Here is a 72,089-nt window from a genome sequence, read left to right on the forward strand (position 1 = left end):
AGATGCCTCCCAGCTTCTTGTTTTTCAGTATTTGTTTGGCTATCCTGGGTCTTTTGTGGTTCCAGATGAATTTTGTGAATGCTTGTTCTAATTCTTTAAAGAATTGTGTCTGGATTTGGATAGGGATTGCATTAAATCTATATAGGAGTTTGGGTAGGATAGTCATTTTGATTATGTTAATTCTACCTATCCATGAGCATGGGATGTTCTTCCATTTCTTTAGATCATCTTCAATTTCTTTCTGGAGTGTTTTGAAGATTCCCTGGTATAGGTCTTTCACTTCTCTTGTAAGGTTGATTCCTAGATACTTGATATTTTTTGATACTATCTTAAATGGAATTGTATTTCTAATCTCTCTCTCCTCAACTTCATTGTTTGTATATAGAAACGCTACTGTCTTTTGTGTATTGACTTTGTAACCAGCCACTTTGCTGTATTGGTTAATTGTTTCTAGGAGTTTTACTGTGGACTCTTTAGGGTTTTCGATGTATATCATCATATCGTCGGCAAAGAGAGATAGCTTGTGTTCCTCTTTCCCAATTTGAATTCCTTTGATTTCCTTCTCTTGTCGGATTGCTATTGCTAGGACTTCTAAGGTTATATTGAATAAGAGTGGAGAGAGTGGACAGCCTTGCCTAGTTCCTGATCTTAGTGGGAATGCTTCTAGTTTCTCACCATTGAGTATAATGTTGGCTGTAGGCTTTTCATAGATAGCTGTAACTATCTTGAGGAAGGTTCCTTCTAACCCTATTTTGCTGAGTGTCTTTAACATGAAAGGATGTTGGATTTTGTCAAATGCCTTCTCTGCATCGATTGATATGATCATGTGGTTTTTGTCTTTCATGTTGTTGATGTGGTGTATAATGTTGATTGATTTGCGTATGTTGAACCAACCTTGCATTCCTGGGATGAATCCCACTTGATCGTGATGTATGATCTTTTTGATGAAGTGCTGGATTCGGTTTGCTAATATTTTATTGAGTATCTTTGCATCTATGTTCATTAGTGAGATTGGTCTGTAGTTTTCTTTTTTGGTAGTGTCTTTGCCTTCTTTGGGAATGAGTGTGATATTAGCCTCATAAAAGGAGTTGGGGAGGATTCCTGTTTTTTCTATGGTTTGGAAGAGCCTATGGAAAAGTGGTAGTAAGTCTTCTTGAAATGTTTGATAGAATTCACCTGTAAATCCATCTGGGCCTGGGCTTTTGTTCTTAGGGAGTTTTTTAATTACATCTTCAATTTCCTCTGAGGTGATTGGTCTGTTTAGGATTTCTAGATCTTCCTTTTCCAGTCTTGGAAGAGGGTGTTTTTCCAAGAATCTATCGATTTCTACTGGATTCTCTAGCCTAGTTGAGTATAGTTGTTCATAATATGATCTCATGATATGTTGTATTTCTTGGGGTTCTGTTGTAATCTCTCCCGTTTCATTTGTGATCCTACTGATTTGGGTGTTTTCTCTCTTTTTTTTGGTGAGTTTTGCCAGTGGTTTGTCTATCTTGTTTATTTTTTCGAAAAACCAACTCCTGGTCTCATTGATTTTTTGTATTGTTTTCTTGGTTTCTATGTTGTTTATTTCTGCTCTGGTTTTTATTATTTCTTGCCTTCTGCATGTGGTTGGACTTCTCTGTTGCTGATGTTCCAATTCTTTGAGGTGATCTTTTAAACTGTTGGTTTTGTTATTTTCCTGATTCTTGACATAGGCCTGTATTGCTATGAGTTTCCCCCTAATTACTGCTTTTGCTGTGTCCCATAAATTTTGACATGTTGTCTCTTCATTGTCATTTGTCTCAAGGAATATTTTTATTTCTTCCTTGAGTTGTTCTTTGATCCAGCTGTTGTTGAGCAGCATGTTGTTTAATCTCCAGGTATTAGTTTTTCTCCATTGCTTCTTCTTGATATCAATTTTGAGCTCTGTGGCATAGTGATCTGAGAGGGTACTTCTAATGATCCTTACCTTTGTGGTCTTATATAGGTTGGCTTTGTATCCTAATATATGGTCTATTCTGGAGAAGGTTCCATGTGGGCTTGAGAAGAATGTGTATTCTGCTTTCTGGGGGTGGAGGGCTCTATATAAGTCTATTAGCCCTAAATCTTCTAATTTTTCATTCAGAGCTCTTATTTCTTTGCTATTTTTCTGTTTGGTGGATCTGTCCAGTGGTGATAGTGGAGTATTGAGGTCCCCTGCTATTATCACATTTCCCTTCATGTGTTTCTCCAGGTTTGCCAGTAGTTGCCTCACATATTTTGCTGGCTCTACATTAGGTGCATAGATATTGACCAGGGTTAGTGTTTCTTGATCTAATGTTCCCCTGATCAGTAAGTAGTGACCCTCTTTGTCTCTGATCACTTTCTTGAGGTTGAATGCAATTTGGTCTGATATAAGAATTGCTGTCCCTGCTCTTTTTTGTTTTCCATTGGCCTGAATAATTACTTTCCATCCTTTTATTCTAAGCCTGTGCTTATCCTGCATCTGTAGGTGTGTTTCTTGCACACAGCAGAAGTCCGGTTTATTTTTCCTAATCCAGTTCTCTACTATGTGTCTTTTAATTGGAGAGTTTAGTCCGTTAACATTTAGGGAGATTATTGAGAGAGAGGATTGTTGTGTAGTTGTGTTGTGTAGGGTGGTTTTTGTTACAATCGGGGGTTTGGATTGTGTAATTCGTCTTTGAGTAAGTCGTTTAGGATCGGTTTTGTTTGCACAAATAATTCAAATTCGTTCTTGTTTGAGAATGTTTTTAGTCTATCCTCCCATATGAATGTAAGTTTTGCTGGGTATTGGACCCTAGGTTGGAAATTTCTTTCATTCAGTCGTTTAAATATGTCATTCCATTGTCTTCTTGCTTGAATTATTTCAAATGGGAGATCTGGTTTGATTCTTATGTCCCTACCTTGGTACTTGAGGTTTCTTTTCTTCTTTATTGCTTTAAGGAGTTCTTTCTCTTTGTTTTTTGCCAATTGGATTACCATGTGTCTTGGTGTTTGTTTATTGGGGTCTATCTTATTGGGAACTCTTTTTATTTCCTGTATTGGCATTGCAGTATCCTTCCAGAGGGTGGGGAAGTTCTCCGCTATTATCTCTCTGACTACTTGTTCTTCCCCTTTCCCTACTTCCTCCCCTTCTGGTATACCCACAATTGTTAGGTTGTTTCTTTTGTCCTTGTTCATTAGATACTGGACCTTTCCTTCCAGTGCTTTGCCTTTTATTTCTTTGTTGGTTTCTTGATCATTTTTTGTTTGCAGTTTTCCTTCGAGTTCTTCAATGTGTTTCTCCAATTCTGTGTTTCTGCTTGTAAGGCTTGTTACTTTGTCTGTTAATTCCTTCACTTCTTTTTGTATGGAATCTCTCATGTTCTTTAACATTTCTTCTTTAATTTGGCTGATTTGTTCATCCATAGATTTCTTATACTCGATAGCTAGGGTTTCTCTCATTCCTTTTATTAATTCTTGCATTTCCTTCCTCATGGCTGCTTTTAGGTCTTCATCGCGTGTATCTGTGCGTTTTGGTGGACTTGGAAGCTTGCAAGAGTTTGTCACCATATCTCCAGATATTAGTGATTTCCTTGATTTACGCATACTTCTTTGTATTTAATGGTGTGTTTTAGAGTGCTGTGCTTCTAATTTTCACCTGTTTTGATCCCCTGTGGTGTGGGAGTTGGTTCCCTCCCTGAGGGTGGTTCTAGAGGGACTTTTGGGTGAACTCGCTGAGGTTTTGATCCTCCTGTACTCTTTATGTGGCCTGGTTAGTTGTTTTCCCCTTTTGTTGGCAGCTAGTACTGGCCCTTTCCTGACCACAGTGGTGGGGGGCACTGTTTCTCCTCTCCTTTTTCTCCTCTCCTCTACTACTTGGAAGTCAGTCTTCCTCTTAATTTCTGTCAGCAGGTGTAGTTCCGCTTCTGGCCACACTGGTTGCGGGCGCTGTTGAGCCTGACTCTCTGTTCCCTCCCTTATCTGGGGGTCAATGAAGCTCTGCTCCTCCGAGTTACCGCGGAAGAAATTCCCCCAGTCAAGCCCTCCCGGTAGCTGCTCTCAGCCCTAGGGGGGGTCTCCGGTCCACTCTGGGGCTCGGGGCTAGGTTGCTCTAGGTTACCTAAAGGTCCAGGGGGCAGGCCCAAGCTCACCTAGTCTATTCGTCCCACCTGTCCCAGCTGGGCAGGTGACTCCGGCCCACTAGGTACTAGGGAATGTCCTCCCCAGTCTACGCTCGGGTCAGGTGGGATGAACTCTGGGGCCTGGAAGTTGAGGCAACGGGTGGTGTGGTCTCTGTGCCAACCAGCTGGCCTCTGCAGTCTATGGGGGGGGGTCGCGTGCAGGGTGGCTGGCGGCTGCGGGTCGTCCACCTGTGAGCGCCCTAAAAGAGTGCACTCACCCTGGACGCCTGGGGTCCCTACTCCCCGGTTGGCGCGGCTGGCCTCTGCAGTCTATGGGGGGGGGGGTCGCACGCAGGTGGCTGGCGGCTGCGGGTCGTCCACGTGTGAGCGCCCTAAAAGAGTGCACTCACCATGGATGCCGGGGGTCCCTACTCCCCGTTGGCGCGGCTGGCCTCTGCAGTCTATGGGGGGGGGTCGCGCGCAGGGTGGCTGGCGGCTGCGGGTCGTCCACGTGTGAGCGCCCTAAAAGAGTGCACTCACCATGGACGCCGGGGGTCCCTTTTTTTTTTTTTTTTTTTTTTGAGAATCTGTCCACCACCTTTCCCTTCCCCAACCTTGCCTTGTCTCCTGTGTGAGTGTCCAAGGATTTGGCTTTTGTCACACCAAACTTATCTTTTAAAATAGATATTCTTTGGGTGATAGTATTCTAGTGATAAGAGTATAAGAGTGATAGTATACTAGGTGGAGTGTTTGTCTTCTACATATATGGTCTGGGTTTCATCCCTGGCACTGCTCATGATCCTCTGAGCCACACAGTAGTGATCTTTGAACTCAGTCCAGAGTAAGTCCTAGGCAAAGTTAGATTCAGTCCCAAAACTAAATTATTTTAAATGGTTCTTTCTACCAACTGTAGTTTTAAATTATTAACCTCTAGCCAGGATAATGGGAAAAATATAATATGTAATTGTGAGCATAATGGCCTTTTCTTTAAATGAGATAACAAAGATGTGCATAAAGATAGACAAAGCATATTCTTCAAAACTGATTTGAGAGGCCAGAGAAATAGCACAGAGGGTAGGATGTTTGCCTTGCATGGAACACCCCTGGGTTTAACCTTCTCTATCCCATATAATCACCTGAATCTACCAGAAGTAATTTAGGGCCACCAGGTTGACCCAATTCCCCCAATAATGAAATAAAAGATAAAATGTCAAGGGGCTAGAGCGTGGCTCAAGCGCTGAGGCATCTGCCTTGCCTGTACTAGTCTAGAACAGACCAAACTTCGATCCCCCAGTGTTCCATATGGTCTCCCAAGTCAGGAGCAATTTCTGAGTGCATAGCAGGAGTAACCCCTGAGTGTCAATGAGTGTGCCCCCCCCAAAAAAAGAAAAAAAAAGATAAATGTCAAAATAATCAAGACATATAAAAAATTGCTATGTAAAATTTACCTCATTGGAAAATAATAAGAACATGTCTTAAAATCTCTTAAAATTTCAGCTTCCACACAAAACAATATTTTCCTTATTGGTATTTACCCTAGCCTCAAAACACTACTTTGAAAAGATATTTGAGATTCTATGACCATTGCAGCACTGTTCAACATAACCTAAATCTGGAAATAACCTCATAGTCAAGAATATATGAGTGAATAAAGAAGCTAATATATATATATATATATATATATATACTACTCAATATATATATATATATATATACTACTCAATTGTAAGGGTAAAATATAATGCAATATATAAGTATGTGGATAAAACTAGAATAAAGTCTGTCAGAAGGATAGTGACAGAAAACAGAAAATTTTCTTTTTCATTCGTGGGGTATAAAGAAAAAGTAGTAATAGAATAACAAAATGCCAAAAGCAGCTGGACCTGAGAACTTCTGAACTTGCCCAGGGTAGCGGTTGGGTAAGACAACACATTGAAACTTGAAAGTGGTAGAGAGTATGGTTTTAGAATTTTATTTGTTGTATAGATAAAACCCTGACATTAACACTACTATAAATCATAGTGTTTCAAGTACATTTTAAAGATAACTGAGAATCTCTACTTCTAAAATGCTTTGTTTAGTGCATTGTGATAGATATGCAAGGAAGAAATAGTATAGTATTACAGAAATGCTTTCAAATAATATTGAAGGAAGAACCTCATCTTATGAGGTCATAAATGTTGTGACCAAAAATGTTAATGGAGAAATATATATCATCATAGATCAGTATCACTAATATGCATAGACATAGAAGTCCTTAAGAAAATATCATGGCAATAATTCCAACAAAACATAAAAATTCAATATGTCATGATCAAGCAGGCTTATTTCCAGAGTTCAGGGTTAATTTAACATCTGAAAATCAGGAAATTGAATAGCATATTGAAAGCATAAAACGATGAACCACACTATCATTGGAATAGATTTATTCCAATAAACTTATTGGAATACATTTATAAAACACTTAAGTTAAGAAAAATTATTTAAATAGAAAAAGAAACAATTGGATCATATGGGAGTTCCATTTCCAGTCTTTTGAGGAATCTCCATATCGCTTTCCATAAAGGTTGGATGGACTAGACGGCATTCCCACCAGCAGTGGATAAGAGTTCCTTTCTCTCCACATCCCCGCCAGCACTGCTTGTTCTCATTCTTTGTGATGTGCACCAGTCTCTGTGGTGTGAGTTGGTACCTCATTGTAGTTTTGATTTGTATATCCCTGATGATTTGGTATGTGGAGCATTTTTTCATGTGTCTTTTGGCCATTTGTATTTCTTCTTTGACAAAGTGTCTGTTCATTTCTTCTCCCCATTTTTTGATGTGATTAGATGTATTTTTCTTGTAAAGTTCTGTCAGTGCCCTGTATATTTTGGATATTAGCCTCTTATCTGATGGGTGTTGGGTGAATAGTTTCTCCCATTCTGTGAGTGGCTCTTGTATCCTGGGCACTATTTCCTTTGAGGTGCAGAAGCTTCTCAGCTTAATATAGTCCCATCTGTTTATCTCTGCTTCCACTTGTTTGGAGAGTGCTATTTCCTCCTTGAAGATGCCTTTTGTCTCAATGTCATATAGTGTTTTACCTATGTGTTGTTCTATATACCATATGGTTTTAGTCATGACATCAAGTTCTTTAATGCATTTAGATTTGATCTTTGTGCATGGTGTTAGATGGGGGTCTGAGTTCACTTTTTTGCAAGTGACTAACCAGTTGTGCCAAAACCATTTGTTGAAGAAGCTTTCTTTGCTCCATTTTGGATTCCTTGCCTATTTATCAAATATTAGTTTATTGTATGTCTGGGGAACATTTTCTGAGTACACAGTCTATTCCATTGATCTGAGGATCTGCCTTTGTTCCAAAACCATGCTGTTTTGATAACTATTGCTTTGTAATACAGTTTAAAATTGGAAAAAATAATGCCTACCATATTCCTTTTCTCAAGGATTGCTTTAGCTGTTCTCGAATGTTTATTGTTCCAAACGAATTTCAAACGTGTTTGATTCACTTCTTTGAAAAATGTCATGGGTATCTTTAGAGGGATTTCATTAAATCTGTACAATGCTTTGGGGAGTATTCCATTTTAATTATATTAATCCTGCCAACACAAAAATGCAATACAGAAATTCCTTCCTCACAGCTATATTCATTGCAGCACTATTTACAATAGCCAGACTCTGGAAACAACCAAGGTTGTTCAACAGATGAATGGCTAAAGAAACTGTGGTATATATACACAATGGAATATTACGCAGCCATCAGGAGAGATGAAGTCATGAAATTTTTCTATACATGGATGTACATAGAATATATTATGTTGAGTGAAGTAAGTCAGAGGGAGAGAGATAGACACAAAATAGTAACTCATCTATGGGTTTTAAGAAAAATTAAAAGCATTACTGTTCAAGAGACAATAGAGTTAATGGTTGGAAAGGATGAAAGGACAGGCTCACAATTTGAAGCTCATCACAAAGAGTGGTGAACACTGTTAGGGAAATAACTACACTAACAACTAGCATGGCAATGTTAAAGAATGAGAGAGGTAGAATGCCTGACACAAATACAGACAGTGTGGGGGAGGGGGATTCTTGTTGTGGAAATGTTTCATTGGTGAAGGGGGGTATTCTGTTTATGACTGAAACCCTAGTACAAACATGCTTGTAATCATGGTGCTTAAATAAAGATATATAATAATAAAAGAAAGAAAAAGAAAAAATTGGGATCTGAGCAATAGCTCAGCATAGGATATATGCCTTGCATGTAGCTGACCCAGGAAGTACCTGAGTTCTTTCCCTGGCATCCCATATGGTTTCCCAAAGCCAGGAGATTTTTCTGAGTACATAGCTAGGAGTAACCCCTTAGTATTACCAGATGTGGCCCCAAAACCGAAAAAAAAAAAACCCAAAGAAACAATATTGTCAATTTAATAATGAAAGAAATCACTATATCTGAATTTTAAAGTCAACAAAAATACAGTAATAATTAAACATAAAATTCAAAAACAAAACAAAACAAAAAACATAAAATTCAATTTACCTTAGACAGAACAGGTTAAAAATTTATACACATAATGTTTATATTAAGTCGAGTTAACTAAGATACTAATACATTTATTGTATTGAAAAAATTGCCAATGAAATAAAAATATTTATTAATAGTCTACATTTTATTACTGATATGTCCATGTATGCAAGGTAAAACAGAAATTTCTTTACACGACCACTTCATAAGGCTATGCTATACATATTATTTTTTGTATTAGCTATGAAAAAATTTTAAATGTAATTAAAATAATGCTTTAATATTTCTTTTTTTATATCAACATAATTTTTATTTTGATCATAGTGGCTTACATATTGTTGACAATAATATTTTAGGTACATATTTACATAAAATCGGGGGGGATTCCCATCACCGGTTTGTCCTCCCTACTCCTCTGTTTTTGTCCTACCTCCCATAGCCTCTTCCCTCACCCCCAGGGCTGCCAGAATATGTGGTCCCCTCTATACCTATCCTATTACTTCGTTTGGTCCTGTTTGGTCCTGATGCCTCCCTTATTTCCCCCTCTAATTGGGAGGCAGGAGTAGGTAGTTCAAGTTATGTGGTTGTTTTTGAAGAGGAGAAAAGTAATAAACTGGGGTAAAAGTCTAATACGCCGAAAATAAGCGGAATTCTTCTAGAGGCTCTCGTCATCGGTTTGAGAGACGAAGGAGAAAAAGAAGGTGAAACACTCCACCACTACGAAAAGAAGTGTCAAATATGTATTGAGGATTCCAACAATAATGCTAAGCACCACAAAAAAAAAAACACAAATATTTCTAATTAAATTTCAAGAAGCATGATAGTTGTTATAAGTTAATGGGTGCATATCATATATGAGAAATATTTGAGAGTTTATAATGTTTATAAGTTGTAAATTTTCTGGTCATTTTTTAAAAAACTAGCTGAGACAAAAAATTGTTGAATTAAAGAGAAAAAAGTTTATAATCCGCAGCAATCTCAATAACCAGCAAATGTGTGTTGACATGTTTTTAAAAATCAACTTCTTTAGGGCATATAGACAGCTAGATTAGTGCCAATAGTACTATAGTCTTCAACTGCAGACTAATTGCATGTTTAGGGATTTTCAATATTATGAATAGGAAATCTACCTAAAGTTTATCTACAAAATAACATTATTAAATTTGACATTAAACAATTTGCACACAGAGTAAGACCATGTTTTAATTTCAGAACTTTTAATTGTACAACCCATTCTTGAATAGTATGATTAAAAAACTGTCAATACCTCTACTGACAAGACATTCAGGAATGTGAAAATTATCTGTTAATGTTCCGGGACCACCTGGGTTGCATCCAGTTTGTGTGTAAACCATTCCCGTAATCCAATACACTACGTATTTGCCAATGTTCACTGAAACATTAACTGAAATAATCATGATATTGAAAGAACAAATGCTATTTGATATAAAAAACTAAATATTTGGCTGTGTACATTTACATAAGTAGGCATAAATAATCCCATATTTGCACCGATATGTATATATACATTAAATTAAAATGTACTCAGAAATAAAAACATATTAAAATTTGCAAGAGTCCTGGGAGATAAGATTTAAGGCACGTGTCTTGCCCATATTTGAACCTTAATATTACATAGTTCCATAAGCATTACTGGGCACTTGGGGACCTAATATACATGTGATTTCCAGAAAGTTCAACATCCACAGAACATGAGCAGCACAACACCTTCAGGTTTTTATATTAAATTGTGAGGAGTAGACCCCTTTCTCTTTCCCAAATACCACTTGGTAGGAGCCCTCCAAAAATGTCCATGCATAGACGCCATGCATAGACTCTGAAGGCAAAAAAAAAAAAAGAAAGTAAAAAAGGAAGAAAGGAAGGAAGGAAGGAAGGAAGGAAGGAAGGAAGGAAGGAAGGAAGGAAGGAAAGAAAGAAAGAAAGAAAGAAAGAAAGAAAGAAAGAAAGAAAGAAAGAAAGAAAGAAAGAAAGAAAGAAAGAAAGAAAGAAAGAAAGAAAGGAAAGAAAGGAAGGAAGGAAGGAAGGAAGGAGGAAGGAAGGAAAGAAAGAAAGAAAGAAAGAATGAATTCAGAGAGAGAGAGAGACATACAATTGAAGATTTCACCTATTGAAAACAGCTAAATAAAAATTCTGAACATAGAAATCGAATAGGTGGTTATCTGAGGGAGGAAGTTTTGTGGGAGGGTGCAGATTAAATTGAAGAAGATCAATGATTACAAACTACTAGTTACGGAATAACTATGTTAGGGGGACAATGAACAGCATGGAAACTAATCAACATTGTAGGCACAAATGTTAAAAGTTGTAAGAGAAGTTAGCAAAAGAACATTTTGATGATCATTTCACAATATATCTGCATGCTGAGTCATTGTGCTATACAGCTGAAACAGAAATATTCTACTTCCATTATAAAGCAATTAAAATCATTTTTACATAATTATCAAAATTAAAATTCTGAAATCAAAGTGTCAGCAGGATAGGTTCATTTTGACAGCTGTGAGGAAAAGACTTTTGTATCTGCTTCTTAGTTTCAAATTTACGAAATCCTTGATATTCCTTGCAGATTCATCTTTCTATTCTCTGCCTCTGCCTTTAATGTCAATCTCCCTGTCTCTTTATTTGATTTTTTTTTTAATATAGAAGCAAGTCCTATGGTTTTTTACAAGCCCTGATGACTTTATCTTAGTTTCATTACACTGTTTCTAGATAAGATTACAATTTAGATTCTGATGGTTTTAGTAAATCTTTTCTAGGAAAGACTAAACTCAAAAACATTTTTATAGTGTTCTAAATAATATAATTCCAAATATATTTTCTGAATATCTGGTATATTATTATCATCACTCTGAAAAAGGACATAAAATAAATATTTAGTGCTTACTTTTGGTGTAAACTAACCCCTCATATAAAATGACACAAATATATATATATATATTGTAAACTGTAAAATGATTTTGTAATAAAAATAGATATTAATATTTTTATGTCTTTACTGATATGTCTGATGTTTGGAATTGAATGTATACATGTATTTGATAAATAATGAATGACAGGGGAAGCAAAATAAAACAGGTTAAAATGTTAAGGGGTAGATGCATGGAAAAATATTAAGATATCACTTATAATAATTTAACCAAAATTAATATAATTTTGTGGTAAGAATAGAAAGCATAAGTTTTCAGAAATATTGCTTATATAAATATTTGAAGAACATACCAAAAGCATCACTTTAGAAAAAATTGTGAAAAAGTAGAAATTTATAATCTATAAAATGTATATGAAGGAATATAAATATAGGAAACATAACTGACCCATGTTTAATTCTCTGAACACCACCATGATTTATCCCTGAGCATGATCAGGAGTAATTACTAAGCATTGACAGTTATGCCAAAATCTACTGCCTGTCAAAAAAATTTATTTAGAAGGTAGATACGAAACGATATTCCAGCACATCATGTATCAAGGGCTTATATTTTATTTTATTTTTTCAATTACTTTATGAAATAGCTATTTGCTCAACCCTATATTCATAATTTTTAAAGTGTGTTTTATAAACTAAAGTATAATATTAAAATATGTAGGTAAAAAGTTATTTCAGGGGCCGGTGAGATAGCATAGCGGTGTTTGCCTTGCAAGCAGTCGACCCAGGACCTAAGGAGGTCGGTTCAAATCCCAACGTCCCATTTGGTTCCCCTATCCCTGCCAGGAGCTATTTCTGAGCAATAGCCAGGAGTAACCCCTGAGAGCCGCCAGGTGTGTCCCAAAAACCAAAAAAAAAAAATCTATTTTATATGTGAATAACATTCTAAACAAAATCTTAAATATACTTTTTTATACACAAAAACAGAGCCAATATTTTAATCTGTCTTCTAATCTTACTAATTAACTCATTTTTATCTATTTCCTACTCAACCTCTATTAGTGTTAATTTTCAGTTCTTTTAGACTAAATCAGCAGTTTTTACCTTACTAAAGCAAGTTATTTACAAAGTTATTCTAGCTGAGTTTTAGATATAAAATGTCCCAGCGCTGATTCTGATACCCGTGTCAATTTCAGTCCATCAGTGTGACCAAGTTCAGTGTCCAACCCTTCTCCAACGTCACATCCTTACAGGCACAGTTTAAGGATCTTGTTAAAGTTTGTTAAAGTTTGGGTCTCATCAATGTTGTTAACTCTATGACTCTATGGTTAATATGTGTAGCTGTAGTATTTCTTTTTTTTTCTATTTTTCTTTTTTTGTTTTTGGGTCACACCGGCAATGCTCAGGGTTGTGAAATCTATGTTCAGAATTAGCTCCTGGAAGGTTCGGGGGACCATATGGGATGCCGGGATTTAAACCACCAACCTTCTGCATGCAAGGTAAATGCCTTACCTCCATGTTATTTCTCCGGGCCCTCTATTATTTTCATAACACCACCAATGTAGATGAATTAACTTAACCTGTGGCCCCATTGCTCCTCATTGATCTCATTTTCGCCTCACCTTTACTCTTCTTTCCTCTTTCCTATTTTCTGGATTAAGAGTGACTTAGGATCCCACCTTTAAGCTAATTTTTATAAAATTCACATATGTGTGATCTCATCCTATGTTTAGCTTTCTATTCTTGCTTATTAATATATCTTTTAGTTCTACCTTTGTTGCAACACATTGCATGATTTACTGTATTTTCCAGTGTATAAGATGACTTTTGAAACAAAAAAAGTAGAAATAAAAAATGATCAAACTTAAACACCAAATTCAAAGCAAACTACAATAGAATCAATACCCAATCTACAAAATGTTAGACGCATATGGGACCACTTATACTAGCAGCCTGGTGGGACAAAGGAGGGGAGATATGAATGCGTGCTGGAACAGGGTGGATTGAGGACAAATTGGTGGTGGGAATGTCCCTGATTCAATATGATTATGTACCTAAGATATTACTGTGAAAGATTTGTAATCCACTTTGGTCAAAATAAATACTAATAAAAAAATCAAAAAATAAAAAAGTTTAAATGGAAAAAACTTAGCTTTCCTAAACTTATACTTTTCTTTTCCTTGTCCTTGGATATTATATTCTTAGCATTTCCAAACTATTTTGATCACTATGGCTTTATAATTTAGCTTCAAGTTAAGTAAGATATGCCTCCTAGTTTCATATTTTCAGTATGGATTTGGCTATCAGGGGTCTTTATAATTACACATAAACATCATAATTAAATCACAAACTTTATAATTACCTATTATAAGTTGTTGATGAATGCTGCAGGATATGTATAAGCATTGCATTGAGTCTATTTAACATTTTACATTAGATTGCCTTTTTGAAAATATCAATTATTTGATTCTGTAGCATAAAATATTTTTGCATTTTAATGGTATTTCTGAACTTCTTAAGTGTTTTGACATTTTCTTGGTATATATCTCTCACCTAATTTGTTGTTTTCCAAATAATTAAATTTTATATTTTAATTAGATAGACAACTGATCAATTTCTCTTTTGATTCATTATCTATATTTAGAAATCTAAATGATTATTGTGTGTGGACATTTTAGGCACTAAATTTGCTATATTTGTTTATTGCTTCTTGGAGGTATTTTGTGGATTCTTTATGGTGTTCAATATATCTCATAATATTATCTGTATTTGAAACTATTTAACTCCCTCTTTTCCAACCTTTGACGGCCTTTTTTCCTGATTACTTTAGCTAGGGCTTCTAATACATTATTGAGTGAGAGTGGAGACAACAAAACCATTTCCTTCTACTTGATCAAATAATATTGGATATGGGCTTCTCTATATTGTTGTTAATCTCTTTAGGAAGGTTTTTGAGGGATTTTATTTTATTATAAATGGGTGATGGATCTTGTCAAAACATTTTATGCATCAATTGATATGATCATATGATTTTTATCTTTCCTTTTATTGATATAAAATGTTAAATGATTTGCAAAATTTAAACGCCCTTAAATCCCTGGGATGAAACCCATTTGAACATGCTATAAGAATTTTACATGATGTTGAGAGTGGTTTGCTAAGATTTTAGTAAGGATTTTTGCATCAGTATTCAGCAATAAGATTGTAGTGAAACTTTCTGTTTTGATTTTATTTCTGTCATGTTTGGTTATTAGTATAATGTTGGTTTCTTAGAAGATATTAGGAAAGATTCCTGCTTCTTCAATATTTGGGAAGACATTAATGATCAATGGCACTTAGTCTTCTGTAAAATTCATATGTAAAACCATCTGGGTCAAGAATTTTATTCTTGGGATGAATCTTAATTACTTATTCAATTCTCTTGCTTCTGATTGACCTGTATAGGCTTCCTTATTCCTGCTGATTCAATTTTGGGAGATTACATTTTTTCTAGGAATCTACCAATTGCCTCTAGGTTCTCTATTTTAATGGAGTAGAATATTATCACCTAATGTGTTGGATTACTGGAGGTTCCATTATCATTCTTGCCATTCATTTTTGATTTGATTAATTTAAGCACTTTCTCTTTTACTTTTATGAGTCTTTTTTATGAGTCTTGTTTATTTTTTCAAACAACCAGCTCCCACTTTTACTGATTCTTTGTCTTGTTTTATTCATTTCTATATTGCTGATTTCTGCTCTCATCTTTTATTATTTTTCTCCTATTAATTTTTGGATTTATTTGTCATTGGTGTTCCAAACATTTAGTGTTTTAAGCTGTTGATTACATATATTTCTTTTGTTTTGTTTTTGTTTTTGGGTCACATCCAGCAGCGCTCAGGGGTTACTCCTGGCTCTATGCTCAGAAATTGCTCCTGGCAGGCTCAGGGGACCATGGGATGCCAGGATTCGAACCACGGACCTTCTGCATGAAAGGCAAATGCCTTACCTCTATGCTATCTCTCTGGCCCCAACATATATTTCTCTATATTATGTATGCATATATGAGTTTCTCCTTAAGTACTTCTTTTGCTGTGACCTCTTGATTTGTTAAGTTATTCCCTCATTACCATTAGTTTCCAAGAACAAGTTCATTTCTTCATTAATTTCCCTTTCTGATTCAGCTATCATTTAGTACTATGTTGTTCAGTCTCCAGGTGTTAAAGTTTCTTAACTTCTCCTTTGTAATGGTTTATTTTTATCTCTATGGCAATACTTGGTATGATTCTTATATTTGTGAATTTATGTAAGTTAGACATATGTCCTATAAAATGATCTATCTAGCATAATATTTATATATTACTAGATTATGTATTTTGGCTTTATGAGGATTGAAGGTCCTTTAAAAATATATTATATCCAACACTCCTAGCTTCTTAATTAACAGTTTCTGTGTTTTTCCTGCTACTCTTATTTATGGATCTATGCAGTGGTGTGAAAGTGATCTCTTGATAGTTCCAATATTGTTATGTTTCAATACATAAGCTTCTTTGTTTGGGAAAAAAAAGTGCCAATTTTGTCAGCCCCAATATGTTCTGAATATATGATGATTTGTGTATCTCTTTTTCCATTTAGTGACTATATGGCATCTAATTACTTTTATTTATGTTGAAGTCAATTTGCTTTGATATAAATTTGACTTCTTAATATTCTTTTTTTGCATTGGTTTGTATAATTTTTTCAATATTTTTACTCTAATATGTTGTATCCTTAAATTTAGATGATTCAATAAGCAGGCAAATTAGTAGATTTTGTTTTATGATGCATCCCACAACTCTTTACCTTTTAATAGAAAATTTAGTAGCAATTTATATTGAGGCATATTATGATGCAAATGGACTGTATTGCTGTTTTACTTTGTAGTTTTTTTTTATTTATTTCTACAATTAGCCTTTGGTTTATTAAAAGATTCCTTTTACAGTTTTATTCAGGGTGAGGCTTGTTTACCATGAATGTCATGAGTTCTTGTTTGTCTAAGAAATTTTTTTATCTCTTCCTTTCTCTACTGAGATCTCTTCTGGGTAGTGGATTTCATATTGATTTATGTAGAGTAATTTTAATATGTCATTCAACGCTTTTCTTACCTCACCATTTAATATGAGAGATCTTTTGAGATTCATATGTTATTTTCCCTATATTTAAGATTTCTTCTCTCTTGCTGATTTATGAGGTTCATCTTACTCTTTAGCTTTTTTGCCATTTGTATTACTATATTTTATTGTGTTGCTCTGTATAAGGACTATTTGTTTGAAGCTCTTGATCTCTTGATATTTGCACAGCTGCCTCCCTCTAGACAGTGCCAAAATTTTCAGCTATTTATATCTCCCACCACTCATGCTTTTTCTTTCCCTTTTTCTATTATCTTCTGGTATTCCTATAGTTCAGATTATTCTTATTGCATTATTCATTATAATACCTTTTATTTTCTCCTGTTTTTTTTTGTCTCTCCTTTTCAGACTCCCTTTTTAATGTTGACATATTTTGTCTTCAAGTTTGTATAGGGTTTACCACTTTGTGAGATTCTATTGTTGTGCCTCTTAGAGTGTTATTTATTTCATATTCAATTTCATTAATCACTGACTATACCTATATCAAATCACTGTTCCTATACAATTCTCTTCAGGGACATCAATATGACCAAACCCCAGATATGTAGGCTTATATTCCCAGGACTTTTTTGGAGTAAAGTGTTGGAACCCTCTCATCACCCCCCTAATATTTCCAGAAGACTGAGAGCTGAAAAACACACCCCACAAAACTGCAATAGTGCTTTGAATTTCTATGCTAGAGCAATAACCTCAATTTTGTCTAAAACTGTACGTCAATAGAAAACACACAAATTTAGTGGCACAATACATTGCTGAAGTCCTTTGATATCCAGAAACAAACGAGGTAACAGGAATAGTCAGATAGCAACAATAGTATATCAAACTTTCTGACAAAAAACTTAATGACCTCATTGGAGATACAGTAATTTTTACAAATTTGCTTGTCATCATCATCTTCTTTCTTCTTTTTTCTTCTTCTTTCTTCCTTTTCTTCTTTTCTTTCTTCTTTTTCTTCTTCATCGCATCTTCTTTCTTTCATCATCATCATTATCATCTCCTTCTTACTTCTTTCTTTTTCTTATTCTCTTCTTCCTTCTTTCTTCCTCCTTCCTCTTCTCTTACTTTTTGTTCTTCATTTTTTTATTTTGATAATTTTGCCCTGAGTTATCTTGATAAAAAACATATACAATTAAATATATCAACTGTGATAATGCTGTTTAAGTAAATAAATAAAAAATGTTATTATAAAGAAACATGATATACTTTAATGGCAATTACAGAATGTCAAACATAGAACAAATGATAAACAGAGCTTCATATTGTATTTATATTGCATAAAAATTATTTGACTTTCACATAATCTCATATCTGATTTTCCCACAAAGAATAATAAACTTTTACTAATATTTTTAAAACATGAGTAATTTTAGTTTGATCGACTGAAAATAGTTAAGATTGCAATCCAAATGTGAGTTTAATGATGATTAAGAATCCCTTAAGAATCCAGAGATTTACGATAATATTTTATGTGGGCACCTAAAGTTTACAAATAGAGAAGTAGACCATAAAAAATTAACCAATGTTAGTAATCACTGTTCCCTCACTGGTTCCCTTAGTGCTTTTCCAAATGTGATAAATGAGAGACCATTAAATAAAAGGCCCCAAGTTCTCTTAATGAAGAATCAACATGGTATATAAATGATGCTCTATATCTTATTGTGGATCTTCTTTCATCTATAAGACTGATATTTAAAGCTATTAAAGTGTAAGTTTGGAGCCGGAGTGGTAGTGCAAGTGGTAAGGCACCTGTCTGCCTTGCAAGTGCTAGCCTAGGATGGACCACGTTAGATCCCCCTGTGTCCCATATGGTCGCCCAAGTCAGGAGTGATTTCTGAGCGCATTGCCAGGAGTAACCCCTGAGTGTCACCAAAAACCAAACAATCAAACAAAAAATAAATAAATAATAAAGTGAAAGTTAGGAAGAGTCAGCTACCTGTATCTCATCTGAGTGGATGGTGTAGAATTAATCCGGTTAGTGTGATCTCAGTGATCGTATTGATTATTATATAAAATGATTGGACCTTATTGGTCATATTTGTAAGCAGAATGATCACTTTTGTGTATATTATTTTGGGCACAATCATTCAGTCATCCGTGTCAGGAAGTATGTAAAAGAAATAAACACAGAACTTGAGTTGCTGGCATTGTGATCCTAGTGGAAAAATAAACTAAGGTGAAAAGATGCTACAGGAGTACAGCTGAAAACAAGCAACAGTGGGAGAAGTGTACAGTGGAGATGCTGTTGAGTGAAGCTTCTTGAGAAGTGCTTGAGTCATGGTGAACTAGGGTTGCTGTTTATCTCAAGTAGTAAAAAATTTAAAAAAGTCTTAACCTCTAATATATCTGTGGAATTGCATATGGTTTCTATTTGTCTTATTCAGAAAATCAGAAGCCAGAAGCTAGTTATTGCAGTATGGTGTGTTTTCATAGACTTGTTTCAAACTTTAATTTGGAAATCTCAACCAGTGTAAAAAGGAGTTATTGTAGTTACATTGCTTGTGGCCAACCCTGGTTTAATAATTGACTGGTTAGCCTGGGGAACTCGGGTCGCCAGAGAGTTCCTCAAGGCTTCTTGACTACTTTTTTTTTGAAGTTTATAAAGCTTTATTAAACATTTCAAACAGCTGTGCAACGAACACACCAGAAATAGAAGCTCCAGAATAGCAGTTCAAATGTTCCACAAGTGTGGCCTCAAGGCCCCATTCCCTAGATGGGCTGCCTCCAGTTCAGTCCTCAGTCTGGCCCATCTCCTGTCCTGTCAGGTCAGAGGAAGAAGGATGGTTCCGACTGAAGGGACAATCACTCTGATCTCCAGTGGGCAGGGGCCTGGAGAGTCTCATTTTCCAACAGTTGTTACTGAAGCGCAGAAGAAAATAGCAAACGACAGTCACTTCCTCTGTGTTCTTCATAAGGTACAGTCTCAATTCGTATGAATGGGGAAACTCCTGGCCTGAAGATGATGGCCACTGTTGCTCTGTCTTGTATGAACCACCTTGGAGTCCAGTGTGCTGGTAACGCTGCAATTCCCATGCTAAATAAAAACTGTAGCAGCACCTACTATATAGCTAGTCATCACTAAACCTCAAGTATCAGAACACACTCCATAAAGCTTCTTAAAGGAATACACGCTTGTATTTTGTACCTGATGACATACACACAGCACACCGAAAATGTGTATCCAAAACACTATCAAAGGGAGTATGCCATCATGAACTCATCCAACCCCCACCCCTTTCACCTCAGCTGGGCACTGCTCTGTCTACTATGAACACATGAACAATGTACCAGTCAACCTGCAGAGCATGCATGGGAGATAGTGAGGCTCCTCGTGCAGACAGTTAAGACCAGCAGAAAGGCAAACAAAGGAAAGTGAGGCAGGCACGGGGAGCCCAGACCCTCTCAGATAAAAAAGAGCAACAGGTACTTGTTGCTTCTTAAAACCAAAGTGGAAATAACAACTGGAGATTTCTCAACAAACAAACAGTCAAGACAAGTTTCTGTCTGGCCTGTTGAAAGAGGGAGGGAGACTGGAGGGGGGGGGGATCTCTTTCAATTAGAGATAAGTGCAAAAGGGAGCCGTGGGGGGGGGGGGTGGGGGACCCTGAAAGGAAATCAGAAGAGAGACAAAGGAGCTGGTAATATTCTGGAAGTGAGGAGACCCTGAACAGGATGGGTCACAGGACACAAGACTGGCATTTCCTTCGTTCAGATCAAACTGAAACAAAGATCCTCACATGAATGGAGGGGAGGTGGGCCATCTTGCCAGCTGGGGATGGAGATGGAACAGACACACACAACCACAAGATCACCCTGACTATATAGGATTCTACTATAAAAGCACCGGTCAGTGCCTTTATTCACATTATACGGATAAAAAGTCACAGGCCAAAAAAGGCGCCTTCAGGAATGTGGCAGCCGCAGGTCTGCGGGATTTGAAACGCCAATGCATTATGACCTATGTCAATGCCTCCCCTCCCGTCTTCTGCTTCCTTGGAGAGTTAACTGAGCTGTTAGGTGCCCACAACACCAGGGACATGTGCCGATTCCGGAAGCAGAGAATCGGAGCAGTGGTACAAGAAACAATTTCCCCAACAACTATAGCAGATGAGGAACAGGAAAACCAAGGCACAGATCGTGCAAGGCTTCCGCTCCAGGAGGAAGCTGAGCAGGTAGAAGCCCATGAACATGGAGTGGCTGAACCACAGGGCGAGGTGGAGGGACTTGGGGATGAAGAGGACGGGCAGCAGCCACTGGAGGCAATACGTGATATCTGCTGGATAGGGCCTCTCTAAGGCCTCTGGGCACAGCTGCAGGAACCAACCTAATGGGAGCCTATATATATATATATATGTATATATACATATATGTATATATATAAAACTACATGTAATTATGATGTCTTGAATATTGAATACTCCTGTTTGAATTTTGTCAAGAAAATATAAAGTATGGATCATTAAAAAATTGGAGACTCAAATGTCTTTACACGTATTCAAAAGTAAAAATGCAACACCATGTTTTCCACCACTTAACTAAATAAAACTGTTCGATAATGATCTATACCTGGCAGCATGTAATCACATACTCAATGTGATCCCAACACAACTTGTTATATGTAATTCCAGCACTGTACCAAGGAATATAGTCTACTGCACCACAATCAAGCCTAGGTGTACACTGCAATTAATGTGTGGAGATTTTGGTGAGAAACTAGGTGTACAAGTGCCTTAGTAAGTGTGTTCTTTGGACAGAACTGCACTTAATTTGTGAATGCTCCATAAAGACCTGCAATTCCCAATTATTTTAACAATCATGAGAATGGAGAAATTAAACTGAAAAGAAAGACACATTTAATAGCATTTTAGATCATTAGATCTGTGGTGGCTTATATGAAGAATATCAAGGTTTGTGTTCTCTTAAGAATAATAATATTTGGATAGACTACATGCTGGCACATAAAACATACCTCCATAATATTAAGAGAATAGAAATTTTGCAGACTACCTTCGCTGACCACAAGGCTCTGAAATTATTTGTGAATTCCAAAGGGACTCAGAAGAAAAACTTTAACACCTGGAAGTTAAACAGCCTCATACTCAATAACCAGTGGGTCTGAGATGAAAACAAGGAGGAAATCAAAAGGTTCCTGGAAACAAATTGACAATAAAGACACAAACTATCAGAACTTATGGGACACAGCAAAAGCAGTACTGAGAGGAAAATTTATAGTTTTGCAAGCACACATCATGAAGGAAGAAGGAGCTTACCTGAGTAGCTTAATGACACAGCTAATAGAACTAGAAAGTGCTCAACAAAAGGACCCAAAAATAGGAAGGCAGAAGGAAATAACAAAGCTGAGAGCAGAAATCAATGAAGTGGAAACCCAAAAAAACAATCCGAAAGATCAACGAAAGCAGAAGTTGGTTCTTTGAAAAAATAAACAAGATTGATAGACCACTGGCAAACCTAACAAAGAAAGAGAGAGAGAGAAACTTGATAACTCGTATTAGGAATGAGAAACGAGAGATCACTACTGATATGACAGAGATTCAAAGGGTAATCAGAAACTACTTTGAGAAACTCTACGCCACTAAAAATGAGAACCTGGAAGAAATGGATAAATTCTTGGACTCTTATAATCTTCCACGGTTGAAGGAAGAGGATGTAGCATATCTAAACACCCCTGTCACCATTGCTAAAATTAAAACGGCAATCAAATGTCTGCCCAAAAACAAAAGCCCAGGCCCAGATGGATTCACTAATGAATTCTTTCAAACTTTCCAAGAGGAACTACTACCAATCCTGGCAAGACTCTTTCATGAAATTGAACAAACGGAAATACTTCCAAATAGCTTTTATGAAGCCAACAACACCTTGATACCTAAACCAGACAGAGATGCTACAAAAAAAGAAAATTATAGACCAATATCGCTTATGAATGCAGATGCAAAGATCCTCAACAAAATCCTGGCAAATAAGATTCAATGCCTCATTAAGAAGATCATCCACTACGATCAAGTAGGTTTCATCCCAGGAATGAAAGGATGGTTTAACATCCGTAAATCTATCAACATAATACACAACATCAATAACAAAAAAAATAAAAACCACATGATCATATCAATAGATGCAGAGAAAGCATTTTATAAGTTTCAACACCCATTCTTGATCAATACTCTCAGCAAGATGGGAATGGAACGAAACTTTCTCAATATAATTAAGGCCATCTTCCACAAGCCAGTGGCAAATATTATCCTCAACGGAGAAAAACTAAAAGCCTTCCCTCTAAATTCTGGCACAAGACAAGGCTGTCCTCTCTCACCACTCCTATTCAACATAGCACTGGAAGTACTTGCTATAGCGATTAGGCAAGAAAAGGATATCAAGGGAATCCAGATAGGAAAGAAAGAAGTCAAGCTCTCACTGTTTGCAGATGACATGATACTCTACTTAGAAAACCCTAAAGACTCTACCAAAAAGCTTCTAGAAACAATAGACTCATATAGCAAGGTGGCAGGGTACAAAATTAACACACAAAAATCAATAGCCTTTCTATACACCAATAGTAATAAGGATGAAATGGACATTAAGAAAACAACCCCATTCACAATAGTGCCACACAAACTCAAATATCTTGGAATCAACTTGACTAAAAATGTGAAGGACCTATACAAAGAAAACTATAAAACTCTGCTCCAAGAAATAAGAGAGGACACAGGGAAATGGAAACGCATACCCTGCTCATGGATTGGGCAGGATTAACATCATCCAAAATGGCAATTACTCCCCAAGGCATTATACAGATTTAATGCGATCCCTCTAAAGATACCCATGACATTCTTCAAAGAAGTGGATCAGGCACTTTTAAAATTCATTTGGAACAATAAACAACCTTGAATAGCTAAAGCAATCATTGGGAAAAAGAATATGGGAGGGATTACTTTCCACAACTTTAAACTGTACTACAAAGCAATAGTTTTCAAAACAGCATGGTATTGGAATAAGGATTGGCCCTCAGATCAGTGGAATAGGCTTGAATACTCAGAAAATGTTCCCCAGACATACAATCACCTAATTTTTGATAAAGGAGCAAAAAATCCTAAATGGAGCAGGGAAAGCCTCTTCAACAAGTGGTGTTGGCACAATTGGATAGCCACTTGCAAAAAATTGAACTTAGAACCCCAGCTAACATCATGTATGAAGGTAAAATCCAAATGGATTAAAGAACTTGATATCAGCCCCAAACCCATAAGATACATAGAACAGCACATAGGCAAAACACTCCAGGACATTACAGGCATCTTCAAGGAGGAAACTGCACTCTCCAAGCAAGTGAAAGCAGAGATTAACAGATGGGAATATATTAAGCTGAGAAGCTTCTGCACCTCAAAGGAAATAGTGCCCAGGATACAAGAGCCACCCACTGAGTGGGAGAAACTATTCACCCAATACCCATCAGATAAGGGGCTAATCTCCAAAATATACAAGGCACTGACAGAACTTTACAAGAAAAAAACATCTAATCCCATCAAAAAATGGGGAGAAGAAATGAACAGACACTTTGACAAAGAAGAAATACACATGGCCAAAAGACACATGAAAAGGTGCTCCACATCACTAATCATCAGGGAGATGCAAATCAAAACAACGATGAGATACCACCTCACACCCCAGAGAATGGCACACATCACAAAGAATGAGAACAAACAGTGTTGGCGGGGATGTGGAGAAAAAGGAACTCCTATCCACTGCTGGTGGGAATGCAGTCTATTTCAACCTTTATGAAAAGCGATATGGAGATTCCTCCAAAAACTGGAAATCGAGCTCCCATACGATCCAGCTATACCACTCCTAAAAATATACCCTAGGAACACAAAAATACAATACAAAAACCCCTTCCTTACACCTATATTCATTGCAGCACTACTTACCATAGCAAGACTCTGGAAACAACCAAGATGCCCTTCAACAGACGAATGGCTAAAGAAACTGTGGTACATATACATAATGGAATATTATGCAGCAGTCAGGAGAGATGAAGTCATGAAATTTTCCTATAATGGATGTACACGGAATCTATTATGCTGAGTGAAATAAGTCAGAGAGAGAGAAAAAAAACGCAGAATTGTCTCACTCATCTATGGGTTTTAAGAAAAATGAAAGACATTCTTGTAATAATAATTTTCAGACACAAAAGAGAAAAGAGCTGGAAGTTCCAGTTCACCTCAGGAAGCTCAGCACAAAGAGTGATGAGTTTAGTTAGAGAAATAACTACATTTTGGACTGTCCTAATAATGAAAATGTATGACGGAAATAGAAAGCCTGTCTAGATTACAGGCAGGGGTTGGGTGGGGAGGAGGGAGATTTGGGACATTGGTGATGGGAATGTTGCACTGGTGATGGTTGTGTTCTTTACATGACTGAAACCCAAACACAATCATGTATGTAATCAAGGTGTTTAAATAAAAAAAAAGATTAATAATATTTGGGACAAAGAGATAGCACAGTTATAGTGTTTGCCTTGCACATGGCTTTCCCAGGACAAACCTGGGTTTGATATTCGGCCTCCCACATGATCCCCCAAGCCAGGGGTGATTTCTGAGTGCATAGTCAGAAGTAACTCCTGAGCTTCAAAGGGTGTGACTAGAAAAAACAAAAAGAAAAGAAAAGAATACCGTTGACTATATCAATCTAACCCTCAAAGCCCCTAGAAATCATCATATATACCCATGATAGAAAAGTAATTTGCTATAACATTCATTTCCTTTTATTGTTGTCTTCCTAATATTAAAGATTTTTATAATTATTTCTAATGTTTTGCTTTATATAAATGAATGAAATTTCACAGCAATTGTCTTTGTTTGACAGAAATCTCTAGAAGTGATATCAGAAAATGGGCTTTTGTTTGGGAAAATAACATGATGGTAGTTTTTATTTAAATTTTTACACAGTCTGTTCCATCTCCCTTACTTCTATTTTAATCTTGAGTGGATGTATAATTCTAATTTGTCAATTTGTAATAGATTTTTCCAATTAGCCTCTTAACTTATCTTGAAGACCATTTGAATTTAGCAGTATTTTAAAAAATGATACTGTTTTTATTTCTGATCCTGCTTAAGATTTTTTCACTCTTTCATTTAGAGTCTGCTGATATTTTCCATTTTAAATTATCGTTCCAAGAACCAGATCTGATTTTCATTTTTCTATGAAATTTTTACTTAAATTGCCTATATCTAATATGCTTTAATACCTCATTTTTCTATCTCTATTTTTTATTTTATCATTGACTCAATAGGCATTCTGATTCTAATCCAAATATTTTAGTTGATGCTGTTTTGTTTGTTTCTTATATTTAACCAGCTTTCCCCTAATGATTAATTTCTAGTTTCATATTGATGAGGTCTGATAAGACACTTGACATAATCTTTTACATTCATCACTTTTATAACTATGTAACAATAGGTGGTCTCTCCATTAAAATGTTCATATTCATTAAGAAGAATATATGTGTTTGACATTTTGTATGTACAGAACCATGCACTTTTCTATTAAGTCTGGCTCAGTTTTATTGTTGTCCATGGTCTGTCAGTTTGATCTGCTTATTTTAAATAATGAAATTTAAATTCCCCAGTACTATTGTTTTATTTATCGATGTTTCTCTTCAGATATGATAATTGTTGTTTTGTGTATTTTATACTTACATTGGGTGAGATTATGTTAATGAGAATAAGATCTTCTCTGTTCATTACATAACCTCTGTCTCTGACCTGTTTAGCTGTTTGAACTTAAAGTTTATTTTGCTTAATATATGATTGGTATACCTGCTTAAAAAGACATTTATCAGCATGGTTGGTTTCAACTGATTCTCTTGTTGACAACAGAATGTTCAATTTTTGTATTTTGATCTTGTTGGCCATGCTGTGCCTTTTGATTTGTGTTAACATTATTGATATTTAGAGAAATTATTTTTATAAAAGAATTTTCCTTCTCTCATTTTCCCTCTGTACTTTAATATCTAACTTTTATGTGCAATTGCATTGTTTAATTCACTCTAAAATTTTACTTCGATGTTACCAGTTTACATAGTTCTAAGCTATTCATTTTTGTATTTGGTGGGAGCATAGTGCTTCTTGGGCTTAGTCCTGCCCCTATTCTCAGGAATTGCTCCAGGTGGACTTCGGGGGATTATGCAGAGTGATGAGGATCAAATCCCAGTGAGCTGCATGCAAGGTTAGGATTTATCCACTGTACTGATTCCAGGCCCTTATATTTAATTATAAACTTTCCACATTTATGGATTCTAGGATAGTACTACTTCCAAGGTGACTTAAGTTTCCTTGCACAAAAGACTGGTCAGCATTTCTTACAGAGAAAATTTAGTGACTATGAATTCCTTTAAATGGTATTCTTCTGAAAACATGTTTATCACTTCTTGCATTCTCATAACTTAACTGGGTCATATATTCTTAGCTGAAAATCTTTTCTATTCAACAATTTAAATATACCATCCTTTTCTTAGAGTTTCCATTAAAAAATCTGCTTACATAGTTATCCCTTATATGTGATTCTTTTCTTGTTACTTCTATAGGGATTCTCCAGCCTTTATTTATCTTTTAATTATGCTTATATAGTATATATGTATTTTATATGTAATGTGTTTTATTTATGTGCACCTGTCTGGGTGGCTCTTTAGAAATCTTTAAATTTTCTAGCTTTGGTTTATCATCTTAAATTTATTGAAGCTCTCAGTTATTTCTTTCCAGACTGGATTTTTGTTTGTTTCTCTTATTTGATCTTTTGAAACTTCTGTGATGAAGAATGTTTTCTTTTAGTGACGTTTGTACTCTATTATGTTGTCCTTTATACAAATACATTATTTATTAATTATATTTTTGGTATAAAGTACAGGTATAGTAGAATTTAGCTTTATAGATTTAATATACCAAAGTGCCTATGTTACAAGCTTCCAATTATATTTTTCAATTATTTCTTCATTAAAGCTATTCAAATCATCTCCTTTATCCACCACCTATGTGATATAGACACTCTACCTATATTCTAGTCTTTGTCTAAATAACTTTCTCATCTGCTCCACCTTGTTTTCCACCCTGCCACTCTCAGAAATATAATCTAGCTCCTAAAACTTATTATTTTTAAAATATAATTTTTATTTTAATTATAGTGGGAGTCCTTTTAGGGCTAAGTCCGGTATCCAGCAACAGTCCACGTTAGGATAAGTTGGTAGGAAGAGTCACACAGCATGAGTCAGTAGGGCTGTTGGTTGTCTTTTCCTGCCAGGGACGAGGTGTGGGTTTGAGTGGATGTCCCTTTGTGCTGGATACTGGTTCGTTGGGGTAGGAGGTCAGTCTTGATGCCTAATAGATTAAGACTGAGGGTGAAGAGTTTTAATAAATTGGAAAATATGGATGGGATTGAGGGGTTATCGGGTAGTCGGATTCCTGGAAGGGGGATAGGGGAGAGTATTTGGAAGGGGCAGAAAGGAAGAAAGGGGAAATAAGATTAAATAGGGAAGAAAAAATGGAAGAGGGAGTAGTGAGAAGAGAGTTGAAAAGAGCGAGGGCATGTCATTTTGCTTGAATATGTTTGATGAGTAGACCCTGAAGTCTGCAGGTCACCGTTGCTGCTTCGGTGGTCAGACTGGCCACATGCTTCAGGCCCTAAAAGAAGGTATGCCCTAGAGATAAAGGGTGTATTAAAAAGTTTTGTCCAGACAATTTTGTAATGCAGCCTGGGTATGGCATCTTGTGTGGCTTAGCTCTGTGATGCCATCTTAGGTTGTCCATCCTTTGTATCCAAGAACGCCTGTGGACAAAAAGCTGAGAGGTAACTTTAAATATATTAAGGTTAAGGCATTAACACCTATTATTTTGAAATACTTCGGTTGTAGTCAGTGATTTCCCGTGGTATTCTTTACCTGTAACCTTGTATAAGATCCCTAAGAGATTATTATGAGCCTTTGCAGTAACAGGCTGATTACAGGCTGTTCACTCTATGCTGATGTTTCTGCAGTTGCTGATTTCTTTATGGTTTAATGTGTGGTCGAGAGTTTATGATGTTCCTCTTTCATGTGTTTTGGGCACTTCTGCCCAGTATATGTGTGGTATTACAGTGTTTGGAGTTTCTACCCTGTTAGTCCTGTTATTTGATCTTTGAATATTAGTTGTATATATGGTGTAGTTTCTAGGTGCTTCAGAATAGTGCTATCATTCTGTGTTTCTCTTTCATCTTCTGACTTACTTTGTTTAACATAATATGTTCTAGGTCCATCCATGTTGCTGCAAAGTCTGTGGTTGAATCATTTCTTACTGCTATGTAGTATTCCATTATGTATAGATACCACATCTTAATGATCCACTCATCTGTTGTTGGGCATCGAGGTCGGTTCCAAGACTTGGCTATTATACTGAGTGCTGCAATAAATAGTGGGGTGCACACATTTTTGGGATTAATGTCCTTCCAGCTTGGGGTAGATACCCAGAAGAGCAATTGCTGGGTCAAATGGCAGCTCAATTCTGAGTTCCTTGAGCACTCTCCAGACTTTTCTCCATAGGGGTTGGACTTGGGGGCATTCCCACCAGCAGTGGATGAGAGTGCCTTTTATACCACAACCCCACCAACAGAGATTGTTTCCATTATTTTTTGATGTGAGCCATCTTCACTGGTGTAAGGTGGTACCTCATTGTTGTCTTGATTTGGATTTCCCTAATGATGAGTGAAGGTGAACATGGTTTCATGTGTTTGTTGGCCATCTTTCGAAATTCTTTGGTGAAGTGTCTTTTCATTTCATCTCCCCATTTTTCTATGGCTTTATTTGGTTTTGTGGAGCTCATCTTTCTGAGTGCTTTGTATATTATGGATATCAGCCCTTTATCAAACATGTTGAGTGCAAAGATTTTTTCCCATTCAGTTACCTGTCTTCTTGTGTTGAGTATGGTTTCTTTTGTCATGCAGAAGCTTTTTAGTTTGGTGTAGTCCCATTTGTTTATGTTTGATGCTAAAGTTCTTGCCATTGGCAATCTATCATCAAAGACTTTTTTGATATATAGGTCTCTGAGTGTTCCACCTATTTTTTTTTCTCAATAAACTTTATGGTTTTGGATCTGATGTCAAGGTCTTTGATCCATTTTGAGTTGACTTTTGTATATGGGATGAGGTATGGGTCAATTTTCAATTTCTTACAGGTGGTTTTCCAGTTGTACCAACACCATTTGTTGAAAAGACTTTCTTTGTCCCATTTCAAGTTCTTGGCTCTTTTGTCAAATATTAGTTGACTATATGTCTGGGGGCTTATATCTGGAAATTCTGTTCTAACCCACTGATCTGAGGCTCTGTCTTTGTACCAGTACCATGCCATTTTGATCACTATGATTTTATAGTATAGCTTCAGGTTAGGTAGCGAGATGCCACCCAGCTTCTTGCTAAAACTTATTAAGTGATGTTGCCTGGCATGATTTTATTTCTCTGTGTACCAAATATATGTGAGATGTCTTTGGCTTGATTCACTTAGAATGAGAGCCTCCATTGTTATACAAGCTACAGTAAGATTAATCACTTAACTTTTTTTTCTAGTGGATGCACACAGAGTTATATTGTATATAAGTGTTTTATTTGTTTTTGGACACTTGGGTTATTGTCATATCTGCCAATTATGCTAAAACTGCAATAAACTTGGTCATGCATAGATCTTGTCAAACCTTTTTATTCTTTGGAGTAGATTTCTTGAAGTGGGATAAATGGGTGGTCTACGGGTTCTAGTCTTCCATTTTTTGAGAAATCTCCATAGATGTTTCCATAGAGACTAGAGAATAAATAAAGCACCAGTACAGTGGAGTTTAAAGGAGGTTGGCACTTCTGTCTAGCTGGTGATCGAACAGATTCTCAGGGAATTGCAAAGAACAGATATTTCAAGGATAGCTCTATACTAACAAGGAAGCACAGAATGCATCATGGTCCCTTTCTAATTGCCAGTGATGGTGAGATTGTCAGAGTGCTTCTATGTGTGGGCCTGGCTAGTCACGTTGCAGTCAGATTTGCTTAGAAAGTGGACCAGGTAGCTATATCTCTTGAGAGATATAAAATCTCTGAATAGTTGTCTGTCAACTCTAGAAAACTTAAGCTTAAAAATTATGGGATAAAACCTTTTCAAGGAATATGCCCTATATTCTGATGCCATTAGAGATTCACCATAACTTCCACTAGCACCACTAGGATTCAGGTCACAAAATGTTCATCAAGAATGTATTTCCAGGAGCCGAAGTGATGGCACAAAGTGATAAGACATCTGCCTTGCTGGAGCTAGTCTAGGACTGACCTGGTCTATCCCCTGCATCCTATAGGGTCTCTTAAGCCAGGAGCGATTTCTGAGCGCATAGCCAGGAGTAACCCCTGAGCGTCACTGGGTGTGACCAAAAATACAAAAAAAATGTATTTCCAGATGACCAGAACCCCCTGTTTAAAATTTGGTATTCTGTGCAGCCTCCAAAGTCAGGGTTCAATTTCTACCCTTTACTAATCTTTCTAGTTTTGTTTTTACATCCTGTGAAGTGTCTCCAGAAAACTTTGGCAAGGCCTTATCTCTCTCATTCTGTCTCAGTATTTTCTTTTCTGTCTTTTGCTATGCAATAAATTCCTTGTAATCACAGGATTATATAAACATAAATTTCTTCTTACTTTGTAATTTTTAGTCAGCCAAGTATCTTTTTTTATTTCTTTAAATAGACTTTCTACTACTAGTTTCTCTCTCTCTTTGCCTTTTCTTTATTCAAATACACTTTTTTTTATAAAATGTCTTCAACTTTCTGAAATCTTTCAAATACTTTTATTTAACCATTTATTTATACTTCTTATTCTTAAACACAAAAAAATGAAGTGTATTAAAATTCCTACCATAAACATGATTGCTTTAAGTTTTTGTCATATTTCTCATATCTAACTCCTGCATTTAAATATGTATGTGTGTATACATATATGTACATTTAAATCTATATGAACACATACACATTTATAAATACACTGTTAGGGACCAGAACTATAGCACAGTGGGGAGAGTATTCGTCTTGCATGTGTTCTGCCTGGGTTGACTCCCTGGCTGCCTCTATGTTCCATAAGTACCACCAGGAATGATTTCTGAGCAGAGAGCCAGGAGTAAACCTGTATGCTACAGGGTGTGGTCAAAAATAAACAAAACAATAAGCATATAGTCCCAGTTTGCTTAACTTGAAAGTCTATTCTGATATAATAAATTAACTTTCTGTGTTTTATTATGAATCTTATACTTTTTTATTTTTTTAATTTTTAAATTTTCAGAATATTGCCTGTTAACTCCCTTAATTCTTTTTTCAATATTCATTGAAAATAGTAGGTGAATATAGTCTCCTCTTTCAGAATTTCCATTCAGTTATACCAACATTGATATTTTTCTTTTACATGTTTTCTATTTTATTATTATTTTTAATCATTAGGTTTATGCACAGTGGCCTTAGCTTGGAAAACCTCTGTGATCTCAAAGGTGATTGGAGGAAGATAGTGAGAGTAAGTGAAGTACAAATAATACAATGTTTTGAGACACTGTGAAAATCTATCCTAAAAACCTATCTTTTATCTAAACATAGAACACAGAGAAATCTATTACTTTTCTCTGCCACAAAACCAAGCATCAATTCATGCCCTAAGTTTGTTTTCTTGGTCCCCAAATATTTTGGCTATCCAAAGTTTATACAGCATGTTTCTTTTCACTCTCAAAATATTTCCTTCCTAATTTATAGAATTTTCCTTTTTTTTTTTTTTTTTGTTAAGTTTACCCTTGCTCCCACATTTGTATTATTTGAGACTCCAATCCAGGACTTCGGGTTCAGACAAGAAACATCATGGTTTTTTTTTTTTTCTATGTGGATATCTTTTAGGACAGGCTGAGTGCAGTGAATCATCTGCAACCCTATAGCTTTCTTTACCCTCAGAAATGACTGCAACCATGGTCAGATTAGGTTGTCAGATTTGGTTGTTGTCTCTATCTTTTAATAATTTAGCTTAAGATCAACCATTAATCTCAGAAAATAAAATGTGTGTCGATCCACTAAGTAGGAGATGACCTGATGAGATTTCCTTGAGAGTAATTGATTTCTATTTGTGCTTTAAGAAGATGCTTGCCAGCAGCCAGCTATTCTGCCAAGCTGTGACATTACAGTCAATAGTGTATATCTAAAACTTACTGAAGATTATGTCATTCTTATTTATAGTATGTTACTGGATATCCATTGTACAGAAAATGAAATGTTGGTTTTTATACATTGCCACCATCACAATGGCTCTGTCCTTCATACATGTTAAACACTGTTCTTTTGAAATACTTTCATACTATACTATAGGCCCATAGGTTTTCTTCAATAGTTTATAATTCTAAGTTCCTTTGCATTGCTGTTTTTATTTTATACTCTTTGCAAAATTTTCTGTATTACTATCAGCTATTTTTTTTAGTTTAAATAAGATATATTGTTTTTTCAAGATGTCACTTTGCTTCCAAATACTCTTTCATTGGTAGAGTATCTGGTGCTACTTAAATATTTTTTCTTCACATATTAACTTTTATTTGACTAACATTAAAAACTTAATGTCATTAAAATGTTCGGGGGTGATGGGAGGGATATGGTTGCAGGAAGGGAACAGGGATGTGGGAGGACAAATTTGATGATGGGTATTCTGCTGGTTCAATGTTAATATGTACCTAAAATGCTACTGTAAAAGATATGTAAGCCAATATGATCAAAATAAAAATAAAAAAAAAAGTAAAAAACATGTACTGGAGGGGTCAGAGCAGTGCTTTGCATTCGCTAACCTAAATAGGATGGACCACGGTTCAATAACCTAATGTCCCATATGGTCCACCAAGCCAGGGACAATTTCTGAAAGCATAGCCAGGAGTAACCCCTGAGCATCACTGGGTGTGGCCCCCGAACAAAGAAAATGTTGTACTGAAAACACAGTGTATAAAATGAAAAAAAGAAGAAAGAGAGAAAGAAAGAAAGAAAGAAAGAAAGAAAGAAAGAAAGAAAGAAAGAAAGAAAGAAAGAAAGAAAGAAAGAAAGAAAGAAAGAAAGAAAGAAAGAAAGAAAGAAAGAAAGAAAGAAAGAAAGAAAGAAAGAAAGAAAGAAAGAAAGAAAGAAAGAAAGAAAGAAAAAGAAATGTGGAGAAAAACGAGTTTCTTCACTGCTGAAGAGTTGCTAACACTGCTGTTGGTTTTGGAATATTGCAGCTTTGTGAATCATGGAGCATGAATAAAAACCAATTTAAAGAAAAAATAAGTAAACTAAAAAGCCAAGAAATTGCTCTGAAAACTGCAGATTCTTCATCAGTCAAAGCATCATCAAATAGTGAGACTTTCCCGACTCACATTGTTGTTATTAGTATTATTATTATCATTTTTATTATTAAATCACTATGACATACAGAATTACAATTATTTTGATAATTGTATCTCATTCAAGCAATATTCCAACAACCATCCTTTCACTAGTGTTCAATACACAACACAAATTTCCAAGTTTTGTCTCTTAATGCCCACTCCCATTTCTAGCCTCTATGGTAGACATTATCTCTGTCTCTTTCTGTTTTTGTTTATCTTTGTGTCTCTATCTATCTCTCTTGTCTCTCTTCTCTCTCTCTCTCTCTCACACACACACACACACACACATACACACACTATATCTATTTTTCTTTTCATGTACTGTGGTTTCAAAAATTGTTATTGAAGGGGCATTGTGTAGAACATGTAACTTCTTTTGAGTTCCAGTTATTGTATAGAGTGATCATTTTCCACTATTATTGTCATAGTGGTCCCTTTCCTAACTGCACCACCATAATTGTCATTGCCATTGTGTATTATTCTTATACTATGTGTTTTGTTTTGTTTTAATATTCCACAGATAAGTATGATCATTTTATGTCTATCCACTCTGTCACTCATTTTACTCAGAATGATATTACATGTCTATCCATATATAGACAAATTTCATGACTTCATATTTTCTAACAGATGCATACTATACCTTATTTAAATGTACCATCATTTCTTTTTTCACTCATCTGTTCAAAGGCATGTGAATTGTTTCCAGTTTTTGGCTACTGTGAAAAATGTTAAAATAAAAAACATTTTCTGCATTGCTTTTATAGGGTGGATAGAATGGATCTTAATTTCTAGTTTTTTGAGAAATATCCATATGGTTTTCCAAAATGATTGGGCCTGTCTACATTTATCACAGCAGTGAATGAGAGAGTCGATTTTGTTTCACTTCTGCCTATGAACTGGCTGCTCATGTTTATTTATTTATTCATTCATTTACTTATTTATTTTTGATTTGTGACAGTCTATGTAGAGTGAGATAATATTTCATTGTTTTGATTTTCATATCCATGATAATTAGTGTTGTGAAGCTTTATTTTGGGTTTCTTATGGTCATCTGAATTCCTTCTTTGCAGAAGTCTCTGTTCATGTCTTCTCAATTTTTATGGGGTTGGATTTTTTCCTTATTAAATTTATCATATATTTAAATATATCTTATATTAATGCCTTTTCATATACTGGGTGAACAATTTCTCCCATTCAATATTTGGGCTTTGTTACCTGGTTATAATTTACTTTGAACTGAATTAATTACTTAATTCAATGTAGTACCATTTGTTTATTTCCACTCGCTTGATCACTGGTGTTTTTTTCTTGAGCTTCAATATCATAAACTTCTTCCTAGGGGCTGGAGTGGTGGCATGGAGAGGTCCCATATTTTACTCTATGAATCTTTTAGTTTCAGGTATGATATGAAGGTTTGTATTCTATTTTTATTTGATATTTGTGCATGATGTTAGAAAGAGATTGCAGTTCATTTTTTGGACATATAGTTGACTAGTTTCCCCAGCATCAATTATTAAAGAGGCTTTTCTTGTTTTACTTCAGGATATTAAATATTATTCTACTGGTCTGACATTTTGTCTTTATACCAATAACATTCTAATTTAATTACTAACACATGTAGCATAGCTTAAAGTTTAGGAAAGTAAAGCCTTTTGGTTTTTGGTTTTTGGGTTACATCCAGCAGCGCTCAGGGGTTATTCCTGGCTCTGCACTCAGAAATCGCTCCTGGCGGACTCAGGGGACTTTTTCAATGCAAGGCAAACATCCTACCCCCATGCTATCTCACTGGCCCCTCCTCCCATATTCTTATTTCAAAAGATCACTTTAGTTATTCATAAAGATTTTTGTTCTAATTGATTTCAAATTTTGAGATTAGGGAGAACGATGACTCATATTCATGGTGGTTTATTTTTCAATAAATAATGTGAGGGGTCAAAGGAGTACAACTGATTCTCTCTGCTCCTGAGTTGTGCCCTTCCCCTGGTCATTGAACCCCAGCACAACTTGTAGAAAACACCAGATTACAAGTGTGGCAATGGGGGAAACAACACAGACCATTAACATGCAGAGATAATAAAGATGGCAGCCCCTATGACCAAAAAAATGATCCAACCACCTATTTAGCCTCTCAGATAAGACTTTAGAGAAGAAATATGAAGAATCCTCCTAAAACTCAAAGAAAACATGGAACAAACTGAATTAACCATGAACAAGAATCAAGAGAATATGAAAGTAGAAATGACAAAAATCCAAACTGAAATAATAGCACTGAAAAATTTGAAAAGTGAACTAAAGACCTCACTAGAAAGCCTCTCCAACAGAGTAACAGTGGCTGAGGAAAGACTCAATATGCATACAACAGAAGAGATTGGAAAAGAGCCTTAAAACAAACTATCAAATGATGGTAAAAGTCCTCAGAGAATGTGAAAAGACCGAAATAGAAGTCTTTGATAAACTCAACAGAAAGAACATAAGAATCATTTGATTTCCAGAAAATCTTGCTAACCTGTCCTGCAGGTGCAAGAACAAGAGCTTTGACGATTCAGCTGAAAGAAGGGAGAGAAGGAATGCAGTGGTCGACCTGCAAAATGGCCACAGAGATTACTGTTCTAAAGCTCATCTTTTAAGGAAGAAGTTACATAGCATGGTTATATAAGGGTCACGTTAGGACTAAACAAGCCCTGAATGTTTACATTTTTTCATCCCATATAAGGCCATCATGTACTCACCATATGGCTACTTCCTGGAATGTTCTGCTCTTCACCAAAAAGGGGGGGGGGTGGGAGAGAGAGAGACAGACAGACAGAGACAGAGACATAGACAGAGACAGACAGAGACAGAGACATAGACAGAGAGACAAAGAGAGAGACACAGAGAGAGACACAGAGACAGAGACAGAGAGACACAGAGAGAGACACAGAGACAGAGAGATAGGGACAAAGAGAGACAGAGACAGAGAGAGAGCTATGTCCTTCTGCACCATTTGGCACACGGACCCCTTACTTAGGGCAGCTTCCAACAAGAGAAGGCCTACCTTAAGACAAGACAGACAGACCAACAGACACATCAAACTTCTACACAAAGATGACACTAAATTCCATGAGAATTATCTCTCAATGTCAAAAGACTAAATGAATCAGTTAAGAGACATAGAGTGGCACAATGTATCAAAATGACGAATTCAACATTACGTTGCCTACAATAAATACATCTGAATAGTCAGAACAAAAATAAACCTAAGCAAAAGGTTGGAGGACAATCACCCAAACAAACAACTTTATTAAATAGACTAGACTGTTTATATTAATATCAGATGACACAGAATTTAGACTTAAATAAGAAATAAGGGAAAGAAATGGACATTTTAATAATTAAATGATATGTATGAAGGCATCAATAACATCTCAATAATAGCTGGAGACCTCAAAATTACTCTATTACCCCTTGGTAGGTCAACCAGGCTAAAAAATAATAAGAATATACTAGCTCTGAAAGAAGACAAAAGGAAAAAAAATGGCTTAGTAAGTATATATAGGACTCTCTATTTCCAGGAAACTGGGTAGACATTCTTCTGCAATATACATGGACCTTTCTCCAGGATAGGCCACAAACTGGCCATATATAATATCTCCATAAAATAAAAAAATTGTATAAACTTCTTTCCCAGATCCTAATGCACTGATATTAGAAGTGAATTACAAACAGATCCAGAGGAAAAACTTTAAAACCTGGAAATTAAACAGTTCACTAATGAACAAATGGGTCAGAAACAAATTCAAAGAGAAATCAAAAGATTTCTGGAAACAAATGTGAACAAAGATACAAATTATCAGAATTTGCGGGACATAGTAAAAGCATTACTATGAGAAAAATTTAAAGATTTGCAAGCACTCATAAGAAATTAAAAGGGGCCTACATAAATTACTTAATAACACAGCATATAATATTAAAAAAGTGATCTAAAAGTGAACCAAATAGGCAGAACCAATAGGCAGAAATATCAAAGCTTAGTGCAGAAATTAATTATTTGAAACTCCATAAAATATAAACAAGATCGATAAACCACTAATAAAATCACAAAGAAAGGGAGAGAGAAAAACTTAATAAAGTAAATTTGAAATGAAAGAGAGATATCACTACAGATACTACAGAAATATTAAGGATAATAAAAGATTACTTTGAGAAACTCGCTGCTCCTAATTCCCCCTGCTGATTTGAATGCTGTTTTGTCCAGCCTTTACAGAAAACAATATAGAGATTCCTCAAAAAAACTGGAAATTGAACTCCCATATGATCCAGCTATTCCACTCCTAGGGATATACCCTAGGAATACAAAAATACAATTCAAAAATCCCTTCCTCACACTTATATTCATTGCGGTGCTATTTACAATAGTAAGACTCTGGAAAGAACAAAGATGCCCTTCAACAGATGAATGGCTAAATAAACAGTGGTACATATACATAATAAAATATTATGCAACAGTCAGAGAGATGAATTCATGACATTTTTCTATACATGGATGTAGATGGAATCTATTATGTTGAATGAAATAAGTCAGAGGGAGAGAATAGTCTTACTCATCTATGGGTTTTAAGAAAAATTAAAGACATTACTGTATTAAGGCCCAAAGACAATAGAGTTAAGGGCTGGAAGTACAGGCTCACAATTTGAAGCTCATCACAAAGAGTGGTAAATCCTGTTAGGGGAATAACTACACTAACGACTAGCAAGACAATGTTAAAAAATGCCTGTCTCGAATACTGGCAGGGGGAGAAGGGCAGGTGGTGGGAATGTTGCACTAATGAAAGAGGGTTTTCTGTTTATGACTGAAACCCAACTACAAACATGCTTGTAATGATGGTGTTTAAATAAATATTTATAATTAATAAAAAAAAAAAGAAAACAGAATATAGTAAGAAAACAAAAAGAAAAAAAAAGTCATCTGGAAATGTTTTATTAGCTACAATGAGTATTGGCTGTTAAGTTCAAATTCTGTATTTTCCTACTGTACCATAGTGTGTGAATGAGAACTCCATGATTGAGTCCTGTTGTCTTTTTCCCCTTTTTTGAATAAACTACTGAAGTGAACTAGCAAAGTTAAGTTCTCTGCTGTATTGTGGATGTATTAAATCTAGTCCAATTTATCCTTCATTGTTTTCCTGGGCAAACAAATGGTTACTAGCTCCCAGGCAAAATATCATGCTTTCCTTCTTTTCCTTTCTTCTACATCTTGCCTTGTTATTGTGAACACTTCACTAAGAGAGACAACCCTGGAGATAAAATTTATGTTTTATATTCAAAATGGTATCAGACTATAGACACTACCCAAGTATAAAATTCATAAAGTATTTTTCCCAAGACTTTTATATTTTCTGAATCCAAAAGGAAATAGTAAGATCCTAAGCTCATTAGTTGTGATTAATCTTTAGCACTTGGAGCATATTGCTGGATATTATGACCTTTATCTGCTCCGAAATGTCAGTTCCCTTGAAGAAAGCCTTTCCTAAGTTCTTTTATTTTTTTTAGTCACAGAACATTGTTAAGTTTCAGGTATTGCTTGTTAATATTGTCATTATTTTGATGGTGATTGCTATTATTAAAAATTCACCTTCAGAAGGAAAGAATACTTTTTGAAAAAAAATATGGTTAGAATTAAGAAAAAAATATAAAAGCAGCTGCAACTAGAACTGGAAGATTATGTTTATTCCCAGGCATGAAAACCAGAACTCTTTTATCTCAATAAAATATTTGCTTTGTTCTTTCTTTTGTTTTCTTCTAATACAATAATACTTTCAACAGTCTTTGCAACTAAGCAAATTTCTACTATCAATTTATAATGAGAGTTCTTAAAGAATTTAACTGATGAGAATTTTACCTACATGGATCTAGAAGTTACAAGGCCTGAAAATGTATCTGGACATTTAACTTATATGCCACATTTCACAACTCCAGAGAAATAGATTTTACTTTTGTAAAATAAAATTAGTACTTAAACATATTTATGATATATACATTAAAATTAAGTCTAAGGCCAAGGAAATGCTATTTTCTACATTAAATAATGCTAAATTAAATTGCATAATATTCCTTTCTTTTACCAACTAATTAAGACATTTGTTAAACTTGTATAATTTTGAGGTAACAAGGAGAACCTAATGAAGTGCTATTGGATTTTTTCCCATTAAGTTAACATTATAGACTTTTAATGGATGTCTTAATTAGATAATATTATTAACAGGGTTGATGCACAAATGAAAATCAGTCTCAATGTATGCAATAAGCCTCATTAGCATTCACTGCAAGACACTCACCAAAAAAACTCTCTTAATTAAAAATATGTCTAGTCTTATTATGTACAAGTATCTATTCAATAATATGCATGCATTTAGAAATACATTCTTATATAAATATAAAAATAATTATACCTTCAAAATTTTAATTACTTATTTGATACCTATTTTTCTGTACTGTTCAATTTTTCCATTATTTACTTCATTTTATTTCATGTACAATATCTAATTTGCATACTTTGTTCAAATTCCTATTTTGCTTTCATTTTATTGTAGGATGTAAACATTCTTTACTCGCTCACTTATCCTGAAATTTATCAACATTCTTAGATCATTTATATAAATATTCCAATAGCACTCAGATGTTATTTCCCTTTATCTTTCTCAATGACCACAAAATATTCAGATCCTTGTTTGTTTTCTTTCCCAAACTACTTAATAGCCACAGGCATTTTAGATATTCTTTATAAAGTCATGATCTTTATCTCACAACTTCATTTTTGTTAGTCCTACTTATTTCAGTAAAGCTCAAAATTTATTTTATGTAGTGGAATTTGCATAAAATGCAAATTTCTATAATGGAATTATACAAATATCTATCGCCTGCATTGTTCCACTCTTAGTCTTGTACTCTTTATATTTTTTCTGATCTACTTAAGTAGTTTTATTAACTCTAATAATTAAATATAATTAATAATATAAATTTATTTTTATATTAATTATAATATAATTAAAATATAATTAATAATATAAGCTCATCATACAATAGAAAAATATTCATTGGATATTTGACTTAGAAAGCTAGTTTCCTAAATGCAGAAAATTTAGTAGCAAATATGTAGACATAATTCTTACCTCTCACAAGATTTATATTCAAAGCTTCAAATGCGATTAAAAAAAAAGCACAGCTAATAAACAGCCTTACATGGTGGTACTGACATGTCTACTTTAAATCGATGATTCCTAAGATTTTTTTTGAGTTACTCAAAAAGACCATGATAATAATTAGATATGTACAGAGATTACTTGTGGTACTGGACTCAATCATGGAGATGCGTGGGGACCATACAAGATGTCAGGTATCAAACCACATGCAAGGTAAATGCTCTACCAGCTATACTACAGCACTGGCACCCTAGATACCTTTTTTTTTATTTTCTGTACCACATAAGATACAACTGTGCCCAAAGATAATCTAAATGCATGTGCATTTTATGTTTTGCCTTAGTTACTAGAGAAGTAGAATATAGGTTTTGAGATGTATTATTATTTTCATGACCCTCAGTTTTCAAAGTTATAATCTCTAGAAGCTACATATATGAAAGAATAAGAAAATTATTCAAAGAAAGAATAAGGAGGTTACTCATTTGCTGATTTTTATATGGAAGAAAGTAGGCATTATCCAAAAATGGTGATTGTCCTTAGAATTTGAGAGCAAAAGAAGGGCAATAATTCTTTGAAAAATCACATTTTTTGGACAGAGTAACTAAAATAATATAATCAGAAAATATGGGATAAATCACAACAATGAAAGATAAACTGTCTAAATTTTCAGATAAATTTTCATAACCTCCGATTTTACAATTAGGCTCTGGACAAATATAACAAATGTAATATACCACCACCACCCACATCCGCATACATAATAATAATAGAGCAAGCAAGTCAACAGGACCTGAAATGACTTTTATACTATTAACTTATCTAGTCCCAGGCTAATTCTGAAATATCTGAAATATTCAAGTGCTGAAATGACATTGGAAATAGCTTTCACAGAGAACAACGCATACATTGCTCAGTTTTATCCTTAATTAAGAAGCAATATTAGGACATCATACTTTCTTAAATTTCCTTAGGCTAGAAATCTAAGAGAAAAATTTAAATACTTGCAAGATATTTTATGATGAAGACTTTTTTTTTCTGATTTTCAGATAGCATCCTTTAATTCTTGTCTTCATAGGATATTAATCTGTGTGCATTTAGAGAGGAAAGGGAATGAAGAAAAATAAAGGTAATGAAGAAGGAAAGGTGGGTTGGAGATAGAGAGATTTCCCTGTTTCTATAATCTTATTGGATTAGTCCTCTCCACCCCAAATCCTAATGTAACTTTAATGACCCCCTCAGAGGCTCTGTAAATATTGTCATTTAAAAAGTTAGAGAATCAACACAATTCATAATATTTATTAAAATAAAGAAAAATTAATTTCAGAATTTGCAAGATAATAAAAGCATATAGACTAGCAAGGAAAGGGTCTTACATTCTTTAGAATGTAACTAATATTGTCTTAAATAATGGTAAAGTCTAGACCCTCCTGTGCCCAGAGAGATAATACAGTAAGTAGAACACTGGCTTTGAAAGCTGTGAACCCAGGTTCCATTCTCAATATCACATACAATACACTGAACCTACCAGGTTCCATTCTCAACATCACATATGATACACTGAGCCTACTAGGCATGATCATTGAGAGCAGTCAGAGTAAATGTTGAAAATGACTAGATGTGTTCCAAAACAAAACAAAGAAAAGAAGAAAATAATAAAAGTAGAGAAAGTGTTTAAGGGAAGGGAAACTAAAAATATTTTAAGACCTACTTTTTTATTTTTCAATAAATTTTTATTATGATCAAAGTGTATTATAAGCCTTTCACAGAATTATTTACGGTACATAGTGACAATGAATGAAGGGCATTCTCACCAACGGTATTGTCCTCCCTCTACCCCTGTTCCCAGCATGTATCCTATAGCTTCCTCCTTTACCCCGCAGGATACTAGTGTAACTGGTCTCCACTTTACAGCTTGTTGTAGATTGGGTATCTATTCTGTTGTCATTGACTTTGGGTTTGGTGTTCAAGTCTGATCATTTTTTATTTTCACTACATGTTCATATGACTAGTCCTTGTATCATCATTCCCCCCCTCAATTTATGAGACTGAATGATTCAAGTTATGTAATTCTGTTGGAGATAAAAAGGATAAGGAAAAGAGGAGAAAAAAATTAGTAGCAACTACCCAAAAAAAGACAGAGAAAAAAGAGAGAGAAAAAAAAGAAAGAAAAGAAAAATGTACCCAGACCCCCCAAAATCACCAAATAATAGTGAAAAAGAAAGAAAAAGGTGCAAGAAGAAAGAGAAGGAAAATAATATTAAAAACAGACAAAACAAAACAAGAAAAAGGAGTGCTGGAGTGGCAGGGTTTGGTGTTATCCCACTTTTTTTTTCTTTTGCATAGGCACAGTAAATATTGGGGGAATAAAGGGAATTCCCGTGGCTTAAGAGATTCAAGGTTTCTCCCCTTTTGAAGCATACTTTCATGGGAACAACCACTGGCTCAATATATACTCATTACCATACCCCAAGGTTTTTTTTTATGGTGCCAGGAAACTTTCCTGTCAGTTGTGGATGAGAAAATCAGGCCACTGTAGCTAGCAATCTAAGACCTACTTTTTTAAAACTAAGTGAACTTGCTTTAATATGTAAATAAGTTAAATCAGACTAGTTATTTTATATATGTCAAAATTAATTAATGAATTTTTATTATTCTGTAAATAAAAATTGAACTATATTAAGTAAAATGCTAAAATAATAGTAGAGTGGGAAGGGTGATTTCATTTCATATTCCCCAGAGAGTTGCATTTACTGTACCATATATGGTCTCTATGCCAAACCAGAAGTGATACCTGTGCAGACCCAGGGATAAGCCCTGAGCACTGCTGAGTTTGGTCCCCAAAAAACAAAAATTTATGATAAAATAATAAATAAAAATTTTTTCACAGTAGATATAATGCAGTTTTGGGGATTAGATATTATACTTGAGAGATCATGTCCTTTTTAGCAAGTAGAATATAATTCTAATTAGAAATCTATTAACTAAAGACATAATTAACAAATTACACTAGATCATAAGAAAGGTCCTTAATAATTATGATGGGTATTATTATATGAATGGGAAATAGATAAAAAATATATAGTTCCAGAGATAAGATTGATAGGGTAAATCAAGTTTTTCTCTCAACATTCCACATTGTTTCTGAGCCTTCACAAAAGCAGAAGAATGCATTGAGAGCAATCAGTTCTGGCCCCCAAACAACAAAGAATATTGTTAGACTAGAGTCAGAGTTGGATAATGCAGCCACAAGTCAAGTAAAAGCATAAATTTATAGTTATTTCCAAATACTGAGGAGGCTTAGGAAGAAAAGTACCCAGAGTCTCAGGAGATACAATAACCCTGTACACTACCTAATTTTAGATCTTCAACTTAAAAACCATAGTAAGTCACATGGTTTCTTGTTTGATTTCTGTTGTTTAGTTTTTTCGGTTTCTGTCGTTTTATATTGATATTTTTTTTTTTTGTTTAGTGTGTTGTTATTGTAGGTTGGGGTGGTGATTTGGGCATCAAATGGCTATGCTCAAGAATTAATGTCTTTGAGCTCAGGAATCACACCTGGTAATGTTTGGGGACCATATATGGCCTTACTATACAAGTGGCCTTACTATATAAGTGCCTTACTATTTTCCAGCATATTTTGATAGTTCAAATCTGTGTTTAATATTTGTTCTTGGTTCTGTGCTCAAAGTTCACTCATGGTGGTGTTCACATATCATACACCATATAGAGTACGGAGGATCAATAACAGTCTTCTGTGTTCAAGTCAAGCATGTTAACCATTTAATACATTTCTGGTTTTCTTCTTGCTTTAAGCTGGATGGTTTGTTTTACTTTGTTATAAAAGGAGTAGAACATATTTATTTAAATGGGGCTATGGAAGTATTAGAATGGACAAGAAGGCACTCACCTTGCATGTGAAAGTCCTCAGCACCTCACGTGTTCCCTAGGCACCATTAGGAATGATTCCTAATAAAAGCCTCAGAAAAAAGCCCTAAAAGCATACCTGAGAGTGACACAAATATCACATAAACATATAATTTAAGAAAGACAAAAATGGGGACCTGAGCGGTAGTGCAAGCAGTAAGGCGTCTGTCTGCCTTGCCCATGCTAGCCTAGGACAGACTGCGGTTCAATCCCCTGGCATCCCAAATGGTCCCCCAAGCCAGGAGCGATTTCTGAGCACATAGCCAGGAGTAACCTTTGAGCGTCACTGAGTGTGTCCCCCCCCCCAAAAAAAAAGACAAAAATGAAGCATGAAAAGTAAGTGCTTTTACATTTTATTTAAAAATAATGTGGCTACAGTAGGCAATTCCAAGACAGCACTATTCTGAACATAGCATAAGAGAAAAATCTAAATTTATAAATATGATCCATTTATAAATAATTAAAAGAAAATGAACAAGTAATTAGGATACTATGTGATGTGTATATGACACATAACAGATGGCAGATAACAATAGCAATGTATGAAAATTCCTGCTCTGTACTATGTGCTAACATCAAAATACTTATGTAGATATTAATAATCTGCACAAATATCAATTGAGATTTAAGTTAAAATATTACATATGGTAGGATTACAATGATTGTTATTAATATAAGTGCTATAAAATTTTACCTAGCATGCTGCAATGCAGAATAAAACATCAAGAATTATTTTCTGAATGTATGGTAATTATTTCAGTCTAAAATTTAGAGGTTTCTTTAGGTTATGAAAATATTGCTATTGCAATTATTTAAGACATTGCTTTATAAGAATATAGTATACTGTTTAGGGTATCAAGTAGTACATATATATTATTCTATGCAGAAAATAATAAGCTATAGCCAATATTTAAAAACCAATGTCCTTCTAGGATTATGAGTGACTGTGCAAACCAAATTGAAGTGGTTTAATACAGAATTAGACCCATCTGTAATGGAGAGGGAATTAATATAACGAAAAAGTGTAAATACTGATACAGCATGTTATATGATTTATTACAATAATTCTGCTTTTGTCCTATAATTCCCATAGGTGAATTTGGTAGGATAATAATAAATTAACTTTATTTACATGATACATTTATAAGTGAAGGCAATCTAATTAGATCAGCTTTAATTATCTCTAGAGGGTAAGTGTTGTTATTGATTCGTTTGTGAAAAGACAGTAAGATAATTCAATGAAGTTGTTTTCTTATTTACTAAGTTTAACTAGGAAAGACTTAAGGCATATCAGTGTTAACACTAAATCTTGTTTCTCTAAAGGTATCTTAAAGAAATATTTATTTTCTTCCCTTCCTATGATTCTACAAGTCAGAAATTATATCCTTATGATAAATTTTCTCTTTTTTTTTGACAAAATAATCATGATCTGACTTTTATCTCAATACAGAATTTGATGTGATTAAAGTACAGATAAATAAGATTTCTTCCTTGTAGTACAGAAGGGAATTAGTCCTACTAACACAGTAATATTGTATTTAAAGATATAAAAGATATATAAAAGATACAAAAAATTTAAAGATAAAGATGTGATATATTTATATTGTGTGAATCTTTCTGTGGTCTTGTGTTTATCAGTAATTTTTAATTAGTTAATTTATATTTAAAAATGCATCACATAGTTGACATATTTAATCCGAGTATATTTGTTCCCAAATAAGTGAAAGCAAAGTTATTGAAAAATAAAAATTAAAATTAAAATAGAAAAATATAGTAGCAAATATATTTGTGAAAATTATGTATCTCCAATGACGTCATTAATCATTGGCAAGTTTAATAAGTCTTATTGCTAGCTGTCCATTTTGTAAAAATGGGATGTTCCTTTAGGGAACGAATGAAAGTTGTCCAGAAATCCAAAACTTCTTCCTGATACTATGACTAAAAGGGGAATGTACTTAGCTACCATGCCTCCTGGAAGAAGAAAGATATGTGGAGAGGGTGCCCACACTAGCTTCAAAAAATCCTAGTGATAGCAACCCCCAAATCATTGTACCTGAATTGTCGTCAGATTGTTGTCCTTGAAGGGTATGGTATAGGAACACAAATGAGACAGGACCATCAGAAATGTTGATTCAGCAATCATGGCTTCATCAAGGGGGGAGTTTGGTAGACTCTCTCCTCCTGAGATTGCCAGCTTTTTACTGTGTAATTTTCTTTTGCACAGTAATATTTTTTATTTATATATATTTTAGTATTTATTTTTGTGGGGTGGAGGCACGCCCATTGATGCTCAGGGGTTACTCCTGGCCATGTGGTCAGAAATCGCTCCTGGGTTGGAGGTCCATATGGGACACCGGTGGATCTAACTGCGGTCTGTCCTAGGCTAGCACAGGCAAGGCAGAAGCCTTACGGCTTGTGCCACCACTTCGGCCCCTATATTTTAGTTATGACTTATAAAACTGCACATATTTTAAAAGTACAATTATATCTATTCAATATATATACTATCATATTTTGCTCACCAGCTACAAGGATGCATACACTATTAGATCCACTCACTCACTTTAAGCTTCCATCCTATAAAACAAATACATTCTATAAAATAGATTTTTTTTAAATGTTATTTGTTTGTTTTAGGGCTACACCTGGCAGTGTTCAGGGCTTACTCCTGGCTCTACTTAGGGATCATTTCTAGGAGACCATGTGAAGTGCTAGCTAGAGGATACAATCAGGTTAGCTTCTGCAAGGCAAATGCCATATCTGCTGTACTATAACTCAGACCCAGAGAAAATTTTTCTCATATGACTGAGATATAAAAATGTTTATAATGCAAACAGTTGTAGAAATTGAAAGAATAAGAAATATTGAGGGGCCGGGTAGGTGGCGCTGGAGGTAAGGTGTCTGCCTTGCAAGCGCTAGCCAAGGAAGGACCTCGTTTCGATCCCCCGGCGTCCCATATGGTCCCCCCAAGCCAGGGGCGATTTCTGAGCACATAGCCAGGAGTAACCCCTGAGCATCAAACGGGTGTGGCCCAAAAACCAAAAAAAAAAAAAAGAAATATTGAAGTGATATAAAGCACAGTAGTGTTTACAACACAAATTAATTTGCTTCAAATGCAAAATAGTTCAATTTTATATTGTTTTATATTAAATATTAAATATTAAAATATTTAAATTTAAAATAAATTAATTAATATAAATGTGCCTTTATTAAAATTTATTATTGATTTAATCTAAAATTATTCAATCAGATAAAATTCAAAGTATATGGCAACAAGTAGATATGATTTTATTAATCTGGAAAATAATAGCTAGCAAATCAGTACAAATATACTAAATGATGATTTTTTAAAAATATAAAATAAGTTAAAGAACAAGAGATGATTTCGTTTGTAGGATAATTCTCAATTTAGAGCTTAGTCAATACATGCTAATTAGTGAATACATTCATGAAAAGAGATAATTTCTAGTAAGCTACTTGGGAAAAGGACTATAAACATTTATTTGAAAATTCTAAAATAATTTTCCCAGAGAAGAGTAATATTTAACTCATATCAAATTAAACTTAAAGCTTTATTTAAAAAAAAACTGTTTCAAGGGCCAGAATGATAATTCAGCTGGTAGTGCATTTTATTTTCAAGTCATCAATCTGTTTTCAATCCCCATCACTGTATATGGTTGGCCAAACTCTTCTGCTGAGATTCCTGAACATAGAGCTAGGTAGAAAGCCCTAAGCATGTGGGGCATTTTTTTCTTGTATGTTTTTTTTTCTTTTTTTCTTTTTTGCATGTTAGACAAAACTATTTCATACAGTAATAGACTCTTTAAAACAGATTGGTAGAAGAAATAGAAGAGATGAAACCAAAAAATGCGAACATGTATTTGTTCTATGATTATCTTGTCATCCATCAAAATAAGCTTATTTACTACATAAAACATTACAACTATGGGGCCAGAGCAATAGAAAAGCATAGGGCTTTTGCTTTTCATGCAGCTGACCTAGGACAGACCTTGGTATGGTCCCCCAAGCCAGGAGCGATTTCTGAGCACATACCCAGGAGTAAACCCTTAGTGTCACTGGGTGTGGCCCAACGCCCCCCTCAAAAAATTACAGCTATAGTGAAAATTCAGTCTACATACTGGAAGAAAATATTTACCTACCATTCATTCAATACCCACAATATGAAAAACACTGTACATATTATCAACAAAAGAGTAACCCTAACAAATATGGGAAGAAAGCTAAAGAGACTTAGCCTTAAAGAAAAACGACAAGTATAAATTGAGTATACAGAAATGGTCTTCAACGAGGATATGGAGTCAAAACAACCTATATCACCTTACACCAATGAGATTGGCAAAATTGGAAAGGAACAAAAACACTGCTGATGTGGATGTGAGAAAAAAGGAATCCTCCTTCACTATAGGTGGAATTGTGAATTAATTATAACCCTGTAAATCCACTTCTTGAATTTCTTGACCTTATTCAAACAGACTATTTCAAAAGTACATTTGTAGTCCTGTGTTCTTTGAAGCACTGTCTAAATAGCCAAAATCTGGAAACAATCTAAATACCATTGAGCAGATGACTTAGGAGCTTCATACAAGTGTCAGTGTATATGCACGATGAAATACTTTGTCATAAGAATATATCAAATTGGGGCCGGGCGGTGGCGCTAAAGGTAAGGTGTCTGCCTTGCCAGCGCTAGCCTAGGACGGACCGCGGTTCGATCCCCCGGTGTCCCATATGGTCCCCCAAGCCAGGAGCGACTTCTGAGCGCATAGCCAGGAGTAACCCCTGAGCGTCAAACGGGTGTGGCCCAAAAACCAAAAAAAAAAAAAAAAGAATATATCAAATTATGCAGTTTGCCACTGCCAGGAAAAAACAAAAAGTGCAATTTCAAGTGGTCAACAAATAAAAATGATCTCCTTCATATCTATACTATAAAGAGCATAGTAAGAGAACAAATGACAGAACTATCAAAACCCTAATAGGTGATCTACAAAGCTGAACTTATCTGCACTAGGGAAAGAGGTGAATGGTAGGGTAAGTGGCTTAGGCATATTGTGGGTAAAAACTGCCACTGCTGTGTTGGGTGTGGTGTTTGAACAATGTATTCATGAAACTACCATAAACAAAATTTTTAAAAAATACCTCAAAAATAAGGAATTAAAATTTTACAAATTGAGTATGAAGTTATAATTTTAACTGCAGATAAATAGGGGAATTAAAATATGTTCATAACAAATAATGAAATAGTTTAGTATGATGAATGCATTGAAACAGTTGAAATAATTAAAAATTAAAATACCTATGAAATATGAAAGGAACAACTTCATTCCATCCAAGCTTAAGTAAAGCTTATGTATAGAAGTGATAAAATGTGTGTGGAAAAATTAAAATCTTGTATTTAGGAAATTTCAGACTGACATAGTTAATTTCTTAGACTGTCATTGGAAACCCTCTCCCCTTAGTGATTTAATATATTTTGTATTGCATGAACCAATTACCTTTTCAAACATAATTAAAAGATGAAAAAATCAAACCAGTTAATAGGCTAAATAAGATGTTGACATTTTACTCAATGTATTGGGCAATGACAACTGAATTAGACAGATCTATTTTCTTTTGGGGTTAGTACTGAAAATGTCAAACAGGAAGTTAGAATTATAGAAACAGTACTGGTACAAAAGAGATTGTTGTTTTATTTCCATTGTCAAGAACAACTAAATTTAGGATGGTAGTCTGAGAGAAAAGAATGATTGCATGGTTTCAAAAGAACTGTTTTCTAAATTATGTTTAAGATGTATATATTCAGGTATGTATAATATAAGTATATCCCAAGACTTATCTATGAACTTAGGTGTTATTTGACTCTTAGTTGAATATGTTGGTTTGTTAATAATGATGCAGTAAATATGAGGTACAGATTGCTCTTCCATTTAGTTATTTAGGTTTTCTTTGGATATATATCCATAAAAGGGGTTAACCTTAATATCACATTTGATGGTTCATTTAAAATTTTAAAAGCTATTTTCCTAACCTCTATTGTATATAGTAATACCAGTTTATATTCCTGACAGTGTCCAAATAGTCTTTTACATACTCATCAATTTTTGTAATGTCATTATATTTTTTTATTACCTCCATCCTATCTGATGCGAAGTGTTTTCTTATTTTGGTTTCAAATAGAAGAATTTGAAATTTGCATGTATGTTAGTTGCCTTAACTATGTGTAATTTTTGGAAAATGTTAATATAGGCCTCTTTAAAAATACTGTGCTGTGTTTTGGTTTGTTTGTTTTTTTTTGTTTTGTTTTTGCTATTAAGCTTTGAGTTACATATAGTAGCTCTTAACCCTGAATTCTTCCTGTTGCTAGGCTGGACTTAATTCTGCGGTTATTTCCTGTTTTTGTTTCATTTGCTTCTGCTTTTGTGACATATACAAAACTGCAGTATTATAATAATTACAAGGAGGTTTGCCCATATAAGGAATGCATAGCTTTATGATTAAGGTACTACATTTCTCTTTATACAGTTTGAGTTCATTTTTTAGACTACTTAAAATAGATATCTAATTTCATTATTTTGTTTATGGAGATGCAGTTTTCTTAGTATCATTTATGGAAAACAATATTATTTCCCCATTGTGCATCATTTTCACCTTCATTTCATAGTATATGTGTAGGTTGTCATATATTTTTGTGCCCTTTATTTTGACTTATTGCTGTGTGTATTTGAGTTTATATTGGAACCATACTGTGCTGAAAATATTTTGTTCTATAGTTTCAAGTAATAATTTTGGTTACCTCCAGCTTTGTTATTGCTGAATCTAGCTTTATCTGTTTGATCCTTCCTTCTAACTTTGTGATTGTTCTCTTTTGAAATAATAAAATATGGAGTAATTTTTTATTTGGAGTGATTTTTAAAATTAGTTCTGGGGTCTGGGGAACACTATTTCTAATACTCAAATCTGTTAGTGTGGGTCTGAATGTCACTTAGGGAAAATTTAAATTTTGACAATATTAATGATTCATTCCAAGAACACATTATTTATTTCTACTAATTTATATCTATATGTTTCCTCATCAATAATAAGTGTATGCCATTTCACATTATTGTTCAAATATATTAATAAATATATTTGCAGTTGGTTTCTCTGGTAAATAGAATTAATTTCTTAATTTTCCTTTTTTTTTTCTTTGGTTTTTGGGGCTACACCCGTTTGATGCTCAGGGGTTACTCCTGGCTAAGTGCTCAGAAACTGCCCCTGGCTTGGGGAGGACCATATGGGACGCCGGGGGATCGAACTGCGGTCCTTTCTTGGCTAGGGCTTGCAAGGCAAACACATTACCATAGCGCCACCTCACAGCCCCAATTTCTTAATTTTACTTTTAAATCTCTCATTACTTGGCAGAGGTAGGGAACTAATTGGATATGTTCAGGGCATTCTCCCTGATCTATGTCCTGGGATCATTACTGGAAATGCTTTGGGAATTTTATTGTGGTGCTGGAGATGAAACCATTGTCAATTGCAATTTTCCTTTACTACATATTGTCTCTCAAGTACTTGAATAACTTATTATTATTCTATAAAATGAAAATAATTTTGTTATATTGGGGAAGTGGTATTTAAGGGTTTCTTTATATATTCTCTGTCATCAAAAAAGAAAGACAATTCTATTTACCCCTTTTAATTTTAGACTTGTACTACTACTTCTGGTAAATATTCAGTGTATTTTATCTTTACCCTTGTTATCATCATGTTGTTCATTTGGGGCCACATACTTTTCTGTGCTCATAATTTACTATTGTCTCTGTGCACAGATGTTACTATTGAAAATGCTCAGGTGGATCATATGCAGTTCTGGTGATTGAAACAGATTGGACATATGCAAGGTAAGTTTCTTACCTATTCAGCTTTCTGGTCCATCAACTTTCTAGGTGTGATGTGAGCCTAGCTTTGCATTTTATTATTATTATTTTTGGTCCCATGTATGGCAAACAGGCCTTATTCTCTTGTTTCCATTTTTATTAAATATGTACCCTATCTGTACATACACATTCAGTATTTGGGGCCATATCAGTGGTACTCAGGAGTTAGTCTTAGTTTAATACTTAGAGACCAAGCTAGCACATATCTGGGGACCATGTATGGTGCCATGTATACAAGTGAGTTCTTCAATGTGCTAAACATAAAGTCTTCACCTCTCTACAATCTCTCTGGTTCACATTTACATAATTTAAAATTATGACTGTTTTTAATATATGTTAGTTGATTCTAAATTTAGATACAGAGATTATTTTATCTAATATCACTATGAATTGTTAGGCTCATCAAAATACTTTTATATTTTTTGTTTTATTTTGTCTTTTTTGTTTAATATATATTTTCTAATTCTTTCCTCTGCTGTATTCTTTTTCATTAAATTAATATTATCAATATTTTTATTATGTAATATGTTTGTGAATGCCAAATTATTTTCTTGGTGACCTTAAAACAATTTAGCATCTCTAAATCTTTATATTGACTCTAATTTTGGTCAAATTGTTCAATTAATTATATTGAATTTTCATTAAAGAGCATACAATTATGAAGAGAACTAAGTTTGAAAAGTGACTGGTTCTAGTCTATCTCTTACTTAATTCAGCTGTGTTTAGATTTTGCTGCTGTTTCAACTTAATTGAGGTCACTAGTGCTTCCATTTTGAAAGTGTGATGAAAATTTCACCATTATTAAGAATTTAGTCTCAGCAATTCCAAAGATCACTTTGGGTATTTCAGATGTTTTTTCTTTGTCATTTTTATAAAATTATCTTCATTTTTTTTCAATCCACATTGGACTTTTCCTACATTGCAACATTTCTTAACTTTTTTTGTCTGTTAGTTTTTCTTTAAACATTGTACTTGATGAAAGTTATCAATAAATGTGAAGAGAAAATGATAACTTTTTTATATAGAAGCTAACAAATTAGACTTCCAAACTTTCATCAATATGGAAAGAAAAAAGGAGATATCTCTAGTTCAGAGATAACAGATTTAATTGCTGACAAGATGGCAAACAGCAGAAGCTTCCTGATTAAATGGAATCCTTTTACCTAACAAATTTGATGTCAGAGATGGATCCAATGACTCACAGTAAGCATTCATCACAGGTAAGAAAAAAATTGTTAAATAAATCATTATAAGGATATGCAAGTAATATATATGAATATATAGTGTAGGTAATATATATTGCAAATATATATTTTTCCATATATATACATATATATAAATGCAATACCTGGTTATATTTAGGGTTACTCCTGACTCTGTGCTCAGGAATCACTCACAAAAGATTTAGAAGATCTTATCTGATGTTCAGGACCACAACAAACATGAACCCTAACCTCTGAAATATCATCCAGCCCCTTTACCCCAATGACGTTTTATTAGTGTTATAAGAGGATAGTTAACATTGTCCTCCTTATAGAAACATTAGTAAAATATATCTTCCATGGTAAGACCCTAAATAGAACAGCAGTAGAAGTAATTCAGAGTCATGTTTTGTTTGCTGTTAATGAGTCTAGTGGGAATCCTTAGTGTCCTCTCCTGAAACCACCTATTCGGCTTTCAAAAAATTAATTTCATGACTTGAGCAATAGCACAGCAAGTAGGGTTTTTGTCTTGCTAGTGGTTGACCCTAGTTCAATCCCCAGCATTCCCTATGGTACCCTGAGCCTTCCAGAAATGATTTTTGCATCATTTTTAGTATTGAATCATTTTAGAGAATTGCCTGACTGCTTTCAGGTGTGGCCCAAAAAACTAACAAAAATGGTGATTTGAATTTACACAAATGCCTAAATGTTTAAGGTACACTATTTATTAGTTCTTATTGATACCTTGCCTATAAGTGTAGAAACTTTTCTCATTCATACTAAGTACTCAATATGAGTGTCAAAATTATTTCTAAAGAAATAATTCCTTGATTTGCTTAACCAAGTCACTATCAAGTAATAAAAGTACTCATTTTATTTCTAAAGCTACACAGGTTTAGTTTCTGCTTTAAAAGTAAATCATCAGCTCTATGTAACTGGCAACTTCAAAATTAGAAAACATGGGAAAAAATAAATACAGCCTAAAACAGGTATTGAGATAATGCCAAGAAATGTTGGAGCTTTTGGCTCTGACACTTTGAGTTACAGAATAGCTCCTAAAACAAAGTTCAGCTAAGTTGCTTTGAGCTACCTTATGGTTGGCCATTTTTTTAATTTATTTTTTTTCATTTTGATCAAAGTGGATTACAAATATTTCACAATAATATTTTAGGTACATAGTGATATTGAATCAGGGCTATTCCCACCACCCATATTGTCCTCCCTCTACCCCTGTTCCCAGCATACATTCCATATCCTCTTATTTTACCCATCAGGCTGCTAGTATAGGTGGTCCTTTCTGTGTCTAGTATGTTGTAAATTGGGTGTCGATTCTGTTGTCGTTGACTTTGGATTTGGTGCTTAAGTTTGATCCATTTTTTTATTTCTACTTAATGTCCATATGACTGTTTGGTCTTGTTACTCTCCATTATTTCCCCCTCCATTAGTGGGGAGAAACAAGCTGATTCGAGTTGTGTGGTTCTGTTTGAAGAAAAGATAAATAAAAAAAATAAAATAAAATGGGGCAAAAATCAAACAAGCAAAATATGAGAGGAGTCCTTCTAGAGGTTGTGTCTATTAGTTTAAGAGCAAAGGAGAAAGAAGAAAAACATAACAATAATACCAAAAAAATAAATAGATAAATAAGATAAAAAAAATCAAACAAAAAACTCAAAAAGCACCAGAGCAATATAGACAGCAGCCATACAATAACCATGGTCCTGAAATAAAAATAAAACAAAGCACAAAGGGAAAAACAGCAACAAACAACAACAATAACACAACTAAAAATATTGAATTGTGCTTCTCTTTTTATTCCCCTTGCATAGGCACAGTAAATATTGGGGAGATTAGAAAGGGAATTCCCTTGGCCTGAGAGATAAAGGTTTTCTCTGACCTTGAAGTATACTGTCATGGGAATAACTACAATCTCCATACATGCTCTTATACTGTCCCCTAGGTCCTTCTGTGGTGTCTGGAAACTTTCAGCTCTGTTGTGGGTGATAAAATCATGCCTCTGTAGCTAGAGATCTTGATATTTGCACAGGTCAAAGGATAAAGCCTAGGATGAAGTCTTTCTTTACTGTTCTCAGAGTTTTGATCCATCATTGTTGTTTTAATCAGTCTTCTGTATTTGGTGGTCTTGGTTTTTGCCCCTATTCAAGGACGAAGCCTAGGATAGAGTCTTTCATTATGTTTCCTGATGATTTGCTCTATTGCAGTTGTTTCAGTCAGATCTCTGGAATCAGAGATCTTGGTTGTTGTACACTATCATAGGCCAGGGCCTAGACTAGGCTCCTTTTTATTGGTCCCAGGATGAGTTCTGTCCAGTCATGGTTATCAGTCAGTCTTCTGTAGATAGGGAACTTGGCTTTTGTACAAATCAAAGGATGACATGTCTTCTGATTTCATCTTATTGTTAAGAGGTGAGGTAAGACTACCTGTCTTAGACCAAGTTATTGCCATTTCCTCATTGTCAGAGGAAACATCAAACATTTCTGAGCATAGAGTCAGGAGGTATTACCCAAAAACCGAAAAAAAAAATAAAAGAAAGACATATATGTTGGTGTCAGAGCAGTATTAGGAATATCCCAGTGGGGGATTGGTTCCTGGAGCCTTGGCTGAGAGCTATGTCAGTTCTATGTCTGAGGTCTCGGATTTGGGGTTGGAAGGTTGCTGTCCAATCACTTGGAATCTAAGTTGGGTCCACATGACATATGTTCAAGGTCGGAGGTGCCCCTGTATTGTAAAGTGTATGAGTTCTTTTCCCTAGTAGATAAGAGCTTGTTTCTATACATATAATTCCCCCTTCTTTAGTATGCTTTTGCAAGAGACATGGTGTTATGTTATATTGCTGGTGCATTTGGGGCTGAGAGCATCAGGCTCCATCCCCTCTATGTCCTGGTTTTGACCGGAGCTATTATCCCAGGCAAGACTTTTTCTTGTAGGTTTTTGTATGTTGGCCATTTTTAACAACATACTTCTTATTGGGCCCAGAGTTTAATGTTAACTAAGTTTTTGCCTCATCCAGGTAGAGGATTAATCCAAAGCAAAGTTCAGTCCAGTAGAGAATTTTTCTTACTAAAAACCTGGAAAATTAAATCCTGTTAGGATTAATTAATGCCTAAATGAAACTAGCTTAAGCACTATCAACTGTGATAATACTTAATAGGATTTCTTGTTGGGTTTATCTCTCCTGGACAAAATAATTGTGTTTCTTCCTTGTTGTCATCATGTGATCCAATCTGACAGAAAATGAACCAGACTACTATAGCAAGTCCACAAGTACTTGATACACCTAAGAAAACCCAGTACATTTAATTAAAGTTTTTTATTAACCTGGTGATACTCAGAGGTCATTCTCCAGTGGCCACTCCTGGCTTAGAAATTACTTCTGATAATATTACTGTTTATTAGGGATTCCAGAGATCAAAACTGGGTCTAGCATGTAAAAGGCAAGAGTCTTACCATATGCATTATAGCTCTAGCCCTGAAAACCTAAATTGCTATCTGTTAATCTTTTTTTTTTTAATCTTTTTTTGTTAATCTTTTTTTTTTGTTTTGTTTGTTTTTGGACCACACCTAGTGTTGCTCAGGGGTTACTCCTGGCTATATGCTCAGAAATCTCTCCTGCCTTGGTGGAACAGATAAGAAGTTTGGGATCAAAACCAGGTCTGTCCTGGCAGTGACAAGCAAAGCAAAGGCCTTACTGCTGTGCTATTGCTCCAGCCCCCTATCTGTTAATATTGAGCCTATTTTTACAATTAACCAGTAAAAGCCAAAATATATATTTTTTGGCAGCAAATTTAAAATTATACAAAAAGTACCTCCCAAATCTGCAGTAGGCATTTTCTTGTTTTAATGCTCTGCCCTCTGGAGAACAGAGCAAAAGCTTAAAGATCCTCCAGTTCTAAATCATGTTCTTTTTCAGACCTCCTAGCTGAAAATGATTGAAACAAACAAAATCATGGCCTGTGCCAATTTATATTAAAACAGCAAAAAATCCACATCCTTACACAAACATCTGGCTATCTTTCAATGACATGAAGAAGTTACAGGAGATGGATCTTCACCCACAGATAGTGAAATCTCTATGGGGCAAAATGTTGCCTGAAAAGAAATGGGGAGGGGACAGCTATTGTTTGTTGTCTAAAGAATCTTAAACCTAAGTCAGCTCAAAGTCACAAAAGACTTCCCGCAGGGGTCTCAAACTCAATTTTCCTGGGGGCTGCAGGAGGCAAAAAGGGGGTGATCCTTGAGTGCAAAGTCAGTAGTAAGCCTTGAACATTGGGGGTGTGTGACCCAAACAACTAAAACAAAACAAAACAAAAAAAGATTCCTCTAGGCTGGGGCATGGCCAAAATGTTGTATGGTGGTCTGCAAACTGTCCACGGGCCTCAAGTTTGAGACCCCTGCAACACAAAAGATCCATCTCATTAACCTAGGAAAAACCATTGAGATGCAGAATTCAAAGCCTAGTAAAGAAGTGTCAAGTCCTCCTGGGAGGAGAGGCTCTACCTATGGGCCAAACGTCATGCAAGAATATCCAAAAGTCCAGCTAAGTTTCAAATCCCCTCTTGACAGATATCTTAGCAACCAGTTGTGGTGTAGCATTTTGGGCTGACTGTATATAAACTAAACTGGAAGTGAAAGAGGGAGAGCTTGCCACCTGCACCTCCCCTTTTCGATAAGGATTTTCTATTTGAAAAACCATAGTCTGAATCCCACAATTCCCTGCTTGGGTTGTGCACTAGCTCTTTCCATTTCCTTGAAGTCTGTATTTGCACTTGATCGCTTAACTTCCTTCCCTTTCATTCCCCAATAAACTTGCTTTACTTTGTAACTACAGCAAAACACATCAGAAAATTTCTCTTGTGGCTGAAGTGGTAGCACAGTGGTAGGGCATTTGCCTTGCACATGGCTGACCCAGGATGGACACGGGTTTGATCCCCTGCATCTCATATGGTCCCCTGAGCAAGGAGTGCTTTCTGAGCACAGAACCAGGAGTAACCCCTGAGTGCCGCTGGGTGTGGCTCCAAAACAATACAAAACCAAACAAAAAAAGAAATTTTCTCTTTGATGAGAAAAAGATATCTATATCAAGTTCTCATTACTATATATTACAAGGAATGTTGAAAAGATAATTTAAAATAGAGTGTCAGTATACCATAACATGGCTGCAGAAATGCATAATACCCATAATTTCCTCAGCAGAAATATTGCACTGCCTAACCTGCTGACCTGTCTTCAACTTATACTCAACTATTTTGTGGAAAAGATCTCATAGAGTATTTTCTCTGCGTTCTAGCCTTGTACCTAAATTTAACATAGTCATTAATGTCAAAAGTCTTTCACTGATTTAACTTAGAATTTATTTTGATTGAGATAGTCCAAATATAATTGATTTCTTCTAATTGGTGGTTATTACCCTTATTTTCTGGGTCTGGAGCTGTAATACAGTGGTCATTTGCCTTGCTTGTGGCCAAAATGGGTTCAAGCCTAGGACCACCATCTAGTTCCCCAACCACCACCAGGACTCAATCATTCTTTTTATTATTATTAATTAATGTCTTTATTTAAACACCTTGATTACAAATATAATTATAGTTTGGTTTTAGTCATGTAAAGAACACCATTCTTGAGTGCAAAGCCAAGAATCAGTCATGAGTACAATAGGCTGTGGCCACAGAGCAGACAAATACACTTATTTTTCTTTTTCTTTTTTTTTAATTTTATTTAAACACCTTGATTACATACATGATTGTGTTTGGGTTGTAAAGAACACCCCCCATCACCAGTGCAACATTCCCATCACCAATGTCCCAAGTCTCCCTCCTCCCCACCCGACCCCCGTCTGTACTCTAAACAGGCTCTCCATTTCCCTCATACGTTCTCATTATTAGGACAGTTCAAAATGTAGTTATTTCTCTAACTAAACTCATCACTTATTTTTCTAATTAGCTAATGACTTCTCTTTTCCTCTTTGCCATGAAGTCTGTCTATTTGATTCTCTCCTCATATGGGATGTAGTCCACATTTCATTGTAATACTATAGATAATTTCAAAGTCTGAATGTCAGTCTAACAAGATCCATGTTTTCCTAACCCAGCAATTATGGATTTCACCTTGCTCTATTATTCAAGAAGATTAAAATAAATTGTTATTATCTCTCTCCTGAAAATTTAATTCTTTGAATTTTGCCATTATTTTTATCTTCAGCTCTCTAGTAGATTTACAGTGGCTTGATTCAGAAAAAGGAGATCTCTCATATTCTTTGTGTTAAATTGATTCAAAGAGCATTTTAAAGGTGCACCTTATAATGTTGGTCAAAGATCAGATATATTTTATATACAGATTGGCTAATTGTCATTTTTTGATCCTTCCTATCTTTTATCCTTTAACAAAAGAAAATATGTTGCATAATATTTAATATTTATTTTGTGTCATTAGTTTCCAGAGAAATGTATATCATTCCTTTTAGGATGTGTTTTAGAAAACACTACTTATGACATAATTTAGATTATTTTTAATGTGAATGAAGATTTAAATAATATGTATATATAAATTTGATAATTCATATCAGTATATTTGAGTTAACTTTCTCACTTTTGCTCACATTTCTTTGGTTAAAGTTATCCTGATGTCACCGATAATGATATTATTCCCCACAAAATAATCAAACATTATTTTAAATATTAATGTAATAGGTGACATAGGTTACTAAAATGCCTATAACATTTAATAATAGTATTGATTGAGAAAAGATTAGTAGATATTTGCTTATTAATATTTGCCAGATAAAATAACTCTATTCATATTTTCTGTTCTGCAACACTTAAACCATCGAAATTAGAGATATGATTTGAACTTTTGAACATAGGTTAATATGTAGTAGCAAAATATATGTGTTAGCATCTGTATAAAATTAAATAAAAAGGAGAGAGACCATTTGATTCCCTGATCTCACTAATAGTGATTCCTGAGTGTAGAACACGGAGTAAGACCTGAGCTTAACTGATGTCCATAAAACAAAACAAAACAAAACAAAAAACCTTCCCCACCCTGAAAACAAGAATGGTTCCAGAGAGAATTTCAAGATGGGTCCAGAGAGATAATACAGAGAGATTGTACAGTGGGCAGATGAGTGCTTTTAATAGAATTGATTGAGATTCAGTCCTTGGCACTTCATACAGATTCCTGAAAGCACTGTCCTAATTAATCTTTGAACAGAATCAAGAATAAACCTTGAGCACACTTGGGTGTGACTCAAAATGAAAACAAAATAAGAATAAATTAAAAAATAAAGTATTTTATTTTTTACATAAAGTATTTTATTATTCACATACACTGGTGAATGGTGTTGTGCATTGTATAACTGAAATTCAATCATGCATACTTTGCAACTGTAAAAAAATACTCCTGACTGTATTGTGAACAACCTGTATTATGGTCTTTAAATAAAGCAATTTAAAATGTCAAAAAAAAATAAAGTATTAACTAAAACTTCATATTTATGGTGAATGTCTTTGATCATATTACCTTTTAATCATTCTCCCCATCACTTGAACGTATCTATTAAAGCAGACTTCTTGGCATTTTTGAAAACTCATTGTTTTCTAAGTAAGGACTAACTCAATGGATTGTCACAAAAACTTAAGAAGTTCTCACTATCCAGGGTATTATAATATATGCTATCAATTTTAGAGAAGCAACTGAAGTAAAATCTGTTTACTGGGAGTTTCAGATAAGATACTTAGCAAAAATCAAACGGCACATACCACTGCTCACCATAATATTTTTCCAAATGAGGCCAACAGCCAGTTAGATATTATTTCTATCCAATTTAAGAAGGGTCCAAAGAGTATGATTCAAAGTGTTAATTGAGGTGGTCCTCAAACAATACTCAAGGGACCTCATGGAATATTATTCTCAGGATAATAACTGGCAGTCAACTTGTGATTCTGTAGGCAGGCCTATGAAAAGCAGTGCTATTTTCTGGTACAGCCATGCTGAGCATAACCTTTCTGTGGGTTTTACAATATTCATTCTGAGAATTATATTGGCAAAAGTTGATAAATTACTAAATTCCAATTTCCTCTTGTTCTCTCATCTCAACCAAGAAGCCATCATCTTACTCTATAACTAATAGAATTATTTTTTAAAGTATCCTGAATACATATCTAAAAACATATGTATTACCTTGTCAAAGATTAAGTCCATTATTGTGTATATGCATTAAATATTCCAACTATATAATTATATTTAACCTGCATTTTCAAATATGTGTGTGATAAAAATGACCTATAAAAATATTTTATATAAACATATACTAAAAATCCAAAATATCAACTAATCAAACTTGAGATTCCAAAATTGAAAATAAAGAGACATAAACAAATAGCTATTTCTTGATTTTTATATATAAACCAACAAAATTATTATAAAATAGTTTTAAATTTATAGCCCATATTTTCTCTTTTTAACATTGAATATTTTCAATTTATGATAATTTTTACTGTTTATAATATGGCTATATTAGTCTACTAATTAATATAAATAATAAACTAGTTAGTTATGGCAAATTATTTAATTACAATTATATGAAAAATATGACACCAGAAAAGAATGTACAATATGTGCAATAAATATTTGGTTACTGTGTTTATCCATCAACTAATTTGATATATCAAGTATATTGTTGGCCTTTCTGCTCTTTCTGTACAGTGTAGAGTGAATATCTGACAACCTTCAATTACCTTAGGCAACAAAGTAAAACAAACCAGATAATTAAGGTTAAAGAAAAAAAAGAACAACTTTTGGCTTATCGGATCTGTCTGTCCATATTTAGAATCTAATAGAAAGCAGAAAAGGATTGCTTGTCAAACACAATCAGTTAAAATTATTGCAACTGATTAAACAGATTCCTCATTGCCAAAATTACAAGACAAGTTAAATTTTAATAGCTTTAAGGAGAACCGAAGGCAAGATATTCATAATAAAATGGATTGGCTATTTAAGGTCAAATACCAAGTAATCAATCTTGTTATAATCATCAGATTCAAGTAAGTAGTTTTAATATTTAAGTGAATAAAATATTCAGGTCATTATGTGGAACAGATGAAATCAAATAAAATTGTATCTTCATAAACTTTAGCACTGAACTACTATACTTTGTAAAAAACACTTGCCTTTTTTTCAATGGAAATGATATTATGGTTACTGACTGACTACTTCAACAAAATATAAACTCCTACAATGATACTTAATGAAGAGTTTCTTGGAGTCATTTATTAAATTTATCATGAATTCATTAAAGATAATTAAATTTCTGAGAGGTAAATGTAGGTTTAATTTACCATTGTGACATATCTGATTGTAGTTTTTATAATATGGATTTTAAAATATTAGCTAGCATAACTATCCTTAGAATGACAAACAATTCACACACACTCATATACTCTATCATTCCAATTTAAGGTCTGGAAATTTTCTGTTATATATTCCTGGCAAGCACTATGATGAAAGGAAATACAGTAGTAGTGTAGATAGTCTTTATTAATTTCAATACAAATTATAAATAATTCTAATTATTTCATTACTTCAACAAAAAGGTATTTATTTAACTTTAGTTTTAGATTCTAACAAATGCTTTTCTTTTTTATAATCCAATTATTTACTTACTTTTCAGCATATTCTCTCTTAATGTAAAAATAGAACAAATTATTTATTCATTATACCTAAACTCACTAAATGATTTTTAATTGTAGATTAAATTAAATAGGTAACTAAAGTCTACTTTCTTAGTTTTAAGTTTATGTTTCTGTATTGGTTATCTTCTTTTTATTTTACTTATAAATTTACCCATGTTGAAGAGTTAACTTCAAGTATAATATTGATTTGTGCTCCTAAGCTAAATTAATTCAACACTCTAATGGACTTATAGATTGTAATGCTAATACACTTCCATTTTCTTCTACAATGCTCAAGAGTTAGCAACAGTAAAAATTTTCATTGATAATAAAATATGTTAAGTTCCTATACTCTATTCAATGAGAAAACCTCATCCATCACTTCAGTTTTACCTGCGAGATGTTTTTCTTTTACTGGAATGTTATCAGTGAAGAAGAAAGCTGCAAGTTGATTACCAAATAGATTTCTTTTTGATTGTCCATGTTATTATATTAGTGTAATCAAGTATATCTAAAAATATTATTTTAGACTTACTTTTCAAGCTTGCTTTTACCCTTTAACCCATATCTGGCTTGGTGTCTCTATGTCTCTTTGATTTCTTCCATCCTTCACTCTAGAGAAGTCCATGCTCTTCACTTTTTCTCTCTTCTCACCTTTATCTCTGTGTTGATGCTCAGGGGACCAGGTAGGTCCCTGGGTGATTGCTCCCAGGATGACTGTGTGCAAGGTAAAATGACATCCATGTTATACTAATTCATGCCCCTCTCCTCTTATTTGTCTAAATACATTTCATTCAATTAATGTTATCTTAGATCACTAAGAAAAAAATTATACAGCAAAATACAATTTTGTTGTTGTTGTCTTGTATATCTGCTTTGGGATCATTCCTGGTAGTATTCGGAACTTACTTCTGGATCTGTGTTCAGAGATCACTTCTGAGTGACTCAGGTGATGATATGGGGTACCAAACAGGTTTGAAGTTGTCATATCCAAACAAGACAATGTTTTCAATCATAAGTATATCTAAAAATCTTGAGATTTTGATGTCATTAAAATGTTTTTTTAATGTAATTTTTATTTTGATCATAGTGGCTTACATATTGTTGACAATAATATTTTAGGTATATATTTACATAAAATCAGGGGGGATTCCCATCCCTAAATTGTCCTCCCTACACCTCCGTTTTTGTCCTACCTCCCATTTCCTCTTCCCTCTCCCCCAGGGCGTCTAGAATATGTGGTCCCCTCTGTATCTAACCTACTACTTAGTAGTTTTGCATCAGTTTGGTCTTGATGCCTCCCTGATTTCCCCCTCTAAGTGGGGGCAGGGCTAGCTAGTTCAAGTTGCGTGGTTTTGCCTGAAAAGGTGAAAATATATAAACTGGGGGTAAAAGTCTAATACCCCGAAGATGGGCAGAATCCTTCTAGAAGTTCTCATCATCGATTTGGGAAATGAGTGAGGGAAAGAATGTGAAACACTCCACCAGTACCAAAAGAAGTGTCAAATATCCAGTGAGGACTCCAGCTATATCGATAAGCACCACAAAAGACAGATAAACAAAATAAAACAAAACAAACAAAAACCAAAAACAAACAAACAAACAACAAAAAAAAACACGCCGTGGTCTTGAAATAAGAAACATGGCGTAGCCCCTCTCGAAAGAAAAGGAAGAGAGAAAAGAAAAAAAGTAAATAAATAAATAAGGATATCTGGGGACAACGATTTCAATAATCACATCCAAACAGAGAAATCGACCAAAATAGCTAGGTAAATAAAAATAATAATAACAATAATAAATGAAGGTAATATATATATACATATACATATACATATACATATACATATACATATACATATACATATATATATAAATGTCCAAGGTTTTGTGTGTTTTTTTTTTCCCTTCTGCCCTGGCACAGTAAATATTGGGGTCATTCGAAAAGGAATTCACTTGCTCTATGCGATATGGGGTTTCTCTGTCCTTGGAGTATACTGTCATGGGATCAACTCTAGTCTTTGCTCAGGATCATTACTCTCCCGGTGGTGGGTTTTTTTATTATTTTTTATTTTTTATTTATTTATTTTTTGGTGTGTGGAAGACTTCTGCTCTGTCCAGGGTGATGCAATCAGAGCTCTGTGTTTAGAGGTCTCAGTATCTGTACAGATCCTGAGATGGGACTTATGGTGAAGTCAGTCTTTGTGAATTTAGAGGTTCTGTTACCTCAGTGCCATTTTAATCCGTCTTCTGTGGTTGGTGATCTTAGTCTTTGCCCTGAACCTAGGATGGCATCTAGGATAGCGTCTTTCTTTGTGCTTCCAGAAGCCCCTTTCCGTTACAATTGTCTCTGCCGGACCTTTGGAACTGAGGATCATGCTTATTGTGCAGGTCTTAGTTCAAACCCTAGACTAGGGCTTTTTTATTGGTCCCAAGATGTATACAGTCTGGTCGTGGTTCTCGTATCCAGTCATCTGTAAAACACAATCTTGGCTTTTGGACCTACCAAAGGGTGCCACGTCTTCTGGTTTTGTCTTGTTGTTGGCTGGTGAGGTAGGCTAAACTGCTCTGAGGTCAAGTTGTTCACATTTTCCTCATTGTCGGGATATCGTGTTTAAGCTGGCCCTTGTTGTTGACCCTGCAGTACTAAGGCTGTCCCAGATGGAGTTTGTTTCTTGCAGCTGTTGTGAAGAGCTGTGCCGTTTCTATGTCTGGGATCCAGGGTTCAGGCTGGTTGAATGGTATCTAATCACCTGAGGTCTAAGTTGATTCCACATGATATATTTTCAAGGTAGGAGATAACCCTGTATTGTAAACAACTATGAGTTCCTATCTTTAATAGATAAGATCTCTTTTTTTTTATATGTAAGATTTCCCCTTTATTTAGTGTGCCTTTGCAGAGGGAAGTGGTGCTCCATTATATTGTCGGTGTATTTGGATTGGACAGAGTGGGTAACAAAAATAGGTCGCATACCCAAAAACGATTATAAAAAAAAAAAAAAGAAATAAAAGTGTATGTGCCCACATATATATATGTAGGGCAAACATTTAAAAAAAAAAGAGAGAGATAAAATGAGTTAGCGAAGTTTTTAAAGGACCAAAGTGGTGCAAGAGACTACTTTACATTTGGGGGAGAACATGTAAAGAGGTGGTGTATTACAGGTCTTATGACTATGTTGAAAGTACAGTTTTTCCCGTTGTCTTTTGGATTTTTCTTGTGGTGTGTGGGTTCCCAGGCATCTTCCAATCACTCCCCCTGACCTTCTTCATATTGGTAAAAATTTGCGGCAGGGAATTCTTGGAAGAGTTCTTGCATTGGGGATACTATTGGACCTAAGTCCGGTTTCAGGAAACAGTCCACGTTAGGGGGAGATGGTAGGGAGGGTCTCGTAGGATGAGTCTTCAGGGAAGTTGGCTGTCTTTTCTTGCAGGAGACGAGGTGTGGGATTGGCTGGGTGTCCCCTCGCCTGGGTGCTGGGTACTGGTTCGTTGGGTAGGAGGTCGATCTTGATGCCTAAGAGATTAGGGACTGAGGGTGGAGAGTTTTAATATGGTGGGAGATCTGGATGGGATTGAGGGGTGATGGGATAGTTGGATTTCCGGGGGGCGGAAAGGGGAAGGTATATGGGAGGGGTATGAAGGAAGAGAAAAGAGAAAATACCGTAGAAAGGGAGAAGAGAAAGGGGAAAAAGTAAAGAGAAGAATAGAAGAGAAAAAAAAGAAAAAAGTAGCGAGAAGAAAGGAGAGAATAGCAAGGGAATGCTGGTTTGGTTGAATGTGTTCGATGACTAGAGCCTGTAGTTTAGGTCTGTACGTCGTCACAGGTACTGCTTTGGTGGTCTGACTGGTCCCGTGCTTCAATTCCTAAAAGAAGGTTTAACCTAGAAATAAAGTCTATGTTAAAGAGTTTTCTCGTGGCCATCTCGTCTTGCAAGCAAGGTATGGTATCTCGTGTGGTATCCCGAGTTGCCATCTTAGTTTGTCCGCCCTTTGTATCTAAGGGTGCCTGTGGACAGAAAAGCTGAGAGGTTATTTAAAATGTAGCAAGGTAAAGGAATTAAAACGTAGTGTTATGGTATATTGCCATTGCAGTCCCTGATTTCCTGTGGTGTTCTATACTTGTGTTCCTGTTTATGATCTCTAAGGGATTATTGTGAGCTTTTGTTGTGGGGGTCTGATTACGTACCTGTTCTCTCTATGTTGCTGTTTCTGTTGTTGCTGTTTTCTTTGTGGTATAATGAGCCGTCAAGAGTTTGCGTTGTTCCTTTTTCATGTATTTTGGACACTGCTCCCACGTATATGTTGACTATTACAGTGTTCGGAGTTTCTACACTGTTAAACCCTGTTGTATGATTGTTAGGTATTAGTTGTGTGTAAAATATATGTTCTAGGTGTTTCAGAATAGTGCTACCATTCTGTGTTTATCTTTTGTCTTCTGACTTACTTTGTTTAACATAACATGATCTAGGTCCATCCACGTTGCTGCAAAGTCTGTGATTGTATCATTTCTAACTGCCATGTAATATTCCATTGTGTATATGTACCACATCTTAATGATCCATTCATCCGTTGTTGGACATCTAGGTTGGTTCCAAGATTTGGCTATTATACTGAGTGCTGCAATAAATAGTGGGGTGCATACGTATTTTGGAAAGAATGTCCTTCCATCTTGTGGATATATGCCTAGGAGAGCAATTGCTGGGTCAAATGGCAGCTCAATTCTGAGTTCTTTGAGCACTCTCCAGACTTTCCTCTATAGGTGTTGGACTAGGGGGCATTCCCACCAGCAGTGGATGAGAGTTCCTTTCATACCGCATCCCCGCCAACAAAGGTTGTTTCCATTATTTTTTATGTGAGCCATCCTCACTGGTGTAAGGTGGTATCTCATTGTTGTCTTGATTTGGATCTCCCTGATGATGAGTGAAGGTGAGCATGTTTTCATGTGTTTGTTGGCCATCCTTCTGTCTTCCTCAGAGAAGTGTCTATTCATTTCATCTCCCCATTTTTTATGGCTTTATTTGGTTTTGGGGGGCTCAGCTTTCTGAGTGCTTTGTATGTTCTAGATATCAGCCCTTTATCTGATATGTCGAGTGAAAAGATTTTTTCCCATTCTGTTAACTGTCTTCTTGCATTAAGTAGGGTTTCTTTTGCCATGCAGAAGCTTTTAAGTTTAATGTAGTCCCATTTGTTTATATTTGATGCTAATGTTCTTGCCATTGGTGCTCCATTCTCAAAGACCTTTTTGATGTATAGGTCTTCGAGTGTTCTGCCTATTTTATTCTCGATAAACTTTATAGATTCAGGTCTGATTTCAAGGTCTTTGATCCATTTTGAGTTAACTTTTGTATAAGGGGTGAGGTATGGGTCAATCTTCACTTTCGTACATGTGGTTTTCCAGTTGTACCAACACCATTTGTTGAATAGACTTCCTTTGTTCCATTTCAGGTTCTTACCTCTTTTATCAAATATTAGTTGGCTGTATATCTTGGGGTTTATGTCTGGGAATTCTGTTCTGACCCATTGGTCTGAAGTCCTGTCTCTGTTCCAGTACCATGCTGTTTTGACTACTATGGCTTTATAGTATAGTTTCAAGTTAGGTAAGGAGATGCCTCCCAGATTTTTGTTTTTCAGTATGTTTTTGGCTATCCTGGGTCTTTTGTGGTTCCAGATAAATTTTATGATTGATTGTTCTATTTCTTTAAAGAATGGTATCTGGATTTGGATAGGGATTGCATTAAATCTATATAGTAGTTTGGGTAGGATAGTCATTTTGACTATGTTAATTCTACCTATCCATGAGCATGGGATGTTTTTCCAATTCTTTAGATCGTCTTCAATTTCTTTCTGAAGCATTTTGAAGTTTCCCTGGTATAGGTCTTTCACTTCCCTTGTAAGGTTGATTCCTAGGTACCTGATATTTTTTGATACTATTTTAAATGGTATTGTGATTTTAATCTCTCTCTCCTCGATTTCGTTGTTTGTATATAGAAATGCTACTGTCTTTTGTGTATTGACTTTGTATCCAGCCACTTTGCTGTATTGGTTAATTGTTTCTAGGAGTTTTACTGTGGACTCTTTAGGATTTTCGATGTATATCATCATATCATCTGCAAATAGAGATAGCTTGTGTTCCTCTTTCCCAATTTGGATTCCTTTGATTCCCTTCTCTTGTCGGATTGCTATTGCTAGGACTTCTAGGGTTATATTGAATAAGAGTGGAGAGAGTGGACAGCCTTGTCTAGTTCCTGACCTTAATGGAAATGCTTCTAGTTTCTCGCCATTAAGTATAATGTTGGCTGTAGGCTTTTCATAGATAGCTGTGACTATCTTGAGGAAGGTTCCTTCTAACCCTATTTTGCTGAGTGTCGTTAACATGAAAGGGTGTTGGATCTTGTCAAATGCCTTCTCTGCATCGATTGATATGATCATGTGGTTTTTGTTTTTCTTGTTGTTGATGTGATGTATAATGTTGATTGATTTGCGTATGTTGAACCAACCTTGCATTCCTGGTATAAGTCCCACTTGGTCATGATGTATGATCTTTTTGATGAAGTGCTGGATTCGGTTTGCTAAGATTTTGTTGAGTATCTTTGCATCTATGTTCATTAGTGAGATTGGTCTGTAGTTTTCTTTCTTGGTGGTATCTTTGCCATCTTTGGGAATGAGTGTGATATTTGCCTCATAGAAGGAGTTAGGGAGGATTCCTGTTTTTTCTATGGCTTGGAAGAGCCTATGGAAAAGTGGTAGTAAATCTTCCCGGAATGTTTGGTAGAATTCACCTGTAAATCCATCTGGGCCTGGGCTTTTGTTCTTAGGGAGTTTTTTAATTACATCTTCAATTTCCTCTGAGGTGATTGGTCTGTTTAGTCTTTCTAGTTCTTCCTTTTCCAGTCTTGGAAGAGGGTGTTTGTCCAAGAATCTGTCAATTTCTTCTGGGTTCTCTATCTTAGCTGAGTATAGTTGTTCATAATATGATCTTATGATATGTTTTATTTCTTGAGGTTCTGTTGTAATCTCTCCCCTTTCATTTGTGATCCTACTGATTTGGGTGTTTTCCCTCTTCTTTTTGGTGAGTTTTGCCAGTGGTTTGTCTATCTTGTTTATTTTTTCGAAAAACCAACTCCTGGTTTCATTGATTTTTTGTATTGTTTTTTTAGTTTCTATGTTGTTTATTTCTGCTCTGGTTTTTATTATTTCTTGCCTTCTGGTTGTGGTTGGATTTCTCTGTTGCTGTTGTTCCAATTCTTTGAGGTGATCTTTTAAACTGTTGGTTTTGTTATTTTCTTGTTTCTTGACATAGGCCTGTATCGCTATGAGTTTCCCCCTAATTACTGCTTTTGCTGTGTCCCACAAATTTTGACATGTTGTCTCTTCATTATCATTTGTCTCAAGGAATCTTTTTATTTCTTCCTTGAGTTGTTCGTTGATCCAGCTGTTGTTGAGCAGCATGTTGTTTAATCTCCAGGTATTAGTTTTTCTCCATTGTTTCTTCTTGACATCGATTTTGAGTTCTGTTGCATAGTGATCTGAAAGGGTACTTCTAATGATCCTTACCTTTGTGGTCTTATATAGGTTGGTTTTGTATCCCAAGACATGGTCTATTCTGGAGAAGGTTCCATGTGGGCTCGAGAAGAATGTGTATTCTGCTTTCTGGGGATGGAGGGCTCTATATAAGTCTATTAGCCCCAAATCTTCTAATTTTTCATTTAGAGCTCTTATTTCTTTGCTATTTTTCTGTTTGGTGGATCTGTCCAGTGGTGATAGTGGAGTATTGAGGTCCCCTACTACTATCACATTTCCTTTCATGTGTTTCTCCAGGTTTACGAGCAGTTGCCTCACATATTTTGCTGATTCTACATTGGGTGCATAGATATTGACTAGGGTTAGTGTTTCTTGATCTAATGTTCCCCTGATCAGTATGTAGTGACCCTCTTTATCTCTGACCACTTTCTTGAGGTTGAATGCAATTTGGTCTGATATAAAATGGCTGTCCCTGCTCTTTTTTGTTTTCCATTGGCCTGAATAATTACTTTCCATCCTTTGATTCTAAGCCTATGCTTGTCCTGTAGCTGTAGGTGTGTTTCTTGTAGGCAACAGAAGTCTGGTTTATTTTT

The 72,089-nt window shown here is 34.9% G+C and overlaps 1 protein-coding gene across 1 annotated transcript; it reads right to left on the minus strand.

Annotated features, from left to right (window-relative positions):
* Positions 1 to 20,391: 20,391 nt before the first annotated feature.
* Positions 20,392 to 47,299, minus strand: LOC126001906 (bladder cancer-associated protein-like). Its single transcript, XM_049769099.1, has 2 exons — positions 47,210 to 47,299; positions 20,392 to 20,939 (listed from the first exon to the last, which is right to left on the minus strand). Exons 1-2 carry the CDS (start codon positions 47,297 to 47,299, stop codon positions 20,643 to 20,645), a joined length of 387 nt encoding a protein of 128 aa, XP_049625056.1. The 3' UTR covers positions 20,392 to 20,642.
* Positions 47,300 to 72,089: the final 24,790 nt, after the last annotated feature.

The sequence above is a fragment of the Suncus etruscus genome, chromosome 2 (genome assembly GCF_024139225.1).
Source record: "Suncus etruscus isolate mSunEtr1 chromosome 2, mSunEtr1.pri.cur, whole genome shotgun sequence".
Taxonomy (NCBI): Eukaryota; Metazoa; Chordata; class Mammalia; order Eulipotyphla; family Soricidae; genus Suncus; species Suncus etruscus.

Excerpts from the sequence above, each read along its gene's own strand:
- LOC126001906 (XM_049769099.1), bottom strand. The coding sequence starts at position 47,299 with ATGATTGCTGAATCAACATTTCTGATGGTCCTGTCTCATTTGTGTTCC. Across the intron at positions 20,940-47,209 it reads ACAATCTGACGACAATTCAG|CTGTGCCCAGAGGCCTTAGA; the intron begins GTACAATGATTT and ends TGGTTCCTGCAG.